The sequence below is a fragment of the Pseudorca crassidens genome, chromosome X (genome assembly GCF_039906515.1).
Source record: "Pseudorca crassidens isolate mPseCra1 chromosome X, mPseCra1.hap1, whole genome shotgun sequence".
Taxonomy (NCBI): domain Eukaryota; kingdom Metazoa; phylum Chordata; class Mammalia; order Artiodactyla; family Delphinidae; genus Pseudorca; species Pseudorca crassidens.
Genome location: NC_090317.1, coordinates 134,643,279 through 134,713,857, shown reverse-complemented (window position 1 = coordinate 134,713,857; position 70,579 = coordinate 134,643,279). Strand labels below are relative to the sequence as shown.

General features: G+C 57.3%; 1 protein-coding gene across 7 annotated transcripts; it reads right to left on the bottom strand.

Annotated features, from left to right (window-relative positions):
• Window positions 1–15,888: 15,888 nt before the first annotated feature.
• LOC137217461 (serine/threonine-protein phosphatase 2A regulatory subunit B'' subunit beta-like) lies at window positions 15,889–68,927 on the bottom strand. Of its 7 annotated transcripts, none has more exons than XM_067724325.1 (13): window positions 67,990–68,927; window positions 44,983–45,168; window positions 30,735–30,838; window positions 30,394–30,496; window positions 29,601–29,675; window positions 27,987–28,073; window positions 26,699–26,897; window positions 22,082–22,130; window positions 21,458–21,547; window positions 20,829–21,004; window positions 20,077–20,195; window positions 19,883–19,989; window positions 15,889–16,643 (listed from the first exon to the last, which is right to left on the bottom strand). In XM_067724325.1, the coding sequence occupies exons 1-13, from the start codon at window positions 68,320–68,322 to the stop codon at window positions 16,493–16,495; spliced, it is 1,779 nt and encodes a 592-aa protein (XP_067580426.1). In that variant the 5' UTR covers window positions 68,323–68,927; the 3' UTR covers window positions 15,889–16,492. The 7 variants fall into 7 exon arrangements, with proteins under 7 accessions (XP_067580426.1, XP_067580427.1, XP_067580433.1 ...); XM_067724326.1 differs by having other exon boundaries at window positions 26,699–26,855; window positions 67,990–68,731; XM_067724332.1 differs by having other exon boundaries at window positions 68,342–68,555.
• Window positions 68,928–70,579: the final 1,652 nt, after the last annotated feature.

Here is a 70,579-nt window from a genome sequence, read left to right as displayed (position 1 = left end):
TCCTGCATATGCTTTCAGTACATAAAGTAGCACTGTGTCTTGACTGCGTAGAATGTGATTCAGTGGCTATTTCATCAGTTACTTAATCCCTCATGTTAACTGGGCTTACATGTATGCCTGGGGATATGACTGCCATGTAGTGAGATCACTGTTCTCTATTCACTCCTCATGCATTTCATATGAAAATAAGCGGCAGCCCGACTATAATTTCGATAGTTGTACTGGGCAAATCACTGAAATGTCGAGGAGTTTCTCATTTGGGCATTAAGCATGAGTGAGTGAGAACCTTCTTTTCTTAATTGAAGTATAGTTGATTTACAATGTTTCAGATATACAGCAAAGTGATTCATTTATATATATATATATTCTTTTTCAGATTCTTTTCCATTATAGGTTATTACAAGATATTGAATATAGTTCCCTGTGCTATACAGTAGGTCCTTGTTGGTTGTCTATTTTATATATAGTAGTGTGTATCTGTTCATCCCAAACTCCTAATTTATCGCTCCCCCATCCCCTTTCCCCTTTGGTAACCACAGGTTTGTTTTCTATGTCTGTGAGTCTATTTCTGTTTTGTAAATAAATTCATTTGTATCATTTTTTTTTAGATTCCATATATAAGTGGCATCTTATGGTATTTGTCTTTTTCTGTCTGTCTTCACTTAGTATGATAATTTTTAGGTCTACCCATGTTGCTGCAAATGGCATGATTTCATTCTTTTTTTTTTTTTTGCGGTACGCGGGCCTCGCACTGTTGTGGCCTCTCCCGTTGCGGAGCACAGGCTCCGGACGCGCAGACTCAGCGGCCATGGCTCACAGGCCCAGCCGCTCCGCGGCATGTGGGATCTTCCCGGACCGGGGCACGAACCCGCGTCTCCTGCATCGGCAGGTGGACTCTCAACCACTGCGCCACCAGGGAAGCCCAATTTCATTCTTTTTATGGCTGAGTAATATTCCATTGTATACATGCACCACATCTTCTTTATCCACTCCTCTGTCAACGGACATTTAGGTTGTTTCCACATCTTGGCTATTGTAAATAGAGCTGCTGTGAACATTGGGGTGCATGAATCTTTTATTTTTAACTTTTAATTTTTTTTATTTCTTAAAATGTCCAGATAATTTAGTATTGAAATAATGCGACAATTTTTCAAATTAATGGATTTAAGGAGAAAATTCACATACTAATTGCTATTCATGTTTACAATGTTGGTAAGCCACTTAATAGAACTCAACATTATTATTGACTTAAACATTTATAAAATATGAAGAGTTGCATGATAGGACATCTGTCTCAGTCTAAAAGTCTTTATCGTGTTGACTGGGGAAACACTAGGGCCACCTCATTAAAGCCAAAATCAAGATAAAAATGTAGACTAGCACATATTACTATTTTTAGTATATTATCTAAAATAATTACGTGAGAAAAATATTTAAAGCAAATAGTTAAAATTACTGTTGTTTAAATATGTTGTACTGCAGACATTCAAGAACTAAAAACTGCTTTAAACTCTAGGAAAATTCAGTAGGGCACATGGAAACAACAATATAATGTGGAGAAATTTTATATATGCATATTATTAAAATGTGTGTGTTTGAAGATAGGATTTAATAAAGAGAGCTTCATTTACCATACAAGAGATATGTAAAGTTTCTGAGAGAAAAAACTTAACAAGGAATGTGAAAGATGTACAGATATGAATAAAACTTTACAGTGTTTCAAAAGTACTCAAAAGAGAACTTGAACAAATATACTAATGTGGGGATAATTCTACAGAATTCTAATAAAGGACATATAACTGTACCGTAGACTACGGGGCCAAACATAAAACAAGTATGTGATTGGTTCCCGGTATTACTTGTACTGTCAAAGGACGAAGAGGCGGCGCTTCACAGGGGAGGTTTGCAAATAGGCTGAAACAATCATGGAAGGTAGTAGCAAAAAATATTCCACTAATTACTAAGTATTCCCCATGTGTCTTTTAAAATTAGACTTTTTACACTTTCCGGATATATGTCCAGGAGAGGGATTGCTGGGTCATATAATAATTCTATTTTTAGTTTTCTGAGGAACCTCCATCCTGTTCTCCGTAGTGGCTGCATCAACTTACGTTCCCACCGACAGTGCAGGAGGTTCCCTTTTCTCCACACCCTCTCCAGCATTTGTTATTTGTGGTCTTTTTGATGATTCCCATTCTGACCAGTGTGAGGTGATACCTCATTGTGGTTTTGATTTGCATTGCTCTGATAATTAGCGATGTTGAGCATGGTTTCATGTGCCTGTCGGCCATCTGTGTGTGTTCTTTGGAGACGTCTTTGTGTGGAAATATGCCTGCCTTTCTCTTGGGTAAATACCGGGAGTGGAGTGGCTGGGGCATATGGTAGGTACGCGCCTGACGCTTTACAAACCCACCAAACTGTTTTCCCAGCTGGTCCCTGTTTCACACTCGCATCAGTGGTGTCTGCGTCCCGGTGGCCCAGCGTCCTCTCCAGCCGCTGTGGGCCTTTGGGATGGCTGTGAAGGGGCATTTCCCTGTGGCCTCAGTCTCCGTTCCCTCATGTCTATTGATGTGCAGCGTCCTGACATGTGCTGATTTTCCCATCTGCATGTGTTCGCTGAGGAATCTGTTGGGATCGTCTCTGGGCCTTTTTTTGTTGAATTGTTTGTTTTCTTCTGGTTGAGTTTTGAGACATCTTTATAAAGACCTCTACCAGGAATGTGCTTTGCAGGTATTTTCTACCAGACGCTGGCTTGTCTGTTCACTCTCCTAAGTATCCTCCACAGAACAGAGGTTTGAATCGTGATGGAGTCTGAGGTATCAGTTGTTTCTTCTGTGGATTACATTTTTTGATGATGGATCTAGATCGCAAAATCCTTTCCTCCAGAAGTTTTATGGTTTTACATCTCAGCGTTGGGGCCATGACCCATTTGGGGTTAATTTTTGCCTAAGGTGAAAGATGTAGGTCAGATTATTCTTTCTGCACTGAGTTGCCCGTGCAGTTTTGCGAGAAGCAGTTGACTGCGTTTCTGTCCCTCAGTTTCTGGACTCCGTTCTTTTCCAGCCGTGGGACCCTCCTTCACAAACACCACGCTGTCTTTGTTACTGTCGCTTTATGTGTGAGTCCTCCAGCTTTGTCTTTTTTTTTTTCAAAATTGTTTTGCCTGTTCTGGTTCCTTTCTCTTTCCATATAAATTTTAGAATTGGTTTGTTAATATACACAGAAAATTGTGGTGAGATTTTGATTGGGATTGCATTGAATTTACAGATCACTTTGGGAAGAATGAACATCTCAACAATATTCTTTCTTCCAGTCCATGAACACGGTATATCTCACTGTTTCCTTTTTTTCCCAGTGTTTTTAATCGTGGTATAATATACATAACATAAAATTTACCATCATAACTATGCTTAACTGTACGCTTCAGTGGTATTAAATACATTTATAATGTGTAACCATCATCATTAACCATCTCCATAACTCTCTTCATCTTGTAAAACTGAAACTCCACATCCATTAAATAATAACTCACCATTGCCCCCCCCGCCCCTGGTAACCAGCATTCTACTTTCTATCTCTATGATTATTCTGAGGACCTGGAATCATATATTATTTGTCTTTTTTGACTGGCTTATGTCACTTAGTATAATGTCCTCAAGGTTCACTCATGTCATAGCATATTGCAGGATTTTCTTCCTTTTTAAGGTGGAATAATATTCCGTGGTATGAATATCCTACATCTTGCTTATCCATTCATCTGTCGATGGATACTGTGTTGCTTTCAGGTTAGCTATTGTGAATAAGGTTGTGATGAACATGGGTGTACAAATATCCCTTCCAGACCTTGCTTTCAACTCTTCTGGGTATATATGTAGAAGAAGAATTGCTGGATCATATGTTTGTCTTAATGGCAACGCCACGCTGTTTTGATTACTGTAGCTTTGTGGTAAGTTTCAAAATCAGGAAGTGTGAGTCCTCCAGCTTTGTTTTTCTTTTTCAAGATAGTTTTAGCTATTTGGGGTCCCTTGAAATTCCATGTGAAGTTTAGGATGAGTTTTTTTATTTGTGCAGAAAACATCATTGGGATTTTGATAGGGATTTCATTGAATCTATAGGTCACTTTGGGCAATATTGACATTTTAATGACATTAAGTCTTTCAGTCCATGAACATAGATTGTGTTTCATTTATTTGTCTTCTTTAATTTCTTTCAGCAATGTTTTGTTGTTTTCTTTGTAATGGTCTTTCTCCTCCTTGATTAGTTCCTAAGTATTTTATTCTTTTTTGATGTTATTGTAAATAGAATTTTTTTTGTAATTTCCTTATCAGATTGCTATTTTTTGTGTATAGAAATGCAACTGATTTTTGTATTGACTTTGTATCCTTCTTCTTTGTTGAATTTATTAGTTCCAACAGTTTCTTTGTGGAATCTTTAGGGTTTTCTACATATAAAATCCTATCATCTACAAACAGATAATTTTACTTATTTCTTTCCAATTTGGATGCCTTTTTCTTGCCTCCTTGCTCTGGCTAGAACTTCCAGTACTCTGTTTAGGTTTCCTTTTTAAAAAAAAAAAAATTATTTATTTATTTTTGGCTGCATTGGGTCTTCATTGCTGCATGAGGGCTTTCTCTAGTTGCAACAAGCGGGGGCTACTCTTCATGGCGGCGTGCGGGCGTCTCATTGCAGTGGCTTCTCTTGTTGCAGAGCACAGGCTCTAGGCGCATGGGCTTCAGTAATTGTGGCACACGGGCTCAGTAGTTGTGGCTTGCGGTCTCTACAGTGCAGGGCTCAGTAGTTGTGGTTCATGGGCGTAGTTGCTCTGCGGCATGTGGGATCTTCCAGGACCAGGGCTCAAACGCATGTCCCCTGCATTGGCAGGCGGATTCTTAACCACTGCACAACCAGTGAAGTCCAGTACTCTGTTGAATAGAGGTGGCAAAAGTGGATATCCTTGTCGTATTCCTGATCTTAAAGGAGAAGTTTTCAGTCTTTCACCACTGAGTTTAATCTACTGTGGTTTTTCATATTTGACTTTTATTTTGTTGAGGTAGTTTCCTTCTATTCCTAGTTTTTTTTTTTCTAATCATGAAAAGGTGTTGAATTTTGTTGAATGCTTTTTCTGCATTGATTGAGATGATCATGTGGTTTTGTCCCTTAATTCTGTTGTTGTGGTGTCTTATTTTGATTTTGCGTGTTGAACCATATTTGTAATCCAGGAATAAATCTCACTTGGTCATGGTGTATAATTCTTTTAAGATGTTGCTGAATTTGATGTACTAGTATTTTTGCATCGGTGTTCATAAGAGATATTCGTCTGTAGTTTCCTTTTCTTGTAGTGTCTTTGGGTTTGGAATCATGGTAATGCTGCCTTCATAGAATGAGTTAGGAAGTGTTCCTTCTTCTTATACGTTTGAAGAAGTTTGAGAAGGATTGGTACTAGTTCTTTAAATATTGGGTAGAATTCACCAGTGAAGCCATCAGATCCAGCGCTTTCCTTTGGGGAGATTTTTGATTACTGATTCATCTCCTATTAGTTATAGTGCTATTCAGATTTTCTACTTCTTTGTGACTTAGTCTTGGTAGGTTTTGTGTTTCTAGGATTTTTCCATTTCATCTGGTTATTCCATTTGTTGGTGTACAATTATCCTTAGTACTGTCTTAGAATGCTTTTTTCTTTTGAGTTGGTAGTAATGTTCCCACTTTCATGATTCTGATTTCAGTGATTTGAGTCTTCACGCTGTTCTCCTTAGTCCACCAGCTTTAGGTTTGTCAACTTCGTTGATCTATTTGAAGAACCAACTTTTGGTTTCATTGATTGTTTTTCTGTTGTTTTTCTCTTGTCTGTTTTATTAATCTCTGCTCTAATCTTTATTATTTCCTTCTTTTTGCTAGCTCTGGATTTTATTTTTTCTTGGTAATTCCTTAACTTATAAAGTTATGTTGTTGACTTGAGATCTTTCTTGTTTCTTAGTGAACGCATTATACAGCTATAAATTTCCCCTTAGCACTACTTTCCCTGCATCTCATAAGTGTCGGTATCTTATGTTTTCATTTTAATTCACCTCTAAATATTTTCTAATTTCCCTTGCGATTTCTTCTTTGATCCATTGATTGTTTAAATGTGTGTTGTTTAATTTCCACAGTTTTGTGAATTTTCTGGTTTTCCTTCTGTTACTGATTTCTCACTTTATCCCATTGTTGTCAGAGAAGATAACTTTGTATGATAGCTATCTTTTTAAATCTATGGAGACTTAATTTGTGGCCTAACATATGGTATATCCTGGAAAATGTCCCTTGTGCACATAAGTGGAAGGTGTGTGCTGTTGCTTTGGGGTAGTGTGTTCAGTATTTGCCTGGTAACCTAGTTGGTTTGTTGTGTTCATTTACCTTTTCGTCACTTATATTCTGTCTGGTCGTCCCATTCCCGAGAATAGGGTATTGAAGCCACGAACTATTTCTGTAGAGCACTGTCTATTTCTCCTTTCAATTCCATTAACGTGGTATATCTCATTGTTTCTTAAGATATTACTTGATTTTTTTCATCAAAGTCTTGTAGTTTCCAGCCCACAGATCCTATACCTATTTTGTTAGATTGATACCTAAGAATTTACTTTTTAGGGTGCTCTTCTAAATGGCACTGTTTTTTAAGTTTCAGTTTCCAGTTTTTCATTGCTTGTTTACAGAAATATGACTGATTTCTTTATACTGACCAACCTTGTATCCTGCGGCCTTGCTAATAAATTCAGTTTTGAGTTTGAGGACCTTTTGGTTACATTCTTTGGGATGTTCTGCATAGCCCATCATGTCATCAGCAAATAGAGGTGGCTTTATTTGTTCTTTCCCAGTCTTATTGGGCCTTTCATTCCCTTCTCTCCCTTCCACTGACTAGGACTCTGGGACACAGTAGGAACAGCCGTCCCTGCCCTGTTCTCAGCCCAGTGCACATGCAGTTGTGGACCTGCATCCCCTCCTGCGTAGGAAGGAGACTGGTGCCTGCAGTGCTCGCCGGTGCTCGAGGGCAGCCCTGCCAGCCACACGGAGCAACTTTTGCCTTTGGTCTCGACTTGTCCTGTTAACTTCTGAGGAGTGGGTTAAAAAATGAGAGATACAAAAGGTATTTTCTGCAGTATTATGTATAACAGCAATAAATGTCCCAAGGAGGAGTGGTGGTTAACTGAGTTACGTTACATCCAGGGCTGGGGGGCACAGGTAGCAGCAGACAAGGTGTTGAAGAACTTCCAAATGTTTTAAACCTGTGTGTGTGTGTGTGTGTGTATGTGTGTGTGTGTGTGTGTACACTTGTTTTATTTTCCTGAAGACACTTGGGAGCATGCCGCTGAGGTGAGGTCCCTTCTGTGTACTGAGTCAGCGGCGCTTCCTTAAGGCAAGATCAGGGGCCTGTCGCAATGAGGCTGTTGGTGGCAGGGAGCCACCTGGGCTCAGCGCTGAAGCCCGTGGACATTGGCCACAGTCTGCGGGGAAGGCCACAGTCCTGTCGGGCACTGTGTCCACATGTGACCCCTGGTTTCTGCTGTCGCGACCGTACCCCCAGGTTGTGCCATCTCCAGGCATGACCCCCGGGTCCCACCATGACCCCAGGGTTCCGTCATGATTCCAGGCTCTGCCGTGACCCCCAGGTCCCACCATGACCCCGGGTTCCGCCATGATTGCAGGCTCTGTGGCCCCGCGAGGCTGCGGTGGTCTTGACCCCTCCTGCCAGGCCACTAGGCTGCACCCTCCCTGGAAGCGCAGGGAGAGTGGTTCCCTGCCTATGTTTCGTGCTCTCACTCATCCCACAGGACTTCTGTCCCTGGTCGCTGGCCTGAGTTCCCTGTCTCCATCCTGGGTCCTGACGGGTGGGGTGATGGGTGCCCTGTAACCCTGCAGACAGGGTTCGGGGACAGGTCTCCAACCCTCCAGGCAAGCACACGGGCCTCCCCGGACGCTGGTGGTTCATGGCCACGGTGGCAGGTCAAGGACCCCGGCTGTCAGGCTGTGGCAGGGACAAGGGCGGGGAAGCCCCCATGGAGGCCGGAGGGTGTGATGCTCCGCTCAGGGCCCAGGGAGGACCAGAAACCCCGGCTAAGGCCCTGCCTGCAGACCGTGTCCTCTCCCCCGACCCTAGATGGGGTGTTCTGTCCCCTGTCCTCAGACCCAGTGTCTCGTCACGGGTACCTAATCGTTCACATTCACAGGTGAGCTCACCGCTGCCTGTCGCCCCCAGGCCACGTGGGTGGAGTCCTATGACGAGGTCGGAGTCTCCCTGCTGGACTTCATCAGCCAGTCCAGGGCTGCAGCTGCGAAGGGGAGCCTCGCACGGGGGCTTCTTGGTGTCCTTCACACTCGGGTCATGAGGCGCACTCTCCTGCCCAGTGAGCTTCCAAGAGACCAGGCAGGCTCGGACCCCTTGGAGGGGCTGGCTTGTTTTCTGGGCAACGTTATCTGTTATCTCAGAGGGAAGGGGGACTGTGTCCACCCAGGGAAAGAGACATCCATGTCCTGACCCCAGAGCCTCAGGACGTGACCTCATTTGGAAGTACGGCCTGGTCGTGTAAGTAGGTAAGACAGGGGCCTTAGGGTGGCCCCAGCCCTGTGTAACTGCGTGCTTATAAGATGAGCGGAGACACAGACACAGAGGGGAAGCCACGTGAAGGTGAAGACAGAGACGGGAGGGAGGCGGCCACGAGCCCAGGGATGCCTGGAGCCCCCAGGAGCTGGAAGAGGCGGGAAGGACCCTCCCCTGGAGCCTCCGCACTTTCCAGCTAGACGGCTACCATGAGTGGGCCTGAACTGAAGGCAGCACCGTGGCCCTGACCATTTGGTCTTGCCCGCGTGGCGCCCTGGGGAGTGACTCTCACAGGACGTGGCCCAGCGAGGTGTTTTCACATGAGACCGTAGGACACTGGTCCTGTAAACAGGCAGGCCCGTCTCACCTTTCCTTCTGGGCTCTGGTCTCACGGGGGACTGGGCACCGTGTGGGGCTGGGCGTTCAGCCTCTGCACAGGACCCCTGGGTGTTGCTTAAAAGTGCAGGTTACACCCCAAGAACGACGGAAGGGGAAGTTCTCATCTGTCTCTGTGGATCTGCTGCCCCAGGGGCCTCGTGTGAGTGGAATCACACAGTGTTTGTCCTTCTGTGTCTGGCTCATGTCGCTGAGCATCATGCCCTCAGGGTCATCCACGCTGTAGCCTGTGCGAGAATTCCCTTCCTTTTCAGGCTGAATGACATTCCTTTGTGTGGATGGACCATGTTTTGGTGTTTTGTTCACCCATCAATGGACACAGGTAGTATGTACAGTAATTCCTCATGTCTCATAATATTCAGGGAGTAACTCGCTCAGTGCAGCCCTGACTCGGATGGGTCACCTCCTCTTTCCTCACGGGGTCCTGACGCCCGGTCAAGGGGGTTCATTCTCGCCAGACTCGGCATCAGGAGGGGTTTTGACACCCCTCATTGGGTCTCCTTCCTGTGAGACCCTGTGCTTTTTTTTTTTTAAACATCTTTATTGGAGTATAATTGCTTTACAATGGTGTGTTAGTTTCTGCTGTATAACAAAGTGAATCAGCTATACATATACATATATCCTCATATCTCCTCCCTCTTGTGTCTCCCTCCCACCGTCCCTATGCCACCCCTCTAGGTGGTCACAGAGCACCGAGCTGATCTCCCTGTGCTATGCAGCTGCTTCCCACTAGCAATCTATTTCACATTTGGTAGTGTATATATGTCCATGCCACTCTCCCACTTCGTCCCAGCTTACCCTACCCCTCCTTGTGTCCTCAAGTCCATTCTCTACGTCTGCATCTTTATTCCTGTCCTGCCCCTAGGTTCTTCAGAACCATTTTCTTTTTTTTAGATTCCATATATATGTGTTAGCATACAGTATTTTTCTCTTTCTGACTTCACTCTGTGTGACAGACTCTAGGTCCATCCAGCTCACTACAAATAACACAATCTCGTTCCTTTTATGGCTGAGTATATTCCATTGTATATATGTGCCACATCTTCTTTACCCATTCGTCTGTCGATGGGCATTTAGCTTGCTTCCATGACCTAGCTATTGTAAATAGCGCAGCAATGAACATTGGGATTCATGACTCTTTTTGAATTATGGTTTTCTTTGGGTATATGCCCAGTAGTGGGATTGCTGGGTCATATGGTAATTCTATTTTTTGTTTTTTAAGGAACCTCCATCCTGTTCTCCATAGTGGCTCTACCAATTTACATTCTCACCAACAGTGCAAGAGGGTTCCCTTCTCTCCACACCCTCTCCAGCATTTATTGTTCCTAGATTTTTTTGATAATGGCCATTCTAACTGGCGTGGGTGATACCTCATTGTAGTTTTGATTTGCACAGTCTTACCGGGTTTTTCTCCACCTTCCTTTGCTGGGTTTTCCGTGCCCCCTGGAGGCCGCGTCTGCACGTGGCTCAGCTCAGCTCTGGTCAGCGTGGCCGTATAGCTTCACCGTGGCCCTCTCGCTGCCCCGGGGGCCCCACCCTCCCCATGGAAGGAGCGTCCCCGGTTGAGGGCCCGGCACGGCGCCCATAGCTTGGACCCTCTGCTGAGGGTGCATCTCGCCCTGAGGACGAGGCTCGGGGTCCAGCCTCCCCGGTAGGTGTTGGACGCACCTCCTCGCTGGGCCAAGGCCAGGCCCGATGGGGTGGGGGATGCTGAGGGCACCGCAGTCACAGTTAGTCTGGGGTCCCAGGCAGTGTGGCTGGGCCACGGGTGGCTGTCTCCACTCTGTGCCTTTCAGTTTTGGAACACAGTGGCAACCAGTGTGTGCTTAGTGTTGCCGTGGTAACCGTCCCTTCCTGCAACTCCCAGCATTGCCACCACTTTGGTGACACCTTTGAGGAGACGGTGACCAGGACGAGCATAACCACGGGCTGTGAAACGCCCCATCCCTGCTCTTCTGCTGCAGCAGGAAGCCCGGAAGGGCTGACGGTGCCCCACGGCCACCCAGCCGGGGCGTGCAGTCACGGTGAGTCGCCGGGGCCTGAGGACGGCGGGGACACACTGGGGTCACCTGCTGCCTCCATAGAAATCACCCGCCCTGGTCTGCAGTGTGTCCTCAGCTGCGCGTGGGCACGGGGAATCCTGGTGTCCTGTCCTGTCGGGCAGTGGTTACAGCAGATGGTGGCTGTAACATCAATTTGTCTCTTCTCCTGGAGGCTGGACTCTGAGACCAGGGTGCCAGCGGGTCAGGTTCTGGAGAGGCCTCTTCTGGGTCGGGTCATAGGCGGCCCCTTCTGTGTCCTCACAGGGCACAGGGCGGAGGGCAAGCTCCGTCCTGAGTCTTACGAGGACTCTGACCCCATCGTGGGGCCACACGCGTGTGACGTCATTAACCCCGATCACCTCCCAAGGCCTCACCTTCTAATCCTGTCCCACTGGGGGGTTAGGGCCTCCACATGTGGATTTGGGGGGACACGCACACTGAGTCCATCCCATGTGGTTTATGAAGTCAGCCCCACCTTAGGGGCGTTGGCCTTTGTGTCCTGTCCCTGAGGACAGGAGGAGGGAATGGGAGGAAATGGCCCCGGTGTGTCATTGGGATATGTGACAGGTCGGGTGTGGCACATGGTGTGTGGGGGTCTCGCCCTGTTGCCCAGGCTGGGGAGTAACCTGTGGTTCTGTGTTTGGCTGGACTGTCGCCGGGGTGGGGGGCGGCTTTCCCAGCTGAGCCTGGGACCTTCCTGCCATCTGCAGGAACCGCAGGGCATCTCAGGGGCCAGGTGAGAGCACCACTTGCCTACAGGTGCTTCTGCATCTTCCCGGGACAGGGGTCCCTCACCCCGGGGCATCTGGGCAGTTCTTGCACCCGCCTGCTCTCTGGTCAGGCTGCAGACTGTCCCCTCTGTAGACCCGCCCACTTGGGCATCCCCACACACCCGACTTTGGCCCATCCTTACACAGGGTACCTGGGAGGGCCCCGTGCGTGAGCTTCGTGTTGAGTTTGGGGACTTTTGCCGCTGACAGTGATGCGGGGAGGGGTCTCCCCGTCCCTCGGGGTGGGCATCTGTCTGTCCTCTGTCTCATCTGAGCTGTCATGTTGTCATGACGACGTGCGAGCAAGGTTGGTTTTCTGATTCTTCGTCTTCGTGGAAGAGTTGACCCCAGAATCGTGGAGTCTGGGGTGTGGCGAGTGGCTGTCTCACGCTGGGTTGTGTTTCCTCGTGTGTTTCCCACACCAACACCCCTGCCTTCACATCGGGGATTACTCACAGGTGTCGGCAGATTCTCTGATGAGCCCGCCTTGAATCGGGGGCCAACCTGGTCTCGGTCCCGAAAGCGTCTTGGAGGAGATGGTGCTGTTCTCACCTCGTCCACTCGTCTGGGTTCGGCACCGTGTCTCAGCCCGCGGGCCCCAGGCTTTCTTGCTGCTGCTGCAGATTCTCCCCTCTCGGGGGTTGACCCCTGTCCCTCGCACGCTGCGGCGGTTTCTCGGGAAGGGCCGGGACGGAGCCCCTCTCTTGACCGTGAGCACTGGGCAGGCGTTCCCGGCCAGCACGGGTCCTTCAGGATCCAGGGCTGTGCCCGGGCCAGGTGCCCAGCTTTCCCTGGACAGCCGTCGGACGCCCTTTACCCTCCCCGTCCTGCAGCGATGTGGCGACCCGCCTCCCCATTTCTGCAGATTCTGAGATCTTCACACTCAGGTTTCACGTTAGGTTTCCTGCATTTTGCTCCTGGGCGGGAACAGCCTGGTTCCTTTCTCGTTGTGGAGTAGCCCGAAACGTCCAGACGATCCCCAAATTCCAAGAACCGAGCGTCCGGCGTTGGTGGCCACATCGGGCCCCATGCGGGCTCTCCTCTCTTGGTAATAAGTCGTGAGCGTCTCCCCTGGTCAGTGGGTTTCCATCCGGGTCGTCGTGTTGAAAGGCTGTGAGGGCGTCGTGGATCGGAGGTGACGTGGCCGGTGCGGGTGTAGCTGGATGTGGGCAGATCCTGCCCCCAGCATCTCAGCCGTGGATCAGTGGCCTCCGTGTGTGTGTGTTGCTGTGGTTCTGTGCCCCCACCCCGGCCCCGTGTCCCCAGCCTCAGGGGTCCCCGTTCACCTGCACAGCATCAGCCTGTGGGTCACCCTTCCCTTGACCACACGCCTGTCCCGGGACCCTGTCATTACTTCGCCTCTGGGCGAGGCAGAGGTGGGGAGGCTCCTCCGGATTCTTCTCTGGATTGTCTTGAACCTGGGTCACCTGGGGAGTGGGCTCTGCCCTGCTGTCTTGGTTGACAACCTGATCCAGACAACGGCCCACTCCCCTGAAGTATGGGGGCCAGGGGAGGCCCCAGGCAGGTCTGGGGTCCGAACCCCTGTGACCCGGCTCAGACCTGGGTCACAGGCCTGTGGGTGTGGCCAGCGTGCACAGAGGTTTTCCAGCCTCTGTTGGGGGTGAGCAGACCCACCCCCTTCCCCTGGAAGGAAAGGGGGCGTCAAGGCCGCGATGGCTTCTCTTGGTAAAACATGCAGATACGGATCCCCAGACCTGCCTCCTCCCACCCCTGCAGGTTCACCCGGACCCTGGCATATTGGGTGCCCCCACACCGCCCACGTCTGCACATGGGAGGGCCCCAACACCCCCGCACGTCCGTGGACACATACAGCCTGGGCAGCGACCCCACTGAGTTCATTTGCATCCCCTGCTACTCCACGGGGTTGCTGGCTCACAGCCTGGTGCTCACACCACCCACCGGGTGCACAGGTTTGCTTAGGTCCCGCCCCTCTGCCTGAGCCCCGCCCACTTCTCTGAGCGCCAGTTTCCTCCCATCAGAGCTCTGCCAAGTCCTGAGCCCCGCCCACCTCTGGCCCCGCCCTAGAAGCCCCGCCCCTCCTCTGGACCCACCCTGGCTCTAAGCCTCACCCCTCCACCTGAGCCACGCCCACTTCTCTGAGTTCTAAGTCCCGAACCCCGCCCACACCTGGCCCCACCCACACTGGCCCCGCCCCTCCTCTGGGTCCATCCCTGTATAAGCCCCACCCTCTCCCTGAGCCCCGCCCCCAGGGATGGGTAGGCCTTCGCCTTCCCGGAGGCCCGAGGCCCCGGAGCCCCAGGGGAAGGACGGAGGAGGACCACAGCCACCAGCGCGTCCCCAACCTCGGCGTCCTACTCCTGCTCGGCCAGTTCTGCAAGATCCTGGCAGAGCGTGAGTGCCCAGCCGGCGCCGTAGTGAGGAGGGCGGAGGGGATTCCTGGGGGGCAGGGCGCTCCCCCGTCCCCGAGCCTCCGTGTCCCCGCACGGCGTCCTCGCCGCTGTGAGCGTGGGGAGGGGGCACAGGTGGGTTCCTGGGGGGTCCCCTCACCTGTCCCCATCCAGGTACCCTGTTGCTGCAGGCTCGCCCACCTGTGGGCCTCCATCCCCGCGGGTGTGCAAGCCTTTGGAGAGGGGACGCAGCCTGTCGACAACCCGTTGCCGCCCCCAAGGGGTCTGTGGGGAGGCGAGGGGGGCGGGGCGTGAGAGGCGGGCGTCCTCAGAACAGGGAGCGTCCTCGGTTGGGGGGAGCAGCAGCCCTGCTGTGCCACCGTGGCTGACCACTCCTGCCACTGCAGAGCTGCCCGCAGGGACGAGCTCCACCTGGACCCCCTGGCCGGCACCTCCGTGGTCGGCGGGGAACCCAGAACCGTCTGCAGGGTCCCCAGTCCAGCAGGTGAGGCGTCCCCTGCGTTGTGGGTACTTGGGGGGCAGCGAGGGAGCAGGTGGGACTCTGCAGCCGCTGGGGTCTCCCAGCTGAGACCTGAGCCCAGCGTGGGGATGGGAGGGGCCCCTGTGCAGTCAGCACCAGGGATCCAGGCGCTGGTCCCAGTGACCCGGGGCCACTGCATGCACCATCACCAGTGGCTGGCTGGTTGTCAGGTGGCCCAGGCCCCGCTGAGCCACCCCAGGTGCTCTGATACCCCAGGTGTGGACTGGGGCTCGCTCGGGAGCCTCAGGCGTGCACCCAGGTTCACGCGGCTCAGACCACAGGGTCGGGGGTGCCCTGGGGTCTGGCGTCCCTCCTGACTCCGGACTGGGGCAGTGCTGCCAGAGCCCCGGTGAGTATGGGCCTGGGACGGCCCTTTAGGAGCAGAGGTGCCCCTCTCCGGGGCACCTTGTGCAGACCCCGCGTGGTCAGTGCACCAGCCCGGGAGGGGGCTCCGGGCGGGAGTGCGGCTGGCCTTGCCCCCGGCCGTCTTCACGGCCCCAACAGCCATGGCAGGTGAGGGTCCCCCGTCCGCTTTCTGGGGACTTGCCAAACTGTCCTTGAACTGACTGGGAACCACCCTGTGGGCGGCCATGTGGTCTCGGTCACGTGGCCCCACGTGGTCTGGCTATGCGGGGGCCGGCTCCTCTCACCGCCGGCCCTGCCGTGGGCGCGTCTTCTGTCCAGCGCCGCGGGCCCAGCTGCAGAGTGGACAGACTCATTCCCTGAGGTCTGCTCAGCGCCCAGACCTTAGACGACCTGTTCCTGGCCTGGGCAGGGGGCTCGTTGGCCACCTCCCCCTGGACACGCAGGCCGCGCCCTCCCTGTAAGTCTCAGGTTGGTGCCGACTCAGCCGGGCGGACCCGGGGGTGGCCCGAGCGGCGTGGAGGGTGGGTGTCGGGGCCTCCCCGTGGTGTCTGCAGGGAAGGCTCGCACCCCCTCACGCGCAGTTCAGAAGTGACCGTGGGCGAGAGTGGCCATCGGGTAGTGTCAGCCCCACCACCGTGGCCAGAGGGTCAGGCTGTGAGAGCCCCGCGGCCCAGGGCCTGGGACCTGCGCCCCCGGCTCCTTGCCCTGAGGGCCTCCACACCCTGCGGTCTCCCCACAGTGACACCACCGTCTGTCCCCACGTCCCTCCGTGACCCGAGTTCGGAATCCCCGGCCGCTGTGTCCGTTTTTGCCCCAAGGTGAGCCTGGGGCTGAAAATCTTTAAATTCTTTATTTGAAAATACAAACGTGATCTCATGAAACGTTTTTAAACTGCTCTGCACGGCAAATAAAACTCAACTTTACACATGCTGTACACAAAAACAATAAAAGATATGCTGATGTGGGCGCTCCCTCTGGGGGAGCAGCTGCGGCCGGGACAGTGGCCCCTGCGGGGGCGCCCACGGGCTCCTGGAATGTTCCTGACGACCACACCCCTCCCCGAAGTCAGCGCACATCCACGACCGCAGGCAGATCTTCTGGGGCGGCGCCTGGTTGCCGCTCAGCCAGACGACGCGAGCCTGCAAACACCTACACTGGGAAGCTGGACAGTGGGGCCAAGGTCACCCTGACGGCTGGGGACGCTGGGGCGCGTGCGTCCTCACCGCCAGGCTGGGTCTGGGGCTCTCGCACGCGCGTCAGCTCCTCCAGGGCGGGTGGGGACCCACCTCAGTGACCGTGACCACCTCTGGCCAGCTTCTGTGCTGAATAAATAAGGTCTCTCCATACAAACGCACTTCACTTTCTGTAAAAGGGCTCAACAAGCACACAGTTCTGCTCCTGAGGCAGAGGCCGCGTTCACGCCCCACGGAGGCCACAGGTCACGAGGGCGGCAGGTCGTCACCCCCGTGCTCGTACTCATATAGCTCGACGGCGCCCAGGCCGGTTGGCACCTCGAAGAAGGGCCTCTGGGCCAGCGGAGACCGCAGCGCGCTCAGCTTCTGGTCCACGGGGCTGAGCTCCGCCTCATACCTGCAGGGAGGGGCTTGGTGAGGATGCGGGCGGGCGCGCACCCCACCTGTGCTCCCCTACGGACAGAGGTGCTGCTGGCAGCCCCCCGACGCGTGAGCGCAGGACTGCCACGCCGACGACCTCCTTGCTGAGTCCTGCCCGCGGGGAAAACAGGCACGTCCTCCACCCAAACTCCTCCAGAGGGTGGGTGGAGGCACCCTCACTGTTGCAGGAGGCCAGCGTGACCCCGGTGCCAAAGCAGGGCACAGTGTCACAAGAAAGTGCAAGTAATCTCTGCAGCACAGTCCAAGGACAAACGAGAAGGCCCACGAACCGTGACCAGGTCTGTCACGGGAAGGCAAGGCCGGCTCAACCACAAGAACCTCGCTGTATCTGTATCGGCAGACGACAGGCGAGGAGCCATCTGGCCAAGGCACCTGACAAAGGGCAGGATTCAGAGTCTCTGCGGACGGCGGTGAAGCGGGGTGTCCGCAGGCTGGGGAAGCACGTGGGCGGAAACATCCCACAGCAGCGTCACGCTTCCCGGGCAGCGGGGGACTCCACACCTGACGTGGATCAAGGCCAGGCCGTCTCCCTTCACCACTTTCCTTCAGCATCGTGCTGGGTGGTGGGGGAACCGCAACGAGGGGAATAAACCGTATTTCTCTACATCACCAGTGAACTGCGGGGATGGAGACTTTAGCAGGACCTTTCCAACGCCGAAAACGATGACGCACTCAAGTACAAATCTCACAAAATACGCGTAAGATCCATACACTGGAAATTACAAGACACTGGCAGGAGAAATCAGAGACCTAAATAAACGGAAAGAGTGCTCTGTGGATCAGGAAACTCGATGTCACTAAGGTGTCGCTGTACCCAGAGCGCTCGTTCCTTCCTCAGAGTCTCAGCTTAATATTGTGTAGAGACAAGCTTGTTCCTAAGCGTCCACATCAAAACAAAGGAACCAGAGCAGCCAGCACCACGCTGAAGGGTGCAGGGTCTCACCACGCAGAGGCCGGGTTACCTCGGAGCTGCAGGAAGCACAGCCGGGGGTGGGGCGGCAAGAGGCCAGCCACACCAGTCACGGGACAGACGGTCCCGAGACCAGCTCACAGGTGGTCACCCGGTCACGGTGCCAAGTCTCACCATGTAGAGACCCGGCTCAGCCCAGTAAACGTTCCCCAGGCTCTTCCCGGACAGTCAGGCCGACTCTATATGATTCACACAGAAGCCAGAGCAACTGGAGTGACCCAGACGATTCTGGGCAAGACCAGAGTCGGAGGCCTCGCTACGTGAGTCCACTGCCCCCACCCCGAGGCCACGGCAGGCGAGACGGCGTTGCACTGCTGGCTGGACAGATGAGCGTCAGCAGAACCGAAGGAACTCACAGACAGACCCCACAGACACGGTCAACTGATTCTCCACAGAGATGCTGACCTGGGGGTCTTGCGTTAAACTGGACATCCACGTGCATAAAGAAATAACCCGGACCAGACCCCATGCCCCGCAGGGGAGGTCACTCAGAGCAGACCACAGACCCAGCGTAAAGTGGAAAACGCTGAAACATCCAGAAGGGTCTCTGTGGCTTTGGATTAGGCAATCCTTTCTTACACGCGACACCAAAGCCCAGCCCGTAAAGACAAAGTGACAAATGGCAGTTCATCAAAGTTCACAGCGTCTCCTCCGTGGTACACAAGGTTAGGAGAAGGAAGAGATACACCACAAACCGCTGGGAAATACAAGTCCCCTCCCTCCGGAAGGACTTGTATCCAGAGGTAAAGGACCCCTGAGACTCGATCAGAAGGAAACAAGTCACCCACGATGGGAAACAGACAGAAGACAGAGCCATTCACCAGAAAAGGGCAACAAGGACACGAACAGCTAAAGCCAGGGTGCAATCCTGCTGCACACGTCCGAGTGGCTACAATTTAAAAAACAAGCCAACCGTAACCACGGCAGAGCCGGCAAGGCTGTGCAGCCGTGGGAACGCACGCCCAACGCTGGCGGGGACGCAAAGTGGCGCAGACACGTGGGAAGATGGGTGGGCGGCTCGTGGAGGTAAAGGTGCGTCTGTCTACCAGGTGACCCGGAACCCCCCGCCCAGGTTCTGAGCCAGGAGACGAGCGCTTACAGCCCCACAAATCCAGCTCGCACAGCTCGACACCAGGGCCGGCCACACGTGCCCAGGCCCGAAGCAACGGACACCAGCAAGCCAACGTCCGTCGCTGCTGAGGACGCGGCCAGGTGTGAAGGGGCCCAGCTCCTGACGCGCCCAGGGACCCGCAGAGCTCTCGGAGGCCTCGTGCTGAGAGCAAAGGCAGGCATGCAGGGGCTGTGGGGTTCCACCTCTGTGACCTTCTGGAGAAGGACCACCTGGACCAAAGACAAGGCCTAAGGGTGGGCGGGATCTGGGGTGATGGGCGTGCTCACCCTCCTGCCCACTCGGAACCCCCTCAGGATGGTTCCCTGGGCAGGCAGAGCTGCTATCAGCAAACTGAAGCCCCCCCCTCAGAGGCAGAGGGTGACCCTCAGGCCCTGGGCTCCACCGCCACCCCATGCACCACACGAGCAGCCGTGCCAACCCCAGCCCCGGTGCCGAGCAGCCCCGTCAGGGGAAGAGGCAGGTCGGGAGGCTGTGGGCGGGGGTCCGAGCCCGCCAGGGACGCAGGCATGAACACTGGACCCCAACACTCCTCTACTGCAAGGCTGCTTTCAAGCCTGAGGACCAAGGCCCTGGGGGAGACGCCCAGTCCCCAGCCCCGCTCCCCTCAGCTGTCCACACCCGTCAGCCACGGGGGAGGAGGGACATCGTCGGCAGACGTGCCCACTGAGCTATAGCCATGCTCCCCGACGGGAGACTCCACGAGGGGCTGCCGTGCCGGCTCCCCCGGCCGCCCCTCCGCAGGGGTGGGGTCTGCGCCCCTCCAGCCGCCTGTCGGTCCCACCCGCAGAGGGCAGAGGGAGCTCAGGAGACGGAACCCTGGGAGAGCCCGTGGGAGCCGGGGAAGGAACTACCTCAGCAGCAAGCCCTTCCGGGGTCAGGGCGGCGTGAGGCCGGGCGGTGGGGAGTGGGGCGGGGGGCTGAGGGCCCAGCCTCCGTGGGTCCCTGCCCTCCGGGGGGACAGCGGCACGTGGAGCGGGGCAGGAGTCTCTTGCCTGCGGCCTCAGGCCTCAGGCCGTGATATGGGGCGAGTGTCCCCGCGCCCCCCAGCGGGCCATCCCCGCGTCCCAGGCCCCCATGCCCGCCACACCCTTACCCGTCCTCCCAGGGCTCCCCCATGGCCTCCTCAGCCACCAGGATGTCGTACTCCTCAGCGGCGTACCTCTCCCAGTCAGACAGCTCGGGACCCTCGCTCTCGCTCTCCTGCGGGAAGCATGCGCGTCGTGTCACACAGGGCGGGGGGGAACCCAGAGGTGCCCCCCTGCGCCCCCTCCACGCCCCCCTACTCACCCTGAACAGGGAGATCTGCTCTCTCTGCTCGTGGTCCAGGTACTTCTCGATGTTGAAGAAGGTGTCGAAGAAGACACTGGCCAGCTTGCACCTCTTCAGGTCGTGAAGCGTGATCCTCCCTGCGGGCGAGGGCGGCACGTGAGCACACGCGGCTCCCACGCACGCCCAGGAGCCACGTCACCTCCGTGCGTGCGTGCGTAACGACACGCCTTAGGACACGGCACCCCCTGCCGCGAACCAGGCCACGGGAGAAGCCCGTGGGGTGGAAGGGGTCGGGAGACAGGGCCCAACACAGCGAGGGCCGCCCGCCAGTCACCTGAGGGCGGGACCCAAGCTGCCCTGGACCCGCGGACATGGGGCAGGAACCCGCAGCCAGGGCAGGAAGGCCCAGGCCACCATGGCCCTCGGTGACGACACCTGAGACCAGGGTCCAGGACACGGACGCACGACACCGACTAAGGCGGGTGGGTTCGGACAGACCCTCCCTTTGACCCTGGAAGGTGTCCTGAGCGCCCCCGGACAGACACACCTGGTGGGCTCCCGGCTCCCACACCCACCAAACACAGCCCGGGGGCCCCAGCACAGGCCCTCTGAAGTGCCCACACCAGGGGTCCCGGGCTTGGTCTCCCCACGTGGGCCCTGAAGGAGCTCAGGCACAGGACCACGGGGCTGGGGACCACCTTCCCAGCCCCCGAGGACCCACTCCCCCGGGGTGTCCCTGTGCCACTGGGGGACCCGCCCCCCAGCATCACCTTCGCTTTGGGGCTTCACCAGGTCCAGCATCTGGCACAGGCAGTCCTCAAAGGGCAGGGCCTCAATGGCCATGCTGTCCAGCCGGCGGCACTGCTCCTCATAGAAGTACTCCAGCTCGAACATGGACAGCACCCCGTCCCCATCCAGGTCCATGCAGCGGAACCAGTACTCAATGCTGTGACACCGGGCCACGGTCAGCATGGCCGCCCAGGACGGACCCCACCACCCGGGGACCCCTCCCCCAGTGTGAGCCCCGCCTGGGACGGACCTCACCACCCGGGGACCCCTCCCCTGGTGTGAGCCCCGCCTGAGACAGGCGCCACCCCCTGGGGACCCCTCCCCCAGTGTGAGCCCCGCCTGGGACAGACGCCACCCCCTGGGGACCCCTCCCCCAGTGTGAGCCCCGCCTGGGACAGGCGCCACAACCCGGGGACCCCTCCCCCAGTGTGAGCCCCACCTGGGACAGACGCCACCCCCTGGGGACCCCTCCCCCAGTGCGAGCCCCGCCTGTGTCTGACCTTGCTCAGGTGGATCACGGAGCGGGGGCGCCCTCGCTCAGGGGTGACCAGTAGCCCCTGCTTCTAAGTGTTCTAGCAAGTGGAGCAGAGGACAGCTGCCAGACACTCACCTGGTCGGGGTTTTCTTGTCTTCCTCGGAGATCAAGAACCAGACAAAGTCAGCGTAGCTTATTTTTCCTTCTTTCTGCACTTTTTTCCCTCTGGATTCAGGGCCGAATCGAGAAACAAAGACTGCGTCAGGGAGAAGCAGCCTGAGGACGGGTCCCCGCCCACCTCCCCCGGGGCGTGGGGAACCCTGCGTCTGGCCCAGTCCTGTACCCTTGGTTCCTACTCGGGACAAGGCCTGAGACAGACCATGTGACCCGGAGGAGGGTCCCTGGGGCCCAGCTCTGGCAGGAGCAGCCGCCACGGTCACAGCCTCAGGTGCAGGGGCCTGTGTCCCCCGACTCACGACCTCGTGGCAAAGGCGTGTATGTGTCCCAAGCTACGACCCCGTGTGACAGTGGCGTGCCCCTTACATGTGACCTCATGTGGGTGGCACGTGTCCCTGACTCGTGACCTCGTGTGACAAAGGTGTGTACGCGTGTCCCTAACCCACGACCTCACGTGACGATGGCACGCACTCCCAGAGCACGGCCACCTCACATCAGGAGCGAACGAGTCAGGTGCGGACGCGCGTGCGGAACGTCAGCCCACACGCTGACAGGACCAGCTAGCTGAGCGGCGGGCCTCACCGCGTCACGGCTCCCGAGAAGATCCTCTCGATCATCTTGGTAGATATGGCTGCGAAAGAGGAAGCAGGCCGTGAGCCCCGCACGCCGCTCCCGGCCCCACGTCGCAGCCTCGCAGGCGGCTGGGCGGGCTCAGGTCTGAATGCCGAGACCCAAGCCCAGTCAGGCGGAACCCTCAGGACCCAATCTCCTGCTCCCGGCCTCCCTCGGGCGCTGCCCGGCACGTTCCAGTCCAGGACCTGAGCCCAGAGCAAAGCGAGAGTGAAGAGCTGGCCCAGGGGCCCCAAGACAGAGCGGGCGGTAAAGGCAGGACACACACGTCCGCCCTTGCAGAGGCTCTGCCTCCAAACACTCAGTCTGCTGTGATCAGCACACAAATGCATCCAACCCCCAGGTAACTAAGAGGATAAAAGAGTGAAAGACACCAAATTAGTGGGCTGGGGCTGCCATAATGACGGGAGGCTTCAACAGCACACGTTATTTCTCCCCCAGTCCCGGACGCTGGAGTCTGAGATCCAAGGGTCAGCAGGGCTGGTCCCTCCCGAGGCCTCTCCCCTGGGCGTGTAGACGGCCGTCTCCTCCCTGGGTCCTCACAGGGTCGTCCCTCTGCGTGTGTCTTGACCTCCTCTTCTTATAAGGACACCAGTGCTATGGGATCAGGACCCACCCTAGTGACCTCATTGTACCTTCGTCCCCTCTTTAAAGACCCCATGTCCAAATCCAGTCACATCCTGAGGTACCGGGGGGTCAGGGCTTCATCGTGTTAATTTTGGGGACACTTTTCAGCCCATACCCGAGACCTATAACCACAAAAATGGAGAAATAAAGACAAAGTGTCTTTTCCCCCAAGTCATCCTGCCTCAATGAAAGTCACCTCTAATGGGAAATGACTGGATGGTGTCAGAGGCTGAACAGTGTTTCTCAGAAAGACATGTCCACGTCCTCACTCCTGGGCTGTGAACGGGACCTTATATGGAAACAGGGTCTCTGCAGATGTGATGCAGTGAAGGGTCTGAGATGAGGTCCTCCTGGATGAGGGTGGCCCTACATCCAATGACAGGGTCCTTCTAAGAGACAGAAGAGGAGAGACACAGACACAGAGGAGAAGCCCCAGGAAGATGGAGGAAGAGACGGGAGGGAGACGGCCACAAGCCCAGGGCCTCCTGGAGCCCCCAGAAGCTGGAAGAGGCGGGAAGGACCCTCCCCTGGAGCCCCTGGAGGGAGCGCGGCCCTGGGACACCTTGACCTCAGACGTCTGGTCCCCAGGGCTGGGGGAGGACGGATTTTAAGCCCCTGATTTGCAGTCATCCGATACAGCCGCCTCAGGAAGCCCCTCCTGGATGACAGTCCTTCATAAATGTGTTGATTCTGGACCTCTGGCCTCAGAACTGGGAGGATAATTTCCTGTTCTTTGAGGGTCCGCGCCACCCCCCGCCTGCCACGACGGGAGCCCCAGGGAACTGGACAGCTGACTCAGACTCACTGCCACGACCGGCAATCTGAGAACAGAACCTGCTCGTCCGTGGGACACGGGAAAGGTCAGCTCTGCCCCTCTGCCCCTTCCTTCCCATGACGTAAGGAGGACCCCTGCCGCTTCTCGTGCAGGACCTGGTAGGTTAGGAAGCGGCAGAGGGACGGGGAGGGACGCATCACGGCGCTCACGTCCACAGCGGGGGGGCTGTGCCCGAAGCCACCCAGTGTCCTGTGCTGGCCGCAAGACCACGGTCCCCACAGTCAGTCGTGTCTCGAGGCCACAACGCCACCAGCCTTTCCTGGTGACAAAGCCCTAACACCAGCCCCACGAGATGCCCTGACGTGAGACCTCGACGGGGTGGACACAGGGATGTGGGCACCAGGAGAGAGCCGTGGGGACGGGCGGGGACAGGTGACCCCCGATCTGGGGAGCCACGTGCCAGCCACCACGGGTCTGCGCCTGGAGCTATTCCCGAGATCACAGAGGCAGTTGGAGTTGAGACCAGGCGTCGAATTTAGGGACGGAGTTGAGAGAGACCCACGTCCGCTCAGGCGTCCACACGCCAGCGTTCACGGCACCCTCGCGAGGCCAGTCAGAGAGATACAGCAAGCAGACGGTGCGCTGGGGAGCTCACGTCAGGGGACCGTCCGGGTCCCGTCGACCAAAGACAAAACATATGCCCGGAGGATTGAGAAATTCGGTCGTGCGTGTGGGTACATGAAAAATCCGTTATGTGAAAACGTGCAGTCTTAAGAAAACTGTTTCTAAAACTAAGAACCCGTGGCGCACTTAAATTCTGGTCCACTCTGCACCCTGAACATGTGATTTCTTGTCACGGGAGGTGGGAGATGATCATTTTCTCTTATCCCAGAAGCATTTACACTGGATCCCCCGCTGCTCCTGAGCTGTGCGGAGGCCAGAGTTCCCCTTTTCAGGCCCCTCTGCGATGAGAACGCAGGGAAGCTCAGACAAACCCAGAAGCCAGAAGTGAAATCTCTCAGGGAACTGCGTCTCTGCTCCGCCGCTCCCTCCCCTCAGGACGACTACTGGGGGGCCACCGCTGTCCGACCCACCACGGCCCGAGAGGCCCCGAGCTGGAATTTGGCCTTGGGACGGTGCCCCGAGCCGCCCACGCAGACAGAGCACCGTCCACCCCACGGACGGGCGCTCGAGGCCCCGACACAGAGCAGGAAGCCGCGGGAGGAGGGAGGGAGGGGAACGCTGCCCCACCTGCAGAACAGGTGTTTGCTCAGCTACGGGAACAGCTGCTGGGAGCTCAGGGCGGCACCCAGACTGGCCCACACTGGGGCTCATCAGGAGACCGGGCATGAAATGATGGGTGGGGTGGCCCCCAAATACCTGAGGACAAATGGAGGGGAGGTGGGGCGGGGAGAGCGGGGGGATGGACGGATGCGGCCTGTGTGTGGCAGCCACTACCTCTACTCAGGACGGGGCTCCACGCCCCCAGAGAGCGCCTCCACCAATGGCAGGGCCTGTGCATCCCGGTCCCCGTGCCTCCCGTGCTGTGACCTGCGTACGCCCCGGTCCCCGTGCGTCCTGTGCTGTGACCTGCGTCTGCCCCGGTCCCCATGCGTCCTGTGCTGTGACCTGCGTCCGCCCCGGTCCCCGTGCGTCCCGTGCTGTGACCTGCGTACGCCCCGGTCCCCGTGCGTCCCGTGCTGTGTCCCGTGCTGTGACCTGCGTCTGCCCCGGTCCCCGTGCGTCCCGTGCTGTGACCTGCATACGTCCCGGTCCCCATGCGTCCTGTGCTGTGACCTGCGTCCGCCCCGGTCCCCATGCGTCCCGTGCTGTGACCTGCGTACGCCCCGGTCCCCGTGCGTCCTGTGCTGTGACCTGCGTCTGCCCCGGTCCCCGTGCGTCCCGTGCTGTGACCTGCATACGTCCCGGTCCCCATGCGTCCTGTGCTGTGACCTGCGTCCGCCCCGGTCCCCGTGCGTCCCGTGCTGTGACCTGCGTACGCCCCGGTCCCCGTGCGTCCCGTGCTGTGTCCCGTGCTGTGACCTGCGTACGCCCCGGTCCCCGTGCGTCCCGTGCTGTGACCTGCGTACGCCCCGGTCCCCGTGCGTCCCGTGCTGTGACCTGCGTACGCCCTGGTCCCCGTGCGTCCCGTGCCGTGTCCCGTGCCCGCCCCGTTCCCCATGCGTCCTGTGCTGTGTCCCGTGTCTGTCCCGGTCCCCACAGGTCTCGTGCCGTGTCCCGTGCCCACCCCGTTCCCCATGCGTCCCGTGCCCGCCCCGTTCCCCATGCGTCCCGTGCCGTGTCCTGCGTCCGCCCCGTTCCCCATATGTCCCGTGCCGTGTCCCGTGTCCGCGCCATTCCCCATGCGTCCTGTGCTGTGTCCCGTGTCTGTCCCAGTCCCCGCAGGTCCCGTGCCGTGTCCTGTGTCCGCCCCGTTCCCCATGCGTCCTGTGCTGTGTCCCGTGTCTGCCCCAGTCCCCACGCGTCCTGAACCATGTCCCGTGTCCGCCCCGGTCCCCAGGGTCCTATACTGTGTCCCGTGTCCACCCCAGTCCCCACGCGTCCTGTGCCATGTCCCGTGTCCGCCCCAGTCCCCAGGGTCCTGTGCCATGTCCCGTGTCCGCCCCGGTCCCCAGGGTCCTGTGCCGTGTTCCGTGTCCGCCCCCGTCCCCATGTGTCCTGTGCCATGTCCCATGTCTGCCCCGTTCCCCACGCATCCTGTACTGTGTCCTGTGTCTGTCCCGGTCCCCACGCGTCCTGTGCCGTGTCCCGTGTCTGCCCCGTTCCCTACGCGTCCTGTGCCGTATCCCATGTCCACCCTGGTCCCCATGCGTCCTGTGCCGTGTCCTGTATCTGCCCCTTTCCCCACGCATCCTGTGCCGTGTCCCATGTCTGCCCCGTTCCCCACGCATCCTGTACTGTGTCCCATGTCCGCCCCGGTCCCCATGCGTCCTGTGCCGTGTCCCGTGTCCGCCCTGGTCCCCAGGGTCCTGTGCTATGTCCCTGTCTCCCGTGTGTCCTGTAGGAGGAGACCAGAGGCAGGACAAGGTTCAGGCCTCGAGGGTCAGGGGAGGCAGCCACGCTGGCCTCCCTGGAGACGCAGGAGCCCGGCAGGGCAGCGCCCGCCCCAGTGCTGTGTCCCCGCCGCCCGCAGGCCGCGTCCTCACCGTGGTCATTGTGCCGGGCCAGGTCCTGCGCGTCAATGAGCAGGTCGTGGTCCGTGTCCAGCTCCCAGAACTTGCAGTAGATGACGTAGAAGTGCTCGTAGGAGAAGAACTCCGTCAGCTGGTTGATGTCCACCTCGTCTTCCAGGAGTGCCACGTTCTGCCAGGACACACCCAGAAAACCGCTGCCAGGAACCTCCGGCTGCAGCGTGGAGACGGGCCTCCCGCAGGAGGGACACCCCCCAGGAGTCTCACGTCGTGAGGGCGGAGGGTCAGAGCTGGTGGAGACCTGCTTGAGGGCTGGGAGCCCAGCACCCAGGTCGGGGTGCGCCCGGTCAGGTCTGCGAGACTGCAGCACGGAGCAGCCCAAGCACGTACGCTCTCGCGGCCGGGGGCTCCTGACGCGAGCGGGTCAGCCCGCGCTTGTTGACACACACACGTCCACAGAAGCCGGGTGCACGGGGGTGGGGCCATGCCTCCGGGATGGATGAGGGGAAAGGAAGGGTACAAGACGAACGGAAGAAGAAAAACGGTGGGCGGGTGGATAAATGAAAGGCAGGAAAATGAACGGATGATGGACGAGTCGGGGGATGAAGGATGGATGACAGGTGGGCAGATGAACGGGGTGGCCGCTGAGAAGGTGGGTGCTGGAGGGAGGGATGGAGGGAGGGAGGATGGGAGGGGGGAGGGAGGGGTGGTGGTGAGGGATGGAGGGTGGGATGGTGGACAGATGGATGACCTAGGAGTTGGTGTAGCGATGGGTTACTGGTGGGGGCTGGAGGGATGAACGAGAGTGTGGGTAGACGAAGAAGTGGATGATGGGTGGGGGATGGATGCAGGCACAGGTGATAGGTTGCTGGAGGAATGGGTAACGGCCGGGTAGATGGACAAGAAGGTGGACGACGGGTGGGTGGACTGGCTGGGAGAAACAGGTGATGCGTCAGTCGATGGAGGGACGGGTGACAGGCTGGTGGGTACAGGGAGAGACGACGGGTGGGCGGAGGGGTGGGTGGACCGACGGATGACGTGTACGTGGGTAAAGATGCACTGCTGGCGTGTGGGTCGAGAAATGGATGACGCCGGGGAAGGGAGGGAGGGAGGCGGGGTGGGGTAACGAGGACGGCTGGGTAGACGCGTGCGCTGACCGCTGACAGGCTGGTGGAGGGATGGGGGATCGATGCGAGCCAGGTGCAGGGATGGGTGGATGGGTCGTGGTGGAACCTGGGGAGGACGGATGAGTGGGCGGGGGCATGCAGAAGGCCCTGTGTCCCCTCGGCCAGCCACCACCCACCTGCAGGAACGTGCTCCTCCGGAGCTCTGCGCACGTGATCCTCCCGGACCAGGACCTGTTGACCGTGTAGAAGATCCTCTGTATGACCTGTAGGAGGAGGCCCGTCGGCTGAGCACCGGGACGTGGGGGGCTGGGGGCCCTGCACGTGACTGTGCAGCAACCCCACGTGTGGTGCTGCAGGAACCCAGCCTGGGACCTCGCCTACGAGCTCCTGCCTGGCCTCACCAGGAGCTCCGCACCCTGGGCTGCAGGGCCCCATGTCGCCAGCAGAGGGCGACCGCCCCACATGTCACCAGACCGGGGCGGGAGGTGGGGGGGAAGCAGCCCCGCCTCCAGCTGCAGGGAGGACACAGGTGGCAGGAGAAGTGGACCTGCTGCCACATGTGGGGGGATGTCCGGGTGAGATGGCCGCACCTGAGCTGGGACAGCACAGGCACGCAGTTCCTGCGTGGCTAGGAGCCCTTATTACACTGCGGGTGGTTTGAGAGACTGCCCCGAATGCTTCCGCGGACACTCAACTGACCACTGAATGAAAAACGTTAACTTAAAGCCAGAGAGTGGCCCCTGCCCCCTGCACAGTTGAGGCCCACCTTGGCCACGGGGCTCAGCTCCGCTCCCAGGTGGGCATGTCCCCAACTGTGATACCCCTCACCTGTCCCAGGGCATCTGCTCACCTGTCCTCATCTGAGACGTCCCCTCGCCTGTCCCTGTCACGGGCTGTCCCCTCACCTGTCCTCCCAGGGCATCCCTGCCAACCTGTCCTCGTCTGAGACATCCCCTTCCCCCGTCCCTGCTGGAGGCTGTCCTCCCACCCCCCGGACGTGCCCTGCCTTGTCCTGTCTGCGCAGGGAGGTCGGGGCATGGGAACGGAGCACCTGGCGCACAGCCCCGTTCACACGCAGCACTCCCTGCTGCCGCTGGAATGAGGAACGGCTCCAGGCACCGCTCTTCGGAGACGGGCCCTCAGGGCGATGCAGAGCGGTGAGGGGGTGGAGGGAGGCCTGGGGAACCACGGGCACGCGGACTGCCATGAGCATGCGCTCCGCGACGCACGACAAGCGTGCCCCCGGCCGGCGTGCCACGGGGCTGCCGCGCCGCCCACCTCCACCTAGAGCCGGAGGGCCGTCCTCCCCGGGTGCCCTCTGACCAGGGCGGGGGCGGGGGATGGGCCATGGGGTCCTCCTGTCCCCAGGCCAGGCCGGCATCCCACCTGCAGCGCTCAGAGCGCCGTGCTCCAACTCGCTGGGCGTGCTCGCCTGGACCCGAGGAGACCCGGCCCTCAGGAGGAGGGGCCCGGGTGTCCTCTGAGGCCCCTCCTGCCCAGAGAGGGAGACCGCTGGGTCTCTGGACGTCCCCTCGCCTGCCCCGCCCTGTCCGACCCCGGGGCACGCGGCCAGGACCACCCAGGCTCTCGCTGAGCGCGCCCAGCTGGGGACCCAGGTGGGACACACAGCCCTCCCCGTGCCCGAGCCCCACGCCCGCCTCCTGGTGAGAAAGCGGGCCGTGAAGGGCCACAGGTCCGGGGCTGGGTGTCCGTTCCCTCACGGCGGGCCTGGAGCCCGGGCCTCAGGCGCCCACGGAAGCCACAGGGGCAGCGGACGTGCTCGTACTCACCGTGGTGATGTAGCGGGAGTGGAACTCTGACGCTTCCTTCAGGAATGCCAAGCCCGGGTGGGTGTTCACCACGTCCTGCACACAGGGGATGGGACACGGCCCTGGGATGTGCCGCCAGGCCCAGGGATAAGAACGCACGTGTCCACCAGCAACATCCAGGTTCACACATCCAGCCACAGAGCCACTCACGCAGCATCACCCCAAACACACGGTTACAAGAAATCACATCAAATTAAAGGATCACACAGAATCATCTGGGCCACGAGCTAAGGAAGCAGGCCACCTCTCGCGGCCGAGGGTAATAACCTGACACATGTAAATGTATAAAAGACCACCGTGCAAGTCCATCCCAGATTCTGAGAAAGAAAATTTGCGATATCCTCACTTAACAGAGCACTGCAGTCCCAGGAGCCCTTTAAGTCACTTCTATTCAAATGGTTTTGGTAACTTCGGTTCCTCCGTGTTCACGGGGAACACGCGGGTAACCGGGGACCACCTTCGATTCCCCTCTACAAGATGGAACATAGAGCGCTAAATAAAACCGTGTTTACATGAACTGGAACGGCGTTTGGAAACGAGCATTCTGCAAACCGCGGCCGGCTTCTCGTGGGCGGCCCAGCCCCGAGGGTGCTAACCCCTGTCCGGCTCCACGCTCCGCAGGCTCAGGTGTGGAGCTGTCCACACCGCCCTGTCTCTCACGCGGGTTTGGAGGGCTGCGTGGAGCCAGCTTCGGGGAGCCCGCCCGCCTCCGGGGTGTAGACACGGGCGCGCCTGCGAGGAGGGGGCGACCCACCTGCAAGAAGGGGATGAAGTCCTCCTGCGCCAGGGAGCTGCCGCCGGGGCTCACGAGCAGGTGGACGAACTTGGCCGCGTCATCATGACAGCTCTGGAGCATCCTGGGCGACAGAGGGCACTCCAGCTGCACCCCACGCGCGGCCACAGGCCCCTCCCCAGACTCCGGGGTCGGGTGCTCCGTGAGGACGGGCACAGACGGATGGGGCCCCGCAAGGGACACGACGGACGTGCCGGGCACCCCCGGACATCCGTCTCAGTCCCTTACTGTCCCGGCCGCAGGAGCGCCGGCCAGTGGAGGCAGAGGCAAGGCCGGACCACCACTCCCGCCCCGGGACTCACTTTCTCCACATGGCGACGAACTTGTGCACGGAGACGGAGCCCGTGCGCTCTCCACCGGCGCCGCAGAAGAGCGGCCCCTTCCAGTAGAGCGGGCAGCCGCAGGCCTGCGGGGGGAAGGGTGGGGGACGACACAGGGTTAGCGCGCCCTGGCACCCCGGCTGCCCGAGCCCCCGAGGCGCTGGGAGCGCACCGCGTGCACACAGCCCGACCGCGCAGCCCAGCGCCTGCGCCAGCCCCAGGGGCCTCCAGGGGAAGGGGCAGCCTCTCCCAGCTGTCACTCCGGAGACGCTGACGGAAATGGCGCTCCCGAGCCTGGGGCACAGACCACCCGCCCCAACTGGAGGTGTCACATCGGCAGCTGTACAGAGGCGACGAGCACGTCTCCAGCCCTGGATGTGCAGCACCTCCGATGACGCGTCGGGACGGCGTAAACGACAGAGAATGTCAGGAGACACTCGGGGTGCAACAAGGACGAGGCTGTGACCCGGGCACATCTCAGGGGTCCAGGCGACCGCAGGGCTGGCGTCCACAGCTGTCAGCGCAGGTGCTGACCGGGAAGCAGGCGGAAAACCCCCGCTCTGAGCTTCCCTCCCGTAAACACAGAAGAAGAAGGGCGGAAACAACAAAGGCTGAGAGAAGAGAAAAAGAGAGCAGATACGCGACAGAGAAAGTCAACAAGGCCGAGTCAGCTCTTTGGAAAGCTTTTAAGCAAGTAATCACCCCTCAGCAACACTCCTGGACAAGCAGAAAAAGGAAACGCGTGCTCCGCACATCAGCGGTCACTGCAGAGCCCACCAGCGCTTGACAGACAGGCAGTGGACACTCCCAATAACTGGAGGCCAGGAAACGTGACGACTGCAGGGCGGACTCCTTGACTAATGAACGTGTCTAACCAGAACTGACAACGGACATCCAGACGGTTCTACATTTCAAGAGACCGAACCCGTGGCTTAAAACCTTCCCACTAAGAAAATCCCAGGCCCAGCTTTAGGGAAGAAATCACGTGGATGGTACCCACACTCTTCCAGAGAATGGAAACAAGGGACGTCTCCCAACTCCTATTACGAGGCTGCACGTCCTGGACCCTGACACCTGTAAAGGGAGATCAGGCGCCCTCAGCTCCCAGGAACAGAGATGCCAACATCCCACACAAAGCCAGGCTGGCAAATTGAATCCAGCAGTGAAAAAACAAGAAAAATCACAGTGAAACAAACAACAGGCCAGGAAACTTAAGAAGAGGAGGGAACACAGCACTGTAATCAGGGGCGTACACAGGAGCCCACGGCTCACATCTGCACGTGGGGACGCGCGCAGGCCGGCTCTGCCCTGAGCTGGAATGGGACAGGCTCCACCAGCAGAGATGGAGGAGGGGACGCTCCGGGCAGAGACAAAGGGGAAACTCTGGTAATGCAAAAATACGCGACGGTAGGGAGAATTCCGAAAGGGTTACGAAATACCAGAATTACACTAAGTCCCCTACACACGAACGAGTTCCATTCCGAGAGCACGTTCCGAAGTCCAGTTTGTCGGTAAGTCCAACAAAGTCAGCCTAGGTACCCAACTAACACAATCGGCTGCATAGTACTGTACTATAACAGGTTTCTAATACTTCCCATGCAAATGATACATAAAAAATAAACACAAAAGATGAAGAAAACATTTTTACAGTCCCTTGAAAAGCACAGCAGTCCAGTACAACAGCTGGCACACAGGGGCTGGCATCGAGGGAACAGGCAAGAAGAGTTACTGCCTGGAGGAGGGAGAGGAGGTGGGAGATGGTAGAGCTGAAGGGTCGTCAGTAGTACGAGGTGGAGGGCGAGCTGCAACGTCACTCTCACTCGTGCCTGACGCTGACAGTAAGCACGTTCGTATCTCTAAAAGTTCGCAACTTGAAGGTGCGTACGTAGGGGACTTACTTGTAACAGAAAACCAGCAAAGCTGCGGGATCCCAGGACAATATACAAAAATCAATTATATTTCCACACACTGGCAACAAGCAATTAGAAAATAAAAAATGTAACAGTGCCGTCTATGAACAGCATAAAAAACATGAACCTACAGGTAAACGTAACTGAAAGTGCGAGATCTCTACAAAGGGAACGAGAAAGCGTGGCTGGGAGAAATCAAAGACCCCCCAATGGAGGGACAGACCATACAGATTCCTGGACTGGACACTTAATGCTGTTGACACATTTTTGACTGGAGACATTACAGTCACAGGCGTTAGTTTCTGCAAAAATCCCCCGGTCAATAATGTGTTAAAATGTCAACTCTTCCCCAGACGCCCACAGATTCAACGCAAAGCCAATGCACACCCAGCAAGGTGTGTTTTGCAGAAATCAACCAGCTCATTCAAAGCCCACGGGCAAACGCACACGACTGTCAAGGCTTCCGTGCAGTCACAGCAGTGAGGCTGTGCATCAGGGCAAAGACGAAGGGACCAGTTTAGGGTCAGACGCCCACGTCCACCCACCAACTCAGCACAGACAAGGCTGGCGGCAGCTCCGAGGGAACAATCGTCTATACTGAGAGCCCAGCTGGTCAGCGGGGCAACTCTACAAAACCATGAGGGAGGGAGCCCGGCCCCAAGCGTGGACGGTGAAACTCCAGAAGGAAATGCAGGAGATCGTCCCGATGCTGGAGAAGCAAAGGTTCCCTAAACGTGACTCAATCACCAAAACTCTGAAAGAGAAGGTGGGTAAACTGAACCGCTTCCCCACCAGAACTCCGGGGCAGACGTCGCCGAGGGCACAGAAACAAGCCGCAGACCAGGAAAACGTTCGCAGGGCTGCCGGCAGATGGTTTGGCAGGACGCGCCCCCTGACCCGAGCACTGGCCACGCATGCCCGTGGGCAGGGGCCGCCCTGGGGGACACCACCGGAGTCCACTCCTGCCCATCGCGCCAGGCCCAGAACATGCCGGCGCCTTATCCTTGGCGCCCAGGAGGGAGCTGCCCAGCTGCGCGGGAGCCGTGCGTCTGGACGCTCTGTGGCTTCTCGCACACGCTGGGGCGGGGACCACGGGGCGAGGCTCGGGCACAGTGCGGGCTGAAAGGCCTCTACTCCACGCAGGCGGGCGTGCGTCCTGGGCGACGGGCAGCAGAGGCCTCCTGCCAGGGATGCTGGCGCCAGGGCCCCGAGGGGGCTGTGTGAGTCAGGGCGTGGAGGACACTGGCCGCTCCCCGGGGTGGGAGGGCGCAGGCGGCAGGGACAGGGGAGCCAGGGGCCTCGGGCACCTTGCCTGGGGTGCTCGTGCGGGCACGTGAGAGCTCGTTGGGCGGACTCGGGCGATGGCACCATCCTGTCCCACGGCCGTGCGTCCGTCCACCGCACAGCAGGAGCTGTGCCCTTGCCCGTGGGGTGACGCCTGCATTCACGTCCCCAGAACGAGCGGTGCCTGCACTTCCAAGCCCACCCACCCCCCAGGCAGCTGGAGAGCCCATCCTAACGCTTTCACTGTGACCTCCGTCCGCCACCTCTCAGGACCGTCTGCAAACATTCTAAGGGAACGGGAAGCACCAACTCTGAAATCCAGAGGTACGAAGAAACGCGTTTAAAAGTATGGTAAAATGCCACCCTGAAGGGAAAAACACACAACAGGGTCAGGTTTTACAGGTCTGTAACGTCTATCTAGTGTACGTGACGGGAGACCCGGGCACACGCCGAGGCCCGCGTCACCCCGTCAGGAGCAGCCCTGCGGTGACCCCGATCCCCGCCCTCACGCCCCTTACGGCACCCCCCGACGCCCGCGCACACACAGAGCTCCCCGTCCGTCCACACAGCCTGTCCCGAGCACGGCAGCATCTGGCCGGGGCCTGGGGTCTGGCTGTGCTCACGGGGCACAGGGCATCTGACGTCCCCCGTGCAGGACTCTGTGTGCAGGCCGTGCGCAGGTGCGCGCTGGCCTTTGCCCGGTTCCCGGTCAGGCGCCCCGTGGGGTCCCCTAAGGGAGGGAGCCCCAGAGCAGCTGTGCTCCCACCACGAACACCTGGTGCCAGGAGCGTCTTCTGCTCTGATATTTGGCCTCTGCCCCCGGCTCCTGACACGGAGCCCCCAAGTCCCTTGGAATCTCCTGGGGGGACGGGAGCCTGTTTGGTCGTGGATGGGGCTGTCCTTAAAGAGCCCACGCCATGGTTACTGAGCTAGAACTTTCAGCCCCCCAGCATTCTCTGCAGAGGGCGAGGGCAGAGGTGGAGGGAAGCCTCGATCATGCCCATGGGATGAAATCTCTGAAACATCCCCTAAGGGAGCAGGTTCAGGGGCCTTCCAAGTTAGGGAACAAATCCGCCGTACCAGGACAGAGATGCACCCCAACTCCATGGGGACAGACTGCTGCACTAGGGAGCCCCCGACGCCTCACCCTGATGCCTCTTCACCAGGCTGCTCATCTGTACCCCTCATCATACCCTTCATAAGGAACACTTTATAATGAACTGGTGTTTCCCTGAGTCCCGTGGGCTGCTGAGCAAACTGCAGAACTCGAGAGGGGGTCGTGGGAACCCCCAGAATCCAGAGTTGGTCAGACGGACACACAGGTGACAGCCTCGGACTCGGGCCTGGCGTGTGAAATGAGGGCGGCCCTGTGGGTTCAGCACCCCCCCCCGTGCTGACTCCAGGCAGAAGGGCTCAGAACTGGATGAACTGCAGGACGCCCAGATCAAAGCCCACACGTGTGCCGAAAGAGGCCTCCGTGCGCCGGGAAAGGAAGCAGAGACTGTCCTTTTCACGGATCAGCCGTTTGCCCCTTTCTGTGTTCAGAGAAGCGGGTCCACTGATCTCGGGCGCGCAGGCTCCCGAGAAGCATGTCTCCGGCAAGAACAAGGGCCGTGTCGCAATGACGAGAGAGAAGAAGGGGTGTGAGGGCGGAGCTGATCTGGGGACAGGAGGTCCTCACACGACACAGCCGCCCACAGAGGCACAAAGGCCACGGCCCCCGGCCCACAGCTCCCCAGGGAAACCCCGCAGTCACTCAGCATCGGGAGCCGCACCCTCACCGACGGAACAGGCAGAAGCTGCCAGAACGCCGGGACCTGGACACGCTCGGAACCCAGGGAGCAAGCTGACACTCAAGGGCTGGACGGCCTTCAAGTGCGCGTTTACCAAGACGACCACCCTCAGCCCAGAAAACAAGTCTCAGTATATCTGGAAGCACTGAGACCAGACAGAGCACCCCTGCCCACGACAGAACTAAACTGGAAATCAGTAACCAAAACATGTCTAAACAAGGTGCAGGAGCTGAAAATCAAAACAACGAAATTCTAAATAACACATCAGCCAAAGGAGAAGTTACAAGACAAACACAAATGTAGTTTGCACTGAATGAGAAGGGGAAAAAAAAAAAAACCACAAAAAAACCCAAAAACCAACACATCAACAATGTTTGGGATGCCCGTCAAGCAGCGCCTGGAAGGAAGTTCACAGCATTACGTGCTTCCGTGAGCAAAGCAGAAAGGCTGAGTGCACAAAGCTGCCTCGTTAAGAAACTGCAAGGAGAACAGTTAGCCCTAAAGGGAGCAGAAGAGAGGAAACAATAAAGACGGGAAATCGATGCGATAGGAAATCATTACAAAAAAGTTAGCAAAACTAAAAGCTAGTTCTCAGAAAAGATCAGGAAAATAAAAAAACTTCTGGCCAAGCTGACTGAGGACAAGGACAGAAGACACAAATGCCAACATCAGAAGTGGCAGAGGGACGTCAGTCAGTACAGACCCTAAACGTGTGGAATCTTATCAACAACGTGTGTCAATAAATTCACCAAGTCACGGGAGCTGGGCACACACTTGAAAGACGGGAACTACCCCATCAAACGCAATGTCCACAACCTTCCCAGGGAGAGAATGTCCAACCCCAATGCTTCACCGTGAATTCTGCCAACGTTTAACGTAGAACACCAGCCCAGTTCTAAACACGTGGCTCCAGAAAAGAGGGCAATAGCCCAACCAATTCTGTGAGGCCAGGCCACCCTGCTACCGAACCAGAGAACTCACTAGACAAGGCATCTCTAGATGGGCGTCTTTCCGGAGCCTGGATTTAAACCCTAACAAAACACAAGCAATCAGGATCCAAAAGCACGTAAGCAGGAAGAGACAGGATTTATGATGAAATGGGATTCATCCAAAGACGCAAGACGGCTCGAGGGAAGAAGAAAAACCACAGGAGCCCTCAGTACGTGCAGAAAAGCACTGGGCAAATTTCAACACGCCTTCGAGATTTCACACAGTACAAGGGCTCTCAGCAAACTAGGTTCCTCAAACCTGGTAAAGGACACAGGAGCAGCTGCAGCCCCCACACTGCGCCTGCGGGGAGCGACGCGCCCTAAGGCCGGGGAGGAGGGCTGTGCCGCTCCCACACCCTGAGACAACGTCCTCAGGGAGGCCTGGCCAGCACAGTGAACAGGGCAGGAAAGAGGATACAAGACACACAGATTACAGAGGAAACGGGGACACCCTCTTTATCTCTGGAGGACGTGATCGTCTATTAGAAACTCCTAAGGAACCTGAAAAAGTGATCTGATGAGTATGTTTCGTCCAAAGTCAACACACAAAAATCAACAGTACTTCTGTACACTTCAAGGAACAGCCGTAAACTGCAGTAAAATAACGCTACTGACGGTATCATCAAAGATAGGAAACACTGGGTTATGCCCAAGTATTCATACGTTTGATGAAAGATGAACATGACAAAACGGTACTGAGAGAAATTAACGATGACTTGAAGTCTGAGAAATGCCGGGGTCATAAGCCCGCAGACTCGACGTTGGAAAGGCGTGGGCTGTCCCCAAATCCACCTGCGCACGCAGACGAGCACAAGCCGGATCCCAGCAGGCCACCTGCGCACGCAGACGAGCACAAGCCGGATCCCAGCAGGCCACCTGCGCACGCAGACGAGCACAAGCCGGATCCCAGCAGGCCACCTGCGCACGCAGACGAGCACAAGCCGGATCCCAGCAGGCCACCTGCGCACGCAGACGAGCACAAGCCGGATCCCAGCAGGCCACCTGCGCACGCAGACGAGCACAAGCCGGATCCCAGCAGGCTTCTTGCGCAGACGTGCGGAGGTGATTCTGAAGTTCACGTGGGAATGCAGAGACACCAGAACAGTCTCAGCACTTGAGAAGCAGAGAGAAGCAGGAAAATCGGCACTGCCTGAAACGAACACAGCAGTGAAGCTACAGCAGCGGGGCCGTGCTGTCCCGCTGTGACAGACAACCCGTCACCGACACCCAAGAGCGTCCAGGGACAGACTCACGTACGGCAATTCCCGTCGGAAGAAGGTGCCGAGGCAAGTCAGCGGGAGGACGAGGTGCCCAACGAGTGGGTCTGGGGCCACTGGACACCGTGTGCAGAGATGCACCTTCCCTCCTACCCCACATGTGCCAGGACCCAACTCAGAGTGGAGCACAGACCTGAAGGGAAGAGTTACCCGAATCGGCCTTTAGAAGAAAACACAGGAGAAAAAGCCTACTGGCTTGGATTTTCCAGCACTTCTCACCAAGGATACAAATGCATAAACCAAGTGGGGGATCTGAGAGCTGGACACAATCAAAATGAAAAACGCTTGCAATTCCAAAGACTGTTACGAGAGCAGAACGACGAGCGAGCACGGGGAGACAGCGTCTGCTGCACGCACCTCTGACAAAGGACTGGGGTCCAGAGTGCATGCAAAGCACACATGACTCACTAGTAAGAAAACACCAGATTTCTAAACGGGCAAATGATCTGAACAGGCGCGTCATCAAAGAAGACATACAATGACAAATGGGCACATTTAAAAGATGCTCACTCAGTACTGTCCGTCATTAGAAATGTGCAAATTAAAACAAGTTATCTCCATATACCCAATAGGATAGAGCTGTGGTCTGAATGTTTGTGTCCCCCCCCCCGCCCCCGCCCGAGGTGATGGCATTAGGAGGTGGAGCCTTTGGGAGGCGATGAGGTCATGAAGGTGGCGCCCTATGAACGGGATTAGTGTCCTTAGAAAAGGGACTCCAGAGAGCTCCCTCACCGCTTCTTGCGGGTGAGGACACAGCAAGAAACTTCTGTACCCCAGAGGACAGCCCGCACCAGAACCAGCCCTGCTGACACCTTGATCTGGGACATCCAGCCTCCAGAACTAGGAGAAGCAAACTTCTGTTGTTTATAAGCCACCCAGTCTGCAGGATTTGGTACATCAGCCTGAACCAAGACAAATGGCTACAGTGAGAGAGAGAAAAGCAAGCGTGCAGAGGACGTGGAGAGACGGGAACCCACACGTGCGGGTGGGGACGCAAGATGGTGCAGCTGCCGTGGAAGTCAGCTGGGTGGCCCCTCCGTCAGTCAAACACAGAATTACCACATGACCCAGCAATTCCACTCCTAGGTACGTGTACACACACACACACACACCACCGCCGCCCCCCAGCCAAAAGAACTGAAAACGGGGCCTCACGCAAACACTCATAGTCAAATGTTCACAGTAGCACTGCTCACAACAGCCAAAAGGTGGAAACCACCCGAACGCCCATCTATGGGTGAGTGAATAAGCAGAACGGGGTCCAAGCACCTAATGGAATATGACCCAGCCATGAGAAGGAGTGAAGCTCTGACACGTGGACCACGTGGATGGACCTTGAGGACATGACGCCAAGTAAAGGAAAGAAGCCAGACACAGGACAATTCGTGTATTGGTTCCATTAATATGAAAGCTTTAGAACAGGCAAATCCACAGAGACAAGAAGCAGAGGAGCGGTGTCAGGGGCTGGGGGAGGGGGAACGCAGTGATGCCAAGGGGCCCAGAGCGTCTTTTGGGGTGATGAGAGTGCTCTGTAACTAGACAGCGGTAAGGGTCGTGCAACACTGTGTATGTAATAAGGGCCCCTAAATTTTAGATTTTAGAATGGCTAACGTGCTGACAGACTTTTATGTGAATTTTACCACAATTAAAAAAAATAAGTACCTACTTCTATTTACGTGAAGTTCTAGGAAACTCTAATCCACAGTGACAGAAAGTAGACCAGTGGGGGCCTGGGGCTGGGCCAGGATGGACTGGAAAGAAGCCAATTTTGGGGGACGCTGGAAATGCTTCTCATCTCGACTGTCTGCCTAGCTTCACAGGGATTCACACACATCAAAGCTCACTAAATGTACACAGTAAACATCTACTGTTTACCTCACATCAGTTATACCTCAAGAGAGCTGCCAAAAGAAGAAAAAGATGCTGATGAGAAACAAATACATAACCAGGGATTGAACATCATCATTAGGGAAATGAGACACGAAGCCACAGTAAGCGACCTCTGCACAGGCACCAGCTCGGCTACAGCTAAGAAGCATCAACACCAAGTGCTGGCAGCTTACGGAGCAACTGGCGTCTCACACACTGCTGGCTGGACACACACAGCGGACAGTCACGCTGGAAGACGGTTTTACAGCTTCTTATAAAATTAAAGATAGAGTCACCAGATGACCAAGCAATTCAACTCTGCAGCATGTCTCACCTCAGAGAACTTGCAAAGGTGTCGCACAAATCCCGTGTACAGACAACAGTTTTATTCATGAGACGAAACTGGGAACAACCTTTCATCCACCAGTAAACAGATACACCGAGGGACGTGTGCACAGAATGCTACTTAGCAGTAAATGCTAAGGACGAACATTGACGATTAGGCTGGGTGAAAGAGCCAGAAGAACCCAAGACAACCACCACATGATCCCACTCACGTGAAATTCTAGAAAAGGCAAAACAGCAGCACCATAGGGCCAGGGAGTGACGGTGAGGTAGGCCAGGACCTGGGACGCTTTGCTGCAGGGCTTGCACCTGGACACACCTCTCCTCCAGCAGCAGATACAAAGAAACTACAAGGGGCTAAACATAACCGCACACACGTGCAGCTGGGCAAATTATGAACAAGACACAAAAAAGTCAGAACCTAACTGTCACTTCTGCGGTGCCAGGAGCAAAGCAGGGTCCTGCACCCATGACCCCTGTACACGGCACCACCACGGGGGTGGGCAGATGCCCAAGCCACGCCCTCTGGCCCAACCCACTGATCAAGGAGGCCAAGGGACATCCCTGGGGGATTAGCGTTCCCTACCTTGCCAGTGATGTGGATCCACAGGGGTGAACTTTTATCAAATTCTGTCAAACTGTATACTTAGAACTGGGGAGTGTTACTCTGTGTCCATTATATCTCAATAAAGCTGACTGAAAAATAATTGTTCAATTCAAGAAGCTGGAAAGAAGTGACAACAGAAAAAATGTAAGAAAGTAACAAAAATGAAAGCAGAGGTTCATGAAGGAGATGAACAAAAAATTAAAGTACTCAATGAAGTTGATAGATCTTATCTGAAAAAATATAAGTTAACCTCTAGCATGACTAGTCAAAAGGAATCTGAGATAAATAACCCTACGAAGACAAAGGGTCAAATGTGCAGACTTGATGTTCTTGGATTGAAAGAATCAATACTGCCAAAATGAATATACTACCCAAGGCAATCTCAGATTCAATGCAAACCCTAGCAATTTACCAATGGCATTTTTCATAGAACTAGAAGAAAAAAAATTTTAATTTATATGGAAACACAAAGACCCCCAAATAACCAAAGCAATCTTGAGAAGAAAAACAGAGCTGGAGTAATCAGGCTCCCTGGCTTTGGACTACACTACAAAGCTACAGTAATCATAACAGTATGGTTCTGGCATAAAAACATTCAACGGAACAGGATAGAAAGCCCAGAGATAAACCCATGCACCTATGGTCAATTAACCTACGACAAAGGAGGCAAGAATATACAATGGAGAAAAGACAGTCTCTTCAATAAGTGGTGCTGGGAAAGTTGGACAGCTACATGTAAAAGAAAGAAATTAGAACACTGTGTAATACCGTACACAAAAAAACCTCAAAATGGATTAAAGACCTAAATGTAAGACTGGATATTATAAAACTCTTACAGGAAAACAAAGACAGACACTCTGACATAAATCACAGCAGTATCTTTTTGAACCTAGCTCCCAGTGTAATGAAAATAAAAACAAAAATAAACAAATGGGACCTAATTAAACTTACAAGCTTTTGCATAGCAAAGGAAATCATCAAAACAAAAAGACAACACACAGAGTGGGAGAAAACATTTGCAAACGAAGCAACTGACAAAGGATTTATCTCCAAAATATACAAACAGCTCATGCAGCTCAGTATGAAAGAAAACAAGCCAACTGAAAACTGGGCAGAAGATCTAAATAGACACTTCTCCATAGAAGACATACAAATGGCCAAAAAGCACATGAAAAGATGCTCAACACTGCTAACTATCAGAGAAATGTAAATCAAAACTACAACGAGGTATCACCTCACACTGGTCAGAATGGCAACTGTTAAAAAATGTACAAGCAGTAAATGCTGGGGAGGGTGTGGAGAAAAGGGAACCCTCCTACACTGCCGGTGGGAATGTAAGTTGGTGCAGCCACCGTGGAGAAGAGTGTGGAGGTTCCTCAGAAACCTAAAAACAGAGTTGCCAAGTGATCCAGCTAACCCACTCCAGGGCATATATCCAAAGAAAACCATAATTTGAAAAGATAAACGCACCCCAATGTTCGTTACAGCACTATTTACAATAGCCAAGACATGGAAGCAACCTAAATGTCCATCAACAGGTGAACGGATAAAGATGTGGTACATACGTACAATGGAATACGACTCAGCCATCAAAGAGAATGAAATCATGCCATTTGCAGCCACATGGATGGACCTAGAGATGATCATACTAAGTGAACTAAGTCAGACAGGGAAGACAAATATCATATGATATCACTTATATGTGGAATCTAAAAAAATGATACAAATGAACTTATTAACAAAACAGAAACAGACTCACAAACTTAGAAAGCAAACTTATGGCACCAAAGGGGAAAGGCAACGGGGAGGGATAAAATAGGGGTCTGGAGTTAACATATACACCCTACTACATACAAGACAGATAATCAACAAGGACCTACTGTATAGCACAGGGTACTCTACTCAATATCGTGTAATAACCTAAGTGGGAAAAAAATTCTGAAATAGAAATAGATATATGTATAAGTGAATCACTTTGCTGTACACCTGAAACTAACACAACATTGTATATCAACTATACTCCAAAAGAAAACAAAAATTTTAAAAGAATCATACGAGAAGATAAGGAAAAGCTTTAGATAATACATTTATAATCATGCCAACGATTGTTTTAGAAAAAAGCATAAATGACCAAAAGTGATCCCAGAAATTAAAACCCTTAATAAAGCAGTAACATTAAAGGAAATTAAAACTCAAAGAGGAAAATGTGGAGGAAAGCGATCACGGCGGAGGAAGAGGAGGACATGGAACTCACATCCTCCCACAAATACAAGAACAACCCACCTGCGTGCGGAACAGCTCTCACCGGACGCCTACTGCACGCTGGCAGGAGACCTCAGACTTCAGAAAGGGCAAGAAAATCTCCACGGAACCAGGCAGGGCAAAACAAAGAAGAGAAAAAGAGAGAGAGAGAAAGGAATGGGGACAGGACCTGGGCCCAAGGGAGGGAGCTGTGGAAGAGGAAAGGTTCCTGCGCCCTGGAGAGTGCCCTCGCCGGCAGGGAGATCAGCGTGGACCAAGGGGGAGCTTCAGGGCCTCAGAGAGAGCACAACAACAGGTCTGAGAAAGGCAACGCAGACAGTGACCTGCACATACGGTGGTCACTGCTGCCCTGTGCTCCCCAGACTGAGACACCCGTCCACTGGGGCGGGTGGGGGCTGGGTGCTGAAGCTTGGGCTTCAGAGGTCAGACCCGGGGAGAGGACGGGGGTTGGCTGCGTGGAGACATCCTGAAGGGGCTGGAGTGTGGCCATGGAGGGTGTACGTGGAAGAAGCCTGGGTCCCCCCAGAGAGGCAAGGCACGATTGTTGGGGGATGTGCAAGGGGAACGGCGGGACCACTGAAGAAGCTTCTCTCCCCAAGCGCGCACGCTCTCAGGCAACAGCACACCGCCTACACGAGCCCCGGGGTGGGCGTGAGCCACCGCTGCTGCGAGAGATGAGGGAGCAGGCAACAATCACTGCCCCTGCCATCCTGGGAGCAGGCCGGCTGCCACTGTGCCTAAGAGACCAGCGAGCAGGTGCTAATCACTGTCCCTGCCCGGCGAGGGCCTTGGGAGCGCGCGCGGGCCACCGCCCCTGCGGAGAGACCTGTCAGCAAGCGTCAATCACTGCCCCTGATGGTAGGGGCCCCGGGAGTGCGCACGGGCTGCCGGCCCCTGCCCACCCCTATTACGGGGGTAACAGCAAGCACACGCTGAGGAAAGAGGTGGCAAGCATGCAAACTAAAAGCTGCCCTTGTGCCCAAAATATTACGGGGCAGGGTCCCACATAAAATAGCCTCCCAAGACTACAACACGTAATTGTTTCTCCTAAACTCACAGAGTAAGAGAAACGTTAAGTACAAGAAGCAGAGAAACCACTCGCAGTTAACAGACCAAGAGAATTCCCCTGAAGGGACAGACAACGGAACAGACCGCTTCATTCTAACAGACACGAGTTAAAGAGGGGGCAGTAAACACCCTGGAGGAGGAGGGGTCCAGACGGCGCACAGGAGGAGGCGGAGTTCGCGTCTCCTCACAACGGGGCGCCGGCCAGGTGCCGGTGGGGCCTCAGACATCTAAAGGGAAGGGAGGGATCCCCAAGCAACTGGGCAGGACGTGGAGGGGAAGGAGGAGGGGAGGAAAAGTGGAGGTGGGATGGGACCAGCACCCTCGGGGCGGGGAGGGGTTCCCACATGGGAGGGGGATCAGGGGGTCAGAGGGGAGCGTGGCCGGCGTCTCCCCCGCCCTGGCGAGCCTGCCGGGGGTCCTGGGCCTACCCCTCAGCCCTCCAGGGCCCCTCCCGCTGTGCTGGGCCTAAGCCCCGCCCCTCAGGCCTCTTCCAGCCCCTTTTTTCTTTTTTCTGCTGTCGTGGTTCTGTTTTGCCTTGTTGTTGTTGTTTTATTTTTAATTTTACAATATTTTTATTTTTCGAATTTTATTTTAGTTTTTATTCTTTCTTATTGCCCTGCTTTGCCTTTTTTTTTTTTTTTCAGTGCCGTGTGGCTTGTGGGATCCCGATTCCGAGGCCGGGGGTCGGGCCTCAGCTCCTGTGGTAGGATCACCAAGTCCAAACCGCTGGACTAACAGAGAACCTCAGGCCCCAGGGAATGTCAGGCAGTGTGAGGCCACGACCGCAGGGGGACCGCGGGCCACGTCCCCACGCGCATACACCCACCTTGGCCACTCTGCCCATGTCCCCCATGGTGGCCCTCTCGTGCGGGAACTGGGCGAAAGTCCTCTCGATCTTGGCGATGATGGCGTCTACGTTCACCGCGTCCTGCGGGCGGCCTCGGGGGAAGTAGAACGTGGGGATGCTCAGGCTGGCAGCGGGCGGCAGGGGCTGTTCCTTCCTCGTCTGGACCTGAGAGAGAGAGCAGTGAGGACCCAGCACGGTGAGCACCTGCTTCCCGCCGGTGCGTACTGAGCAGAGGCGGGCTGGACCAGAGCGGCTGCCCCGAGCCCAGCGAACCCGACTGTGGACAGAACGCCCAGACCATCACCGGGCTGACTGCAGACACGGGAGGTGACGGGCCCGTGGCGGAGCGCCACACACACGGCCCTGCTTCCCCGATCCTGCCTCGGGTGTGACCCCTCAGGACAAGGACGGCTGCTGAGAGAACCTGCCCTCCTGCCCTCCCGGGAGGCCAAGGTCGGCACAGGCGGGCTGTCCCCTCGTTTGCGTCTCGCGCCTGGAACCGCCTGTCCCCACACCGCCCTTCCCTGTGGACGGGATGTGAGGCCAGCCCCGTGGCTGGGCACGGCCCTCAGAAAGCACCACAGCCCCGAGGGCTCAGCATCCTGGCACAGGGAGCGCCCGGAAGCCATCCTGGAGCCACACCGCGCCTTCCAAACGGCAGTGTCAGGATGTCTGCCCGGTGGCCGACGGGGTGACCCGTGAGCTCGGTGCAGTCACAGGTCAGAAGCGTGCACCACGCATGCAAAGGAGGGTTGCGTTCGCCAATGCCCCTGAGTAGACGGGACCAGTCAGTGGAACCACTCAGGAAGCACCTGCTGGGAGTGGACGCGCTGGGACTGGGCAGGTCTGGGGAGGCCGGGAGGGTGGCTGCACGCGGTGAGGCTTGCTGTCCCTGGACTGTGGGGCACTGTCCCCCTGCAGGATGTGCAGTGTGCCTCTGCGCTGACCCGGGAAGGCCTCCTAGGTGCCAGAAACAGCTGCCCCGAGTCACGGCCTGTAATGCCCATGGAGACTCACGCATCCGGGCATCCCTGATGGGCAGGGACAGGGAAGCACAGTCCAGCCCACGGCCCACCTCCTGGACACACCCCAGATTCCCTGTGGTTGGGGACACGAGGACACACCGTGACGCAGCAGAAAGAGCCCAGGGTCCTGGTGGGAAGCGCTGGAGCGAGGGATGAGCACCCAAGGCCTCAGGCCATGGGACCGGCGGGGGACGGGGAGTGACCAGGTGTTCCAGAGAGGGGATGGCGAGAGGTACGCCCGCCAACGAGGTCTGGGAAACTCAGCGCACCCAGGGCACTAGGGACACACGGAGCCCACGGCCCCTGGGCATCCAGAGACACACGTGGAAAAGCAGATGGAAGGCAAACGCAGGAGAGGGGCTCACAGGTAGCACCGCCCCTCCAGGGGTGGTTACGTCCAGGGGGTTGGGCCGGGCAGCCAGGCCCGCACAGCCAAGGACGGGGTGCAGTGGCGGTGTGCTCACGGCGGGGTGCCCCCGTCCCAGCTGCCCCAACCAGGCTCACACAGCACAGCTCCACGCCCACAAGCACCAGGGGCCCCGCCACCAACCTGCAGCCGAGACACAGCACACGGCCCTCAGGAGTCACGCTGTGCACTGATTCTAACGTTGTGAGCGGACGTCACTCCTACAGCCTGCAACTCAGGCCGCTTCTCCACCCGCAACACAGCAGGAGACAGCAGGCATCCCCCTCAGTCACACCTCGGGACTTTCCGCGACCCCTCGGTCACATCAGGGACCTCCCGCGTCCCCTCGGTCACACCTCGGGATGTCCCACGACCCCTCGGTCACATCAGGGACCTCCCGCGTCCCCTGGGTCACACCTCGGGACGTCCCGCGACCCCTCGGTCACATCAGGGACATCCCGCGTCTCCTCAGTCACATAAGGGACCTCCCGCGTCCCCTGGGTCACACCTCGGGACGTCCCGCGACCCCTCGGTCACATCAGGGACATCCCGCGTCCCCTCGGTCACACCTCGGGACGTCCCCTGTCCCGTCAGCCACATAGGGGATGTCCCGCGTCCCCTTCTGTCACGTCGCGGATGCCCCACGTCTCCTGTGTTTCCTGAGGCCCCAGCTGAGGAGGCAGCTGTTCAGTGCTTGGCGACCTTGCACGGGACAGTGACCGTACCAAGAGGAGGTGGAGACGTCATGAGTCGGCTGTACCAGGTCCGTGTGGCAGCCTGGGGACACTGGGCAACGAGCTCTGTGATCACCACGGGGCCAACACAATCCTGAGGGGCTGCGTTCAGACTTGGCTCAGTCCTGAGAGGCGAGCGGGAGATGGGAGGCGCCCGGAAGGGAAGGAGAGGCGCAGCAGGCCGCCCTGAGGACCGGCATGGCCACGGGCTGGGGCAGCGACAGCACGGGGATGGGGTGGGGAGACGGCAGGAGGCGGGAGGACAGGCCCCGGAGGAGCCCCTGCCCCGGGAGGGGCCGCGGGACGCCTAACGTTCCATTCAGACTCGGCCCTGTCGGCGCCCAGGGACAGAGGCTGACCCCCTCCTCCCAGCCCTAGGACGTCCTGGCTCTGGGATTTGGTTTCGGGGCAGAGCTGCTGGGCTGTGATGCCCACCTACGGCGGCAAAGAACAGCCGCAAGGGAAGCAAGACCCAGCGCCGGTCCCGAGGACGGAGAGATTCGAGGGTTCACGCGTCACCTGGGGACGCCCAGGCTTCACCTGGGGAATGTTTCCTCCGGTTTCCCTCCTCTGGGCGGGTTCAGTTTTCCTCGCCTGTGTTTGGAGGGCAGGATGGAGCGCAGGCCCCATGTCCTGGGCTGTCACCTGTAGCAGCTCATGGCTCACGCGTGTGGAAAGGGCTGCTGGCTTGCACTGACGCCTCTGGCATCCTCCGCGGCGCGGCGGCACTCAGCGCCGGGTGCCACCATCGCCCACCGCCGAAGCAGCTGGGCCGGCTGGTCCCAGGGCAGGCACCCCACCTGCCAAGCCACGGCCGCAGACACATACAGACAAGGTGCCGCTCAACAACACGCGCTATTTTCTCCGCTGTCAGGATGGGGACGCCGCCCTCACCAGCCACCGGGAAGCGAAGGGAAATGAAGCCGCCAAGGACACGGCGGAATGGAGCCTCGCCTCCTGAGAGCAGGGAGCTCTCCCCACGTCACCAGCTCCGTGGCGCCTGCCCCACGGTCACCTCGTAGGCCCCTCCCAGGAGAACTGGGCTCAGGCAGGAAGCAACGCGCTCCCAAATGGAAGGTCTGAATTGCAGGATGGGACGAAGGGCAAGGAACATGGTGCCTACATGGGTAAATCCACGCACACGCCCTCCACGTACATCGGTAATGAGAATATTGCTCTACCTCTCTTTAAAGACTCTCTCAGGACAACAACATGAAATGAGAGGCTGCCGGCAGTGAAGGGTTTGAAGGTTTTGAGCTGGAGGGTAAAGATACTCACTCTGTACCTAAAGAAACGAAGTCACTGACCTTGTAAGATGAGCAGTAAGCTAGTATTAAGTGCTCCGGCGAGGGAAAGATAAAAAAGAGGGAAAGGAGAGCATAAAAAGAAACATAAATAAGACCGTGAAAATAAATCAGAATGGATTAATAGTCCTTATAAATGTAAATGGATGAAATGTTCCAATTAAAAAACAAAGATCAGACGGAAAAAAGAAAGTAAGACTGACTTACAGGAAACACGTGTAAGATATAAGGACACAGAAGTGGAAAACTTTTAACAAGTGGAAAAAGATATAGCAGCCAACAGTGACAAAAAGAAGGCTGGCATCGTCAGATTCATGCCCAGATAGGGTAGAAACTCTGGATGTGACAGACATGGTCAGGACACCACACTGGGCGTCCATCACGGGAAGCTCTGCCGACCCGGAGCTGACCGCTGCCCCAGCACAGCCTCGGCGCCCACCAAGCCAAGGTGCTGGGGAAATGCAGGGACGCGGCACAGAGGCAGGCCAGGCCCGCTCCCCCGCCACCCCTGACGGACCACCGGATGATGGAAAAACAAACAGCTGGGCACGGACACGAGAGATTTACAGTGTAATCTCTGGGACATAAATAGAGCGCGGCCGGCACAGCTGCGGGACACACGTTCTTTTCCAGCACACAGGGCGCTGTTGGGAGCCGGCCACCTCCAGGCCCCAAACAGGCCTTAGCAGAGCCGGAGGGGACCACGGGGGCTGTTTCCTGAGCTACCTGCGTCCAGGCTGGACGTCCACAATGAAAGCGGACGTGGCACAAATACGTATGTGTGTTTGTGTGTGTGTGTGTGTGTGTGAGACAGACAGACACACAGGGAGGATTCTCAAGCAGGGCTGAAGCCTCTCAGAAGCCAACACAGCAGGTGGGGCACTCGGCTCCCAGAGCAGGGCAGCTTCCCTCCCAGCGACACGCCTGACGCCCGCCTCCCGGCTGTCACCCGGGCACCGGTCAAGATGACACCTGCTCGCAAAGAGCTATTTCTGTCGCCCGCACGGACACCAGCGCTGCCTGACTCATCACGATTCCAGACATCACGGAGACGCCCGGGGCCCCCAGAACACAGGCGGGCTGAAAACTCGGCCTCATGGGAAAGCACGGCCATCCCTGCGCAGCGGCAGGGGCCCCGGGAGGTGGGCCCGCACAAGCAAGCGCCCAGGCCAGCCTTCTCTAAACGCAGTCTCGCACGGCCAGCGCCCCGTCGGGCAGACGCACTAGCTGGGGTGGCGGAAACGACCGTGGCTCTGACTCTGCCAGGGCAGGATGCAGGGCAAGTGCGGCACAGCCCGGGGGCAGCATCCAGCGGGCCGGCCCCATCCGAGCCGAGACCCAGGGGCAGCGGCCAAGCCCGGCGGGCGGCGCAGGGACACAGGCGGGCATGGCGCCCACCAGAGTCCACCGCTGGGCTGGGAGGCCCTGCAGGCCGGAGCTGCTTCTCCTCCGACCCCAGGGCCCCTCCCCACCGGCTGGCGGCAGGCTCCCCGGCTAGACCTGCCAAGGGCCCGCTGGACGGACAGCAAGAGTCCAAATGTGAAAGTTTAAAGCAGAGGCGCCAAAACAAAGATGAGAACGGCTGGCCCTGCGCGTGGGTTTGTTCATAAGTCCTCTAGCCACCACAGGAGAGGGACCGGCGTCGAGAGGCCACATGAGCCACGGAGGTTTCCAGGGGAGAAAAGGTGGCTGGAGAGCCAAGTCTCAGACCCACGAGGAGCTGGGCTGAGCAGGGCGGCTGCCGTGAGGGGACAGGCCGGGGCTCCACGTCCACGAGGCAGGGTCCTGAGACGTCGGCTGGGTCTGCACCCCCGGCCAGAGGACGCTGGGGCCCCACAGGGCCGGAAGGCAGGGCTGGGGGCATGGACGGGACGGGGGGGCGGCGTGAGGGGTCACATCCGTGGGCTCAGGGACCCGGGAGCCCACGTCCGACCCCTGGGTCCTGGGAGCATGGGTCAAGGGGGTACTCAGGGCCCACCCTGCGCGGGGCCGTGACCCCGCGCGGTGTCTGAGACGGTCAGAGTCCCCAGGCCAGGCTGTCGCCGTGTGGAGGAGAGATCAGGTCAACACCCAGCACTGTCCCCCGGGGGCGGCTGCGCTGGGTTCTTGGTGCCCCGTGCATCCACCTGAAGGACCCCACGGGGCAGCTGGACGGGCGTGAGCGGGACCAGAGCACGGTGACAGCGGAGGAGAGCGTGTGCAGAGCCCGAGAGTCAAGCGCCGGGGGACGGAGCGTCAGGACCCGGCTTGGACAGGGTGGGCAGCACGGCCATAGCGGGCCCTTGAGGGCTTGTGACGAAGTCTGAGGGACGTCGCAGTGGATGACCTGGGGGCCTTGGGGCTGCTCAGAGCGCGCAAGGCGCGGGCGCCGCAGGCAGGGCAGGCAGGCGGACACAGGCCGCAGGGGCAGGACAGCCTCCCACGCATGACACAGCCTCGCTGCACACCTTCCCTTGGCCCCGAAACCAGCGCGGACGCCCCAAGCTGGCAGCAGGGCCGGCATGTACGAAGCACCCCCCCATCCCTCCACAGTCCCCGTCTGCCCACAAGGCCAACCCCACCTCCCTCAGGCCATCCTCTCCGGCCACACCCCCATCTCCACATGCCCTCCTCCCCACACCTTCCCCAGCTGCCCTCCGCCCCATCATCTCCCCACGCCCCCCACCATCTCCTTCCACCCTCCCCCGATCTCCCCATGCCCTGAGGTCTGCCGACCACCCACGGCTCTGCACCGAGTCCACATTCAAACACCAAGGGGCGAAGGGAGCCAGGAAAACTCTCCTCCCGGACACTCCCCCGATGCCCGCCCCAAGAAGCACTCACTCCACGCAGTGCGTGCGGACGTTTGTGGGAAACGTCACGGGAACACATCTGCTGTAAGGTGAAACTTCTACCTCTTAAAGGCAACCGTGAATCGCGTATCCCAAAAAGTGATTCTGTAAGACCAACAGCCATCCTGGAACAACCAGGCTTTCATGAACAGTTCTGCGTGGAGCCAGGACCCCCCCCCAACCAAGATCAAGTCACAGCCGCCATGGGGGGAGAGGGAAGGGCTCCCCAATCCAGGGAACACCCCGGCGCAGCCTGTGTGCACCATGTGTGCGCCACGCACACAAACGGTAACCAGCAAACCTCAGACCTCCTCTCTGAAGAAGATCACCCTTAGCTGAGTCCACTTTAAGGTCTCCACGTTCAGATTCTAAACAGACTTTCCTTCTCCACAAGCAACAAACACACATGCATCAGCCACTTGCAGACAGAATTTCACAAGTTGAAGGATAGAGGTCAGACAGAAAAGTACCAGAAGCCCTGTAAAAGTTGAGACATGATCCCAGGAAAAAAATCCAGTTACACTACCAGCAAAAAGCAGGTCTTTTTTCCCACCCCAAACAGCCTGGCTTGATTCGATGTGATTTTTTTTTTGGCCATGAGATGACCTTTCACTCCTCGCCTGGGCGAAAATACAAGTGATTAATGTGCCGAATATCCGTGAGGCAGCAGAACCTCCACTTGCCGGAAGGTCCCAGGTGGCCATGGCTTTTCAACTCCATGGTCCCCTTACACGAATTTACAAAGCACACACGAGGCACAGACACGGGGTTTGCTTCTGTGCGCGCTGAGGAGAAGCACCGTGATGTTTACAAGCCGAGTCGTCACTGAAGCCGCGGAGAAGGGCGCTCCGGCTGGTACGTGCCTGCGATAAAGCCCTTAAAACAACACAGGCGCTCGCGGCAAACCGCGCTCTCCTTTCCAACAGCGCTGCGCTGTCATTACCCAGGGCGCCACACGCTCCAACGACACGGGGAGGCTCGCTGCGCACCTGCGGAGGGTCGAGTCCCGAAGCCTCCTACTGCCCGAGGTCGACACCTCCCCGCCTCGCGCAAGACGCACCACGACGTTGCCCCGCGCCGCGCCCGTGGTATCCGCTGCTAGAACTCCAGGAAAAGAGATGCCGGCGGCTCCCTTCACAGCGCTTTCCCTGACAAACTGCACGGGCACACCTGCTCTCTGCGCGCACGGGCGCTGTTCCAGGGGAGCCGCGCATGGGCGCAGGTGGAGCCCCCCGAGCCCAGGCAGCCCCCCACCCCGACCTCGCCAGAGGGGCGAGGGGCCCGCGGACGCAGCGGACCCGCCCGCCGCACCTGCTGGAAGGCCTTGAGCCTCTTCTTGAAGCGGGAGGGCAGCACGAAGTCGCAGCCGCGGGCCAGCGAGGCCAGCTCCTGCCGCAGGTCGGGGTCCTGGCGCAGGGACAGGTCCCGGAGCCGCATGTCGGCTCGCATGGGCCGCCGGGGCCCGGGCCGGGCGCGTTCGCGGGACTGGAGCTGCGGCTGGCCGGGGCCGGCGGGGTCGGGGTGGTCCGGGCGGCCGGGCTCAGCGCGCTCCATGCGTCGCTGGCCGGCGCTCTGGGGGCCGGGCCTCGGGCGCGCGCATTCCTCAGTCGGGGCCGGGCGGGCGCACGCGGCGGGGGCAGGGGAGGCGTGGCGGACGCGCGGCCCCTCCCGTGGCCCGGGCTGTGCTCCGTGGTGCTGGACGGAGCGCTGGACGCCCGCCCCGAGCTGGCCTGCTGCGCGCGGAGCTGCTCTCCCGCCGAGAGCCTCCCTCAGCTCAGCCTGTAGGCAGGCCGGCAAGGGCAGCGGACCTGGAGACGCCGCCTGCCGGCTCCTGGGAGGGTGGGCCTTCTCTCCGGACAAGGGCAGCCTGTCCAGGACTAAGCGGACCCTGCTACAGAGCCCGCGGCCGGCGTCCCGGCCGCGCCCGCCCAACAGCCCACGTGCGGCCCAAGAGCTGGTACGTCGGGAAAACGGCCCCAAACGAAGGGGGCACCCACCAGCCCTTCAGGAGTTGAGAAGATACACCTAACCGGCAGAGGATGCTCTGACGGCCTTTGTTTAAACTCGGGGTTGGGGTGGAATTCAGGGTCTTACTGCTCTCGCCCTGTCGTACACGGCTGTGTAGGGTGTAGTGGAACGCAGATGACATAGATGGTGTGAGTGGTGTGGAATACGACACAGACGATGCATACTGTCGTGTCATGTGAGCGATGAGAGCACGCGACTCAGCCCCTGACACGAGGATGAACCAGCAGCAGAGCCAGGCCCCCCCCTGGGTGGTCTTTTCCCCCACATACCGTCTAGATCAGGCCTGCATGTCCCACCCCTGAAATCCCAGGACCCCAGGAACGCCTGCTCCGGCCAAAGCTGACCTTCCCTGTCCCCTTCCCTCTGCCCCAGACAAAGATGTTGGGGAGATGACCTCTGGGGTCGAAAGGCACTTCACCCATCCACCTTCCTCCTTGTCTTTCTAATGGACTTTTTTTGGGGGGAGGGTAGCTTTTGTTTTACAGAGACGCTGGGCAGAAAGTACAGAGCTCCCGTGTGCTTCCCCTGCGGAGCCCAGGTTCCCTGTCACAAACACCCCGCACTGGGTGCTGCATCTGTTACAGCGATGAGCACACAGGATGACCCCATACTGATATGCTGCTATGAACAGAAGTCCACGGTTCCCCCTAGGGCACATCGTGGTGGTGCACATTCTGTGGGTCTGGACAAACGCACAGTGACGTGTGTCCACCATTACAGCATCACACAGCGCAGGGTCGCTGCCCTGGAGCCCCCTGGGCCCAGCCTGCCATTACAGCATCATGCAGCGCGGGGTCCCTGCCCTGGAGTCCCCTGGGCCCGGCCTGTTCATGTCCCTCCCCAACATTGACTTCTTACTGTGTCCATATTCTGTCCTAACCCTAGCTGGGATCTGCCCTTCCCGGCGTGTCCCCTAGCTGGGATCACAGGGCTGCAGCCTCTCAGACCCGCTTCCTCTTTCATTTGCACCAACACCCCGCCCCAAATTCCTCTTCAAACTCCTGTTCAGGGGGCTGCCCTCTCTCCTGTCCTTCCCCTCTGCCTCTTTCCCATCTCTTTACCCTATTTTGTCCTTCTTCCCATTCCCAGAACATCCTCAAAGATTCAGAGGTTGGCTGGCGACCCCTCTGGTTCTCCAGACACGCAGACGGGGCAGTGTATGCCCCGCAACGTGGCCACAGAACCAGCCTAGCTGGTGTAGGGCCACAGGGCCTAAGTTCTGCCCTGTCCAGACCTGGACACAACACGCAGGAAGGCCCCCAATACCACGCCCCGGGCAGGGACCAGGTTCAGGACAAACTTCTGATTTCACGGTGTCGGCAGCGGGTCATCAGTGGCTCAGGGAGACTTCCGGACCCAGGCGCAGCCCTGTCACTCCGCGCTACGTCTCTGCCACGAACAGCCACACCTGCAGGCTCACTCTCGTTCCCCCTCCCCTGCAAACCCCAGGGAAGAGGTGCTCCTCCTGTAGCTTGAAAAACTGTCCAGGTCCTCCACTGGGGGCCCCTTCTATGCTGCTCCTCCCAGGGGAAGGCAGAGCATGTGTCCTGCCCCAGACCTGGGCTTGTCCCTGTGCCTGGCCCTGGCCAACCAGCCCACGGGATGGCCGCAGGTCCCGTGCCGGCACAGACTGGGGAACACAGACTGCCGAGAACACAGGGGCTGCTAAGCCCAGGGGTGAGTTTTCACAGCAAAGCTCGGCGCTGCTGCACTGAGCGTGAGAGATGAGCACAAGGGCAGGTGGGGCAGCACAGGAACTACACACCTGGGCAGGCCCTGCCCGCAGGGCCTCCCGACTATACAGACTCTACCTTTCCAAGTCAGCTCTCAACTTTTCTGTTTAAGTTTCTGTAGCGATGCTGGTACACGTGCGTCAACTGCAGTGCTGAGGGGGCATGAAACCGACACCGAGAGAGTCCCCAAGACCCCTCATGTGTAGGTTACAATTTGGCTACAAACCAGAAATTTAATCCAAGTAGAAAAAAGGAATATTTTACTCATTTCTTCACTTCTAGGTAAACTGGGGAAAAATCCATAGCTCCTCCAACGCTCAAATGTAGCTCAGGAGAGAGGGAGACTGAGGCCCCCAGCAACCTTCAGTAACGTTTCTGCCCCAGAGCAAGGGCTCACCTGCAGGACAGCCCCGGACAGAGGGAGCAGGTGAGGAAACAGGCCGCAGGCCACGGGGTGGAGTGGGCCTGGCTCAGGTAGGCAGCTGACCCTGCGCAGGACTGGCGGCTCCGGGCCGCTCCACAGACGGGGAACATCTGCCCCCCGCGGCCACTGCTCTGAGAGCAGCACACCCACCGAGGCAGCGTCTAGAACCACGCGGGCGCTCGGCACGTGCAGACACAGCATCACCGGCTCTCTTTCCCCTCCTTCAGCCCAGGCCCTGGTGCTCCGGAACCTGAGCCACCAGCCAGGCTGGAGACACTGTCACGAGGAACAGAAAGAGCCATGGGGGCCGGGGGCGGCCCCTCGCTGGCAAAACACCTGTGAAAACTCCTCTCAGCCACGCCCGGTATGGACGGCGCCCAACGCCGGCGGTGCAGACCCTGGGGCTGGCAGCAGGCCACGGGCACCCCTGAGGCCCCGGGTCTCCGCGGAGGCCTGAAGTCCCCGAGACAGCAGAGAACAGCTGATCCCTGCCACCAGCACCCCCTCCCCATGTTGCTCATCCCATGATTCTCTGAGCTCGGAGCCAAAAGCTGGCCAGGAAAACTAAGACGTGATGTACTGTCCACAATTTATCGTCGATGCAGATAAAATAACGATTCCCGACAATCAGCTCTGCAACCCGGCTACAGAGTCACCTCAGCACTGGCCCATCTCCTGCCCCGGCTCCTGAAAGGCCCAGAGGCGGCCAGGCCACGTGCACACGAGGCCCCCAGACGGCGGCGGCTAGAGACGAGTTAGTGCCAGCCTCCTCGTGCGGTCTGAGCGATCTCAGACAGCTCATGGTGCTTCCCCTCTGGCAAAGGAGTTTTCTGGAAGTCTGCTCTTAAGTTTCTGGACTTGTCTGACAACGCTGGTCTCTACGCTGCTCTGTGACGACAGCGTGTAGTCTGTAGGACGGAAAGGAGCTGACGTTTGTTCAAATGGGCTGTGGTCTGGGACTCGACACCCAGGGAGGTATGCTTCCAGACAAAAGAGGAACGGAGACCAGATTCACCCCCTGCCTAGATCCTACAGAGCATTTTTAGGAAGAAATGATACCGATATTGAACACCCTTACAGAAAACAGAGCAAGGGGTAACCACTGCCAGCTCCTCTTGGGAGGCCGGCATCCCCCTGACACCACCGCCAAGGACATCACACAGAAGACGGGAGACGGGTGTCCCCCGACCACAGACACACTGACCTCACAACATGGGAGCCCTCAGAGCCCAGCAACGTGCGAGATCATCAGCTGGGATCAGTGGATTCATCCAAGGAAGCAAGGCTGGTTAACACCCACAGATCAAGTGAGAAAACATCACGTGATCATAAAGAATTGGACAAGATTCAACACCCATTCACGTTAACAGTTCCCAACCAACTAAACATACAGGGTACCTTCCTCAACCTGCGAAGGGCGTTATGAAAACACCTGTATCTATGTCATCCTGAGGAAGACGGGATGCTTTCTGGCTGAGCCGGGACAAATCGAGCACCTCCGCTCTCAGCGCTGACCCCTGACCAGGCCCCGAGACCCCAGCTGAAGTGTCGGGCAGGAAGGAAAGTCCCAGGCACGCCGGCCGGGAGGGGTGACGCGGGACAGCTGTCCCTCACGCCAGCACGACCCTGGTGCAGAGTCCTCGAGCATCTACTGACCGCAGAACTGATCAGCGGGTCAGCGACATCACAGGGTGGGGACTCAAGTGCACGGCTGTCGGAAGTCGGCATGCGGAGGTGACGGGAAGACAGTTCCACTCCCAGCAGCACCACAAGGAACAAACGCCCCAGCGACTCGTCTAGGGGAGGCACCGTAAGACCCGCCCTCCCAGCCAGAAACCCTGCGGACAAGGACGAGAGCCTCCATGGCGGGTGACCCGCACTGCCGGGCGGCCACTGCCCCACAGGGTCTGCAGACCACGTGGCCTTTTTGTGTAGAACTTGGCACCATGATTCTAAAAGTCTACGGAAGCAAAAAGCACCCAGAAAAGCCATCCCAACAGTCGTGCACCGGGGCGGGCAGGGTGCTGGTTTCAGCTCACCAGAACACGGGCGACCTGCAGTGCGCACACAGGTGCTCACAGGCGCGGGACAGAAGGTCCAGGAACCAACCCAGACACCTGCGGACACGGGACTTCCGGCAAAGGCGCCGGCACAATTCAATGGGAAATCATTTCAGAAAGCGACGCCGCAGCAATTGAGTAATCACGTACAAAAAAGCACGCTTCGAAACTTACCTCAGACCACACATAGAAATTAACCTGAACAAGACCGTAAGTCCAAGCATAGAAGCGAAATTGGGAAAAGTTCTAGAGAAGACACAGGAGAACACCTATCTGCCCCAGGGTATGACAAAGATTGTTTAGATTATGGACTATACTTCTGGGAACATCAAATAAGTAATCAATTGGACCTCGTCAAAATTTAAAACTTTTCTGCTTCAGAAAACACTAATAAGAATATAAGAGAAGGTGCAGGAGACTGAGACACAGACTTCCAGCTGCAAAATAAACGAGTCAGGGGTATAAATGTACAGTGTGGGAAACAGTAATTATGTAACAGCTTTTTTTTTTTTTTTCCTTTTTTTTTTTTTGCGGTACGCGGGCAGCTCACTGTTGTGGCCTCTCCCGTTGCGGAGCACAGGCTCCGGACGCGCAGGCTCAGCGGCCATGGCTCACGGGCCCAGCCGCTCCACAGCATGTGGGACCCTCCCGGACCGGGGCACGAACCCGTGTCCCCTGCATCGGCAGGCGGACTCTCAACCACTGCGCCACCAGGGAAGCCCCTATGTAACATCTTTGTACGGCGACATATCATTACTAGATTCATTGAAATGTATAGAAATACCAAATCACTATCTTGTAGAACAAGAACGTAGTTTTATAGGTCAATCATACTTCAAAACAAACACTCATAGCAAAAGAGATCAGGTTCCTTACTAGAGGAAGTGCGGGTGTGAGGAGGGAATTGAATGAGGAGGTCAAAAGATACAAACTTCCAGTTAGGGGACACATGTGTACTAGGGATGCAATGCACAACATGGTAAAAATAATTAGCACTGCTACATATGGGAGGTGTTAAGAGTAACTCCTAGGAGTTCTCAGCACAACAAAAGAAAAGGTATCTTTTTTTAATATATCTTTAATGTTGTATCTATACGAGATAACGAACTATACTTATCGTGGTCAGCATCTCACGATTACATGAGTCTAAATATTACGCTGTACACAAACTTATGAAGTGCTGCATGTCAATTATATCTTGATAAAAGAGGTAGAAGAAATGGAACATAAGAGAAGTCATTCACTAGGAAGACAATTTGCAGATCCTGTACATGATAAAGGAGTTGCATCCAGCATACACACAGGACTTACCAACTGAATGAGAAAACCAACGACCCAGTGGGGAAAATGGTAGAGGCTCTGAATGGACACTTCAGCAAAAAAGCCCAACATCACCGTCACCAGGGAAACGCAGATAAAGCCGCAGAGGTGCCCCCAGAGGCCCACATTCCAGAGCGGGGCAGGTCAGGGGCCTGGCGATAGCCAGGGCTGGTCAGGATGGGGCAGGAACAGCCACCGTGCAGCCCCTTTGGAATGCAATTTGACGGGCTCTTAAACAGCAAAATGCACAGGTGCCATAAAACCAGCGATCCCTCCTTAGGCCTGTCCCTAAGGTGAGTGGAGACACGGTCCTCACGAGGACTCACAGGCGAATGTGCTCAGCACGAGTACCTGTGAGCTCAAAGCCCGGGACAGGCCCAGGGTCCAGCAGACACAACACGAGGCACCCCCGCTCAGGGAGCAGTGCTCAGCAAGGAGACGAGGTGCAGAAGCACGCGCTTGAACTCGGTGAGCTTTATGGGATGAAGGACACGAGAACGCAGCTGGTAAAAGTCTGCCTGCAGTTGCAGAGGAGACCTCGGACTGCATGGACGTTGCTGAGAGCCCTGGCTGCCTCAGGGGGTGGCTAAGGCGGGGGAGGGTTTGTGCACAACTATTAACGTCCTTGGAACCCTAAATGGGAAGGCACCGCATCTCCAAAACTAAGCCATCCACTCTCGGCCAGCCAGAGGGACACTACAGCACCGCCCTGGACAGTCTGTCGCACCTCTGCACAGCCCGGTGAGCTGCAGCACCCTTCAGCACAGGACGCTACCGACGCCAGGCCACCCCGCTTCACAGCGGAGACGCGGATGACACATGGGGAATGGCACTTCCCAGCCGCTCTGTGGCAGCCGGAGAAGCCCATGTCACAGCCAGGGAGACGCAGATAGAGGTGGAGGTCCAGGACCTCCACCCAGGGCGCCAACAGAGCCCTGCAGCTGCAGGCCTGAGAGGACCCCTGTCTGCCACAGGCAGCCCCGCAAGTCCAAGGACCAGCAGCTGCCCCCCACCTCCTCATGGAGACGCTGCACCCACGTCCTCCTGGAGACCCTGCACCTACCTCCTCGTGAGCCCCCGGACCCTCCCCTCAGCCCCTGTCCTCTGTATCCTGAGGAGCCCCGTTCCGTTGCCCCTGACCCCCGCCCGGGTGCCCAGCTGAGTGCTGGTGCCACCCCCAGAGCTCCGCCATCCTCCCCAGTAAGCGTCCTCCAGGGCCCCCCTGCGTCCCTTCTCCTGGGGCCCCGGGGATCCTCAGGGACCCGTGCACCACGCGTCCTCACTCTCCCTTCCAGCACGGCCTTGCAAAGGTGCTTCCTTCTTCCAGGACCACTGATGGGGCACCTGCAAGAGGCAAGGAGCAGGGAAGACCCCGCATCACCTCCCCGGGGCTGCAGCGCAGACAGTCGGGAAGCGGGAAGCAGGTGGCTCCAGGGGATGAAGAGGTGCACGGTGGGTGGTCAGGCTGGCAGGACACACAGCACAGCCCGGGAGCAGTTCCCAGGCCCAAATGCTGTCCCCCGACCCCCGCCATGCGAGACAACCACCACTCTGGCCCCAGCAGGTGTGGGGGAGCATCCACGGGGACCCTGCCGCCTTCCCCTGGTGGGGACCCAGAACGGTCGCACCCGGCCCCTGAAACGCGAACTCTGCCCAGAAGACTGATCCACGCCACTCCCGAAACCTCCTCCTTTCATCCCGGTCTAATTACACACACGTTCGTACCAACAGCCCGTGTGGGGATACGAAGTGTTCTTCAGCACACAAACGTACCCCTGGAACACGTTTGCGTGGACAGGCTTCCTGTGGGACTGCGCCTTCCTGGACACCCGAGCCTAACCACGCTGTTAAGAGCAGGCAAACAGGGAGCCATGACAGTGGGGTCTGACCTCTGACCCACCACAGGGTCTGCTGGCTCTGTGCTGTCAGGACACTGCAGCCCGGGGCAAGGAGGTGACATCGTGAAGGGACCGGCCAGCGGGCCTCCCGAGCAGACCTCGGCCTCGGTGCTGTGCGCACGGCGGGGTGGACGACTGTCTGCGGGGCAGGGGGTGGCGGGGGCAGCCCTGGTCTCCACCCCAGATGCCAGGGCCCCTCCCCCAACTGCAACAACCAGAAACGTGGCGCACGCGGCCGTCGGGTGAGCAGTGGTGCTGTGGCCGCAGACCGACACACTCACTGGCCCCCCAGGCTCTGTGCTGACAGCTGGTCTCGGGGCACCGGCAGCTCAACTTCCACCTAATCCTGAAAAGCACAGACTCCAGAAACGGCACAGGGTCACTCGGACAGAAACGTTCTCACGTGGGAACACCACGGACGTATTTCCGAAAGCACGGACGCCTCCGCCGTGGCCCCCCTGCAGGCCTGCCCGTGGTGTGAGTACAGCGGCTCCGAGCGCCCAGAGCCCCTGCTCCGCAGCTTCCCCGCAGGGAGCCGATGCGACGCGGTCTGGCACCCCCGGTCCTGTCCTAACCACGCGGACCGGAGGCGGTGCACACGCGCACACGTGGGCCCAGCTCCCGCCGCAGTCACACGCGCCGGCCCCTCCAGCCGCGCTTCCCGCGGCGACACCGCTTCCGGGCCAAGGTGAAGACTGTGTAGACGGCAGGGCCCCTGCTGCGGGGTCCGAAGTGCCTCCTCAGAGCACCCCCATCCCCTGCACTGACTGACTGCCTCCACTGCTCCGAGCACGGGTCCTCCCAGGGGTTCCCAGCAGCAGACCCTGGAACGGGGTAGAGACACAAATTCCACCACCACCGCTGCCCCCGAAACTGGAATTCTGGAAAAGGGCTCAGCAACTGTTTTCACGGGCCTCCCTTCCACCTGTCCACCTGTCCCCAGGACACCCACACATCCATCCAGCCTCAGGACTCTCCCATCCACGGTCCACCTGTCCCAAAGACCGTCTCATCTGTCTCTTCATCCATCCGTCCCCAGGGCCCTCCTGAAGGATGTCATCAGCTCCGCCAAGCAGGTCACCAGGTCACAACACTCACAGAGGCTCCCACAGCACTCTCTGCTGTGGACCTGTTCCCAAACTGCCCTTCAAGGCTCTGAAAGACCCGCTGAGTCTGACCTGAGACCCGCACAGTACTGCCTAGAGTGCTGAGAAAATGAATGCTCCAAAGAAACAAGTGTAAAGTAAAAACAAAAATAAACAAAGAAACAAGTGCAAATCCTAGGCAATGCTGTCACAAACAGGGGTGAGGGGTGGTACACAGCTCTGCTCTAGACAGTCACTAACCCAGCTCCTGAGGCCCTGGGCTCTGAGGCGCCGCCACGAGGACTCCCCCTGCAGGCACACACCACCGGCGACTCTGCGGGTGAGTCCTCTGGGGTGGGGAGGGCCCTGATTCTGCCCCCCCCTACAAGCCCCATTCAAAGGTCCCATCCAACATGGGGCAACGTGATGGACGTGTTCTGCCTTTGTGGGGCCCTGGGGATAATAAAGACCCAGGCTGAAGGTCTGCTATATGGGGAACCCATGGAGATACTCCCTGGCTTTAGCTCCAGCACCCTCCTGAACCAGGACTGAAACAAGACTCAGCCAGGACCACTGAAGCAGGGCCCAAAACCAGGGCTGAACCAGAGCCCTGAACCAGATCTCCTGAACCAGAACTTGAACCAGGGCTCCTAAACCAAAACTGATCCAGGACTCCTGACCAGGACTGGACAAGCAACTGAACCAGGAACCCTGAACCAGGGCTGAACCAGGAACCCTGAACCAGCACTGAACCAGGGCCCCTGAACCAGCACTGAACCAGGGCCCCTGAACCAGCACTGAACCAGGGCCCCTGAACCAAGACTCAGCCAGAGCCTCTGAACCAGGACTGAACCAGGCCTCCTGAACCAGGTCTAAACCAGGTCTCCTGACCAGGACCGAACAAGCAACTGAACCAGGACTGAACCAGGGCCCCTGAACCAGCACTGAACCAGGGCCCCTGAACCAAGACTAAGCCAGAGCCTCTGAACCAGGACTGAACCAGGCCTCCTGAACCCGACCAGACAAGGGCCCTGAACCAGGAATGGACCAGGTTGAACCAGGACCCCAGAGCAAGGAATCAAACACGGCTCCTGAACCAGGACTAAGCCAGGACTGAACCGGTGCTGCCCTGGACTGGGTTCGGCCATGTAGTGTCCCCCCCAGGCCACAGTGGCCATCCAGTGGCCGAGCCTCAAGTCAGCCCCTTTCGACCCAGCAGCCTGGACAAGGCCTGGGGAAGCTGGTCCACGGGGGGCCCACAGGCAGCTTTGGGGAAGCTGAGGACTTGGGGGCGAGGCGATACCCACCATCGCTGGGGGTGGGCTGTGGCCAATCTGCATCTCAGGGCCCTCAGGCTCCTCACGCAGCCCTGTCTGTGGCGGCCCAGGCAGCGCCCGGTGGACGCCGGGTACCAGAGTGAGGCGCCGTTGGTGGCGCATGCAGGCTGCAGGCGTGGGGCCCTGTTTGGGAGGCCCGAGGGGACAGGACAAGAGCACTCACACACACCCCACCACGATCCTGAGAAACCTCCTGGTTCCACTCATCAGGAAGAGAACGGAGGGCGTCTAGCTTCGTGCCACTTCAATGTGGCAAACTCCTGACCAGTGATAAAAAGTTCTCAGTATTTCCCCTCCTTCCTGCACAAAGATTCTCGTTGATGCCAACTACGAAAACCAGAAATCGTTCTTCACTAAGAGATCCACAGAATGGAACATGGCCAAGCTCAGCCCCTCTGTGAAGTCACGGTCACTGGGCAAACTCAAGGCTCCCGTCAGAAACGCTCTCAGGATCCTGACCTTCTGCTCCGAGGACTTCCAGGCCCTTTCTGTCTCCAACACATCTGCAGGAAAATCTAAGGATGCGTCAAAGTAAACACACGTGACTGCTGTGTGTACACGCATCTGCACATACACACGAGCGTGTCTCCAAGGAACACACTTCTAACCTAGAACATGGTCACATGTCCTGAGGGAATCAACGGTTAACTGGATACCCCCAAAACTACAAAATAGCTGCAGAGAAAGATCTAAATAGATGGATAATAAATTTAACCAAGGAGGTGTAACACCTGTGTGCACACAACATTGCTGAGAGAAACTATGGGGCACGTAAGTAAACGGAGAAACACCCAGAGTTCACGGGCTGGAAAACTCAGCTGTTCGGGGGCATCAGTTACACCCAGCTGATCTACAGATTCAATGCAATCCCGATCAAAATGCCAATAGGCCCTTTCTGTACAAGTTCATAAGCTGATTCTCAATGTTAGGTGGAAATGCGAATGTCAGCATAGCTAGAGCTGTTTTAAAAGAACAGAGTTGGCCGTACACCACCCACTTTCCACATGTTAGTCTACAAAGCGCCCCAGAGTGAGAACACAAACACAGATCAGTGGGTTAGGGATGAGAAAATAGACCCAGACGCATACGGCCAATTGATTTCAGACAATGCAACTCAATGGGAAAAGGAGAGATTTCAAAACTGCTGTGTACCTGGATATCTTACACCACATGCAGAAACTTATGAAATGGATCAGAAGTTTAAATGCAAAAGTGAAAACCAGGAAGCTTTTAGAAGGAAAAGAGCAGATAACCCTGAGAGCTTGGGATAGGCACATATTTCGTAGATTGGATGTAATAAATAAGAAACATAAAAGAATAAAATTTAAAGAATCAAAAAAGTAACAGCTTTTGCTTTCAAAACACATGTTAAACAAATGACAGAACAGGCCACAGACTGAAGAGAAATATGTGGAAACGTGTCTCATAAAGGAGCTGCATCCAGATTCCACATAAAGAGCCCTTACGACTCAACGACAGAGAAATACCCAGTTTTCAAAATGGGCAGAAGATTTGGACAGGCGGCGCACAATGGCGGGTAAGTCATGAAAAGGTACTCGCTGTCACCAGAAAACAGGGAAATGCAGGTAAAACCATGACACACAACACGCCCGCCGGGACGGCTGAAGTAGAAGTCTAAGGACAGCCAGTGCCGGGGAGGCGTGGACGAGGACCCGCACGCACGGCTGGGGAAACGGGACATGACACCTGCCTCAGAACAGTGTAGGGGCTTTGGAGGCTTTTCAGGTTTGTTCTGTTTTTTAAGTTAAACACACACACAGCGCACAGCCCAGCAATTCCACTCCAAGGTCATTCATCCGAGAGAGACGCAAACACCTGTCCACACGAGGTTCTCAGCAGCTTCATTCATGAGAAGCACACACAGAAACAGCTCGAGTGGCCCCCAGTGCTGAAGTGACAATCAGGCTGTGGTCCATCCACGCAAAGGGATCCTACTCGGCAGGGAGAGGGAAGCGCAGGCTGCGCAGCACCTCAGACAGATCCTGGGAGCGGAAGTGGCTGCCTGGGGCGAGGGGCACGGGGCCTGGGGGCAGGAAGCGCTCTGCTCCTCGGCGTGCTCACACGTGAGTGAGTGTGACGACCGTCCTGCACACCTATAGGCACCATTCGCTGTATGTAAACTAACCCCCCACAAACTGGACTTTTCAAAAATCAAGGGTTAAGAACAAGCCCCTCCCTTTCCCTGACACCTCTACTTCCACACTCAGGGAGGGGCTCAGCTGCTGCTGGGCTGGGGGGTCAGCCGACACGCGCACCCCTCAGCAAACCCACCGTGGAAGTCTGAGTGTGTCCAGGCACCCGGGACGCAGCAGGCGGCAGAGAGATAAAACAGAGCCCTTCGCTTCCGATGGCGATGGGAAGTGGGGAGAGGAGGCACAGCAGTGAAGGGGGAGGGACAGTGCCCAGGGTCTTTGCAGATGGGATAAAGTCAAAGATCTGAGCTGAGGTCCTCCTGGAGGAGGGTGGCCCTACATCCAATGACAGGGTCCTTCTAAGACACAGAAGGCGAGAGACCCAGACACAGAGGAGAAGCCCCGTGAAGACAGAGGCAGAGACGGGAGGGACGCGGCCACAAGCCCAGGGACGCCTGGAGCCCCCAGAAGCCGGAAGAGGCAGGAGTGACCCTCCCCTGGAGCCTCTGGAGGGAGCGCGGTCCTAGGACACCTTGACCTCAGACATCTGGTCTCCAGGATGGGGGAGGGTGGATTGTTGCCTGTCACTCCCAGGACTCTGAGGTGTCCTGGGTTCTGCGAGGAGCGTCAGGACCCAGCCTCCTCCCCACCGCTCCCATGGGTGAGGGCCTCACGTGAGTCTTACTTGCTTCCTATTAGTCGTTAAAGAAAAAAAGGTTCAGAGCTTTCCTCACAGCACTTTACGTATGAACGTTTTTCTGAAATTAATTATCCACTTCTTGGGGCAAAAGAGCTCTTATCATTTTGTCCGAATGAGAAACATCCTTTTGGGTTACTCGCTTCTCGAAACCCAAGTGAAGCGCGCCATAAATTCCAAATACACTGAGATGTGCTTAAAGTCACCTTCAAGTACCAGGCAAGGTCCATCATCACTTTTTGAACACTCTTGGGACGACTAAGAGAAAGTCATTCTGTTTTCCCTCAAAACCGGTTTCTCGTGCTGACTTGCTGTATCTGGTCATGAAAACCACAGGCCAGAGGAGGGGTCTTCAGTCTCACCCCACCTCCGTCAGCACTTCCTTTCATTCACCCCCTTTCCATCCTGGCCACGCCCCCCAGGCCACGCCCCACCCCTCCAGGCAGAAGCTCATCTCTCTGCGGGCCCCATACAGTGCAGCGCAATGCGATAACGTGGTGTTGGGGAAACACCACTCCCGCCATGTCGCTGCCCTCGGGAAGCCCAGCAGCCGGCCACAGAGGCAGAGAGATTACCCAGCCCTGAGCTCTGCTTCTGGCTCAATTCCAATCCGGCTGGCGCGGCCCAGATGCAGCAGCCTGCCGTGCGGCGGCTCTGAGCATAAACATCTGGTCCTCACACTTGGAACATAGCCACCCCCCACGTCCCCTCCCCCCCCAGGCGCCCTCCCCCAATTCAGGGCACCCCCTAGTCCCACAGCTCACTTCCTCCACGCCCCATCCCTCCAGACGGAGAGGAATGGCCTCTCCCTGCTGTGAACGCCTACAGAACTTGACTTCCACAGGTCTGTGACTTCCTACTTGCTGCGCAGAAACACATTCTCTTCACATGCATCCAAGTCACCCTCCTTGCACGAGCTGACCTTTCGTAGACATCTCCAGACCTAAGGGGACTCACACCAAGTCATGGGGTCACGAAACACAAGAATTCATCTTCCAGCGGTGTCCGCCAGGCTGTGTCACCGGAGCACACTTAGTGACAAAGTGGGGAGCTCCCCACAGAAGGCCTGAGGGATCCCAGGGAGGAAGAGTGCCTGAGGGTGGACGGGCAGGGGGCTGTCACTGCTAGAGAGATCTTGCTGAGCCCTGGCCCTCCTCACGTACCCACCTCCTCAGTTCAATGGGGGCTCAGGCAGGCCTTCTGGAACACTGTGGTTCTGCAGGTCAGTGAGGGCACTGCAGACGGTCAGACTCAGGGATGGGTCCCAGGACACACGTTCCTGCAGATCCAAATAAGCCTCCTTCGGGGCGTTTCTACAGGGTCTCCCAAGCTGCCTCTGGGTCTACCTCCCATCCTCCTTGGAGGCTCACTTTCTGGAAAATATCCTTGATCTGTGAGAACATGTCAGACACCCTCCAATCACTTGGAACCAGACAAGTTCCTTCCGGACTGACATCCACCTCTCACCCTCCCCTTCGTGGCTGGGAACCAGCAGACTAAGTGATGGGGGAAGTCCCTCCTCCTGATATGCTCAGTGCTGTTGATGGGATGGATGCGGGCTCAACCGAAAACACTCCAATGTTATCATCAAGTCCCAACGGAACAGTCACACTCCTTCAGGCTTAGGCGTATGCTAGGGGTACGATATGCACCAACCATACGTTTTCCCGTAACACCTGGAGACGCTTTATTACTTTTAACCGACACAGTATTAAAAATCAAAAAGCACCTTTTGTAAAAATTAAATACACTGCTGTCCCAGAATGACGCCCAACTTGGGAATGTGTCAAAGACAACATTTTTCTGTGTGCGAGACTTTGCAGAGGGAAGAGACTAGCCATGCAAGCGCTTTCATGCCCGACCCTCCTCCAGCATCTTCAGCCACCCTCAGCTACACGTCGGTAGGCGACCCGAGTTACCTCCGCAGGCGTTAGAAGGAAGAGTAACTTACTACTCTCGTCCCTGCGGATCGACGAGGCCCTCGAACAGGTGGTCCACTCCGGGCACTAGAGGCGGCTCCCAGGGGGAGAGCGGTGGACGCGGGGGACGGGCTGGGCGCCCCTGGGCTATCCAACCCGCGCGGCCTGCAGGCAAGGGCCGGGGCTGCGAACGGGGGCCCGGGCTGCCCTGCGTCTCCCCCGACCCCCTCGGGCCCCCCGGGCATCTTGATCCTCTGCAAGCAGTCTTGGAGCATTGCCTGCGTGCTGGACTCGCTGAGCCAGCACAGGAAGAGTTCGTCCACCTTCATCTTCAGGACGGGCTGCAGGACTTTGCCGGGCGGCATCTCCGGGGCTCGGACCCACCTTCCAGGGGGACTCCTTCCTCCTGCACAGGTGCCTGGAACCGGGACCGAAGTCCGGCCTGAAAGGACCTCCGCGTAGTAGGCGACGGCCGCCAGAGGGGACGAGCCCCACGGGGGTCCCGGACCCGTGGTCCCGGGTGAAGGCGGCCGGCCCGGCGGGCGTCGCGGGCCCGGGGTCCGGTGTGGAGTCAACTGCCCGGCGGGCGTCGCTGGCCCGGGGTCACGGGTCAGGGGTAGGGCGGCGCCCCGCCCAGGGGCTGCGCGGACTCGGGGGCTCGGCGGAGGCGGAAGGCCGGACCGCGGCGGGGCCCGCCCAGCTCAGGGCAGCTTCAAAACGGGCGCGCCGGCTGCGCTCCCAAAGAAGGTCGCCTATGTCGTGCGTCACCGTGACACGTGGCGTCATCACGGCGCCGCCCGTCGGCGCCCACGACTCCAGCCGTGGCTGTGCCGGGGCGTTTCAGTGGGCTGGACAGCGCTCAGGAGCTGGAGTGGGGACGGGGGCGGGGGATGGCGGGCACCCCACCCCATGTCTTTCAGCTTTTAGGCTTTCTTGGGGTGCGGCCCGCACCAGCGACGTGCCCTTTTGTCCGCGGAAGTGCAAGCATGCGCGATGCCATCTCGCCGGGATGGGCGGGGTTAGTTGGCCGGTCTGTTGGGCATTCGAAGTGCATGCCTGTAGTGGCGACGCTCGGGAGGCCCGTCGGTGGAGCATGAGCAGTGCGTGCCCGCCGGGAGCTAGTCGGAGGCCGGACACTGTGCGCGGAGAGGGCGCGGTACAGGGGAGGAGTATGCGCAGTGCGTGCCCGCCGACCGCGGGAGCGAGCGGGAGGCGGGCGTGGCGGCGGTTGCGGGGAAATGCAGAATTTAGATAAAACGGGGCCCCTTCAGACCGCAATGGTCGCGGTTGCCTTAAATTTGTTAAATGATAGTGACGGGTTGGAGGCGTGCAGCTGCTTTAAAGCTGGCCTTTCTGGCTGAGAATGAATTGCTTTTGTAATTGCAAAAATAATGTTTATTTTGATGGAAGTGGAAGCAATTACTTAAACGACTTAGGCCCCATGACTAGCTTATTTCAGTTTATCCTTTTAAGAGTGTCGATAAATCATCCACACAGCACACGTGCACCTCTTTTTTTTTAATGCCTTGATTTCTTTTTTCTTTTCTAAGTTTTTTTTTCTCTTAACATTATGAGGTTTCACTTGGGTTTGCTCTCTTTCAGGAGGTAATTTCGAGGGCTTATGAGCTGGGCTCTCCTATTTCTCAGGAGTATAAATATAGCTAGACTCACTAAATAACTCTTAAACTATGGTTTTATTTTGTGCCTACAATGATTTCAAACTTCATTTGTGTTTGTTGACTGAAGGAAAATGCACAGCCTGAGAGTTGAGAATTATGTTTTATTCCGTGGACTTGCTGAGGACTTAAGCCAGGGAGGTAGCCTCTCAGATGGCTCTGAGGGACTTCTTCCAAGAGGTCAGGGAGGAGCCAGAGTACAGAGGCCTTTTTTGCAACAAAAAATAAGATAGTTGGAAGGTTACTGTTAATGAAAGAAAAACAGACATCTCAAGTTAATGAATTTAGCACTTTTCTATGGATGGGAAGATGCTAAAGATAGGAAATCACTCTTTTGATATGCACCGTAGCTATCTGGGACCAGTATCCTGCTTTTCTCCATCCTGAGTCCCCCCAGGGTGCACAGTCCAGGGTGCCTGCAGTGGCTGAGAGCTTGATGGATGCAATATCCTTTGTTTACCGATATGGCTTGAAGATAAAAATCCGAGTATCCTGTGTCAGGACAGGGCCATAATGCAGGAAGTCTGTGCGGTTATTTCTATTCATTGGGAAGCTAATGCTTGTGTGCACAGGCTGTGACTTCTGGAGAGAAGTAAATATTAATACACGTCTCTGAGTTTATCACATACAGACATCTTGTCCAAGAACAAATGTGCTTTTCACTCGGGGTCTGTAAACGAGCTGCCATTCATCCACGTGGTTTTGGGTGGGGGGTGGGGGGGAATGGTCTTTTTGAGTCCCTGCACAAGACGGCTTTATACGCCGGGGCTCGGCGGGGCCTAAAGAAAGGTCTGTGCGTCTGCCAACGGGACAGCAACAAACTCCGGGAATGAAACAGAACCTCCTTCAGTCTGTGCGGTGGATCCTGCCGCAGAGGACAGAGAGGTGCTGTGTGGCCCGAGGACGGCGGGGCAGAGGCCGGAGGGGCCTGGGATGTGCACCGCCC

Coding starts and splice junctions, on each gene's coding strand:
- LOC137217461 (XM_067724325.1), bottom strand. CDS start 68,322: ATGCCGCCCGGCAAAGTCCTGCAGCCCGTCCTGAAGATGAAGGTGGAC. Junction 30,839..44,982: donor ACATGGGCAGAGTGGCCAAG/GTGGGTGTATGC, acceptor TTCCCCCCGCAG/GCCTGCGGCTGCCCGCTCTA. Junction 21,548..22,081: donor TTCTCGGGAGCCGTGACGCG/GTGAGGCCCGCC, acceptor CCCTGAATCCAG/AGGGAAAAAAGTGCAGAAAG.